Raw genomic sequence first — 72,089 nt, forward strand, 5'->3', positions numbered from 1 at the left:
GACTTTCCATCAGTTTACCAGGTAAATAATGGCGGAGTTTAACGCCGGTCCAGGCGGGGATTCATTTGTATAAATGTGAGTATTAAATTATTCCGTTATGATTGTGATGTATACTGCAGCCTGCTAATCTATCCCTGACGACAGTTATGGATCTGACCATTTGTCAGACTCGGTAGTTAGCACCGTAGGTTAGCACACTGTTAGCAGTTTTTATCCGCTGTAGTGGACGTATACAGGTTATATGTGTTATAAATGATGAATGTTATAGGTTCTGTATGTTCATTCATCCTTGTTGAACGTCCAGATGAAGCATTGTGGTGTTTATAACGTAAACTGTTAATACCGATATAGCGCCAGTTTTTAGAGCGCGGTCCGTTACTATGGTTACCACTGATGCCATAAATCTGCATCGTATCGTCAGATCTGATCTGCTGAGACTGAACGAGAAAATATAGATATAAAATAAACATAGTAGTGAATTTAGTTGGTTTGATTATTAGAGTGCAAAGTGTGTAACTTTCTTCTGCATGGCTCCACCTCGTCTGTCTCTGATTGAAAATCCATCGTATGTGTGTGTGTGTGTGTGTGTTTAGTTTACGTTGTAGTTGGTGTCATGTAATATTTACTGAATGTTTCGTGTGTTTTCTTTATGGTAATAAATGAATAATTACAAAATATTTAATTATATTAGAAAAATGTAAAGAGAAGTTCATTGTAGATCTTCATCATATAGAGACACAATTTGTTTCCCATTCGCCAAATTATTTATTGTTTAGATATAAATGCAGTCATGATCTGGGGAGAAACACATCATTACCATCCTCTGCCTCTCATCAGCCTCACAGACGGTTCCTGGAGATGCTGCTGGTTCTCCTGCTGGTTGTTCCCCAGCTGCCCTCCTGACATCTTCATCATCATCATCATCATCATCTTCATCATCATCTGGCTCCAGAAGGTCACCGCTGGATGTACTTCACCTCCTTCCAGAGCCTTTAGGAAGACGGACCTCCACCTGGTCTCTAGGATCCTGAAAGACGGACCTCCACCTGGTCTCTAGGATCCTGAAAGACGGACCTCCACCTGGTCTCTAGGATCCTGAAAGACGGACCTCCACCTGGTCTCTAGGATCCTGAAAGACGGACCTCCACCTGGTCTCTAGGATCCTGAAAGACGGACCTCCACCTGGTCTCTGGGGTCCTGAAAGACGGACCTCCACCTGGTCTCTGGGATCCTGAAAGACGGACCTCCACCTGGTCTCTAGGATCCTGGAAGACGGACCTCCACCTGGTCTCTGGGATCCTGAAAGACCTCCACCTGGTCTCTGGGATCCTGAAAGACGGACCTCCACCTGGTCTCTGGGATCCTGAAAGACGGACCTCCACCTGGTCTCTAGGATCCTGAAAGACGGACCTCCACCTGGTCTCTAGGATCCTGGAAGACGGACCTCCACCTGGTCTCTGGGATCCTGAAAGACGGACCTCCACCTGGTCTCTGGGATCCTGGAAGACGGACCTCCACCTGGTCTCTGGGATCCTGAAAGACGGACCTCCACCTGGTCTCTGGGATCCTGGAAGACGGACCCCCACCTGGTCTCTAGGATCCTGAAAGACGGACCTCCACCTGGTCTCTAGGATCCTGAAAGACGGACCTCCACCTGGTCTCTAGGATCCTGAAAGACGGACCTCCACCTGGTCTCTAGGGTCCTGAAAGACGGACCTCCACCTGGTCTCTGGGATCCTGAAAGACGGACCTCCACCTGGTCTCTAGGATCCTGAAAGACAGACCTCCACCTGGTCTCTAGGATCCTGCAAGACGGACCTCCACCTGGTCTCTAGGATCCTGGAAGACGGACCTCCACCTGGTCTCTAGGGTCCTGAAAGACGGACCTCCACCTGGTCTCTGGGATCCTGGAAGACGGACCTCCACCTGGTCTCTAGGATCCTGAAAGACAGACCTCCACCTGGTCTCTAGGATCCTGCAAGACGGACCTCCACCTGGTCTCTAGGATCCTGGAAGACGGACCTCCACCTGGTCTCTGGGATCCTGAAAGACGGACCTCCACCTGGTCTCTGGGATCCTGGAAGACGGACCTCCACCTGGTCTCTGGGATCCTGAAAGACGGACCTCCACCTGGTCTCTGGGATCCTGGAAGACGGACCTCCACCTGGTCTCTAGGATCCTGAAAGACGGACCTCCACCTGGTCTCTAGGATCCTGAAAGACGGACCTCCACCTGGTCTCTAGGATCCTGAAAGACGGACCTCCACCTGGTCTCTAGGATCCTGAAAGACGGACCTCCACCTGGTCTCTAGGATCCTGGAAGACGGACCTCCACCTGGTCTCTAGGGTCCTGAAAGACGGACCTCCACCTGGTCTCTAGGATCCTGAAAGACGGACCTCCACCTGGTCTCTGGGATCCTGAAAGACGGACCTCCACCTGGTCTCTAGGATCCTGAAAGACGGACCTCCACCTGGTCTCTGGGATCCTGAAAGACGGACCTCCACCTGGTCTCTTGGGTCCTGAAAGACGGACCTCCACCTGGTCTCTAGGATCCTGGAAGACGGACCTCCACCTGGTCTCTAGGATCCTGAAAGACGGACCTCCACCTGGTCTCTAGGATCCTGAAAGACGGACCTCCACCTGGTCTCTAGGATCCTGAAAGACGGACCTCCACCTGGTCTCTAGGGTCCTGAAAGACGGACCTCCACCTGGTCTCTAGGATCCTGAAAGACGGACCTCCACCTGGTCTCTAGGATCCTGGAAGACGGACCTCCACCTGGTCTCTAGGGTCCTGAAAGACGGACCTCCACCTGGTCTCTAGGATCCTGAAAGACGGACCTCCACCTGGTCTCTGGGATCCTGAAAGACGGACCTCCACCTGGTCTCTAGGATCCTGAAAGACGGACCTCCACCTGGTCTCTAGGATCCTGAAAGACGGACCTCCACCTGGTCTCTAGGATCCTGAAAGACGGACCTCCACCTGGTCTCTAGGATCCTGAAAGACGGACCTCCACCTGGTCTCTAGGGTCCTGAAAGACGGACCTCCACCTGGTCTCTAGGGTCCTGAAAGACGGACCTCCACCTGGTCTCTAGGGTCCTGAAAGACGGACCTCCACCTGGTCTCTAGGATCCTGAAAGACGGACCTCCACCTGGTCTCTAGGATCCTGAAAGACGGACCTCCACCTGGTCTCTAGGGTCCTGAAAGACGGACCTCCACCTGGTCTCTAGGATCCTGAAAGACGGACCGCCACCTGGTCTCTAGGATCCTGAAAGACGGACTTCCACCTGGTCTCTAGGGTCCTGAAAGACGGACCTCCACCTGGTCTCTAGGATCCTGAAAGACGGACCTCCACCTGGTCTCTAGGATCCTGAAAGACGGACCTCCACCTGGTCTCTAGGATCCTGAAAGACGGACCTCCACCTGGTCTCTAGGATCCTGAAAGACGGACCTCCACCTGGTCTCTAGGATCCTGGAAGACGGACCTCCAACTGGTCTCTAGGGTCCTGAAAGACGGACCTCCACCTGGTCTCTAGGATCCTGAAAGACGGACCTCCACCTGGTCTCTAGGATCCTGAAAGACGGACCTCCACCTGGTCTCTAGGATCCTGAAAGACGGACCTCCACCTGGTCTCTGGGATCCTGAAAGACGGACCTCCACCTGGTCTCTAGGATCCTGAAAGACGGACCTCCACCTGGTCTCTAGGATCCTGAAAGACGGACCTCCACCTGGTCTCTAGGATCCTGAAAGACGGACCTCCACCTGGTCTCTGGGATCCTGAAAGACGGACCTCCACCTGGTCTCTAGGATCCTGAAAGACGGACCTCCACCTGGTCTCTAGGATCCTGAAAGACGGACCTCCACCTGGTCTCTAGAATCCTGAAAGACGGACCTCCACCTGGTCTCTGGGATCCTGAAAGACGGACCTCCACCTGGTCTCTGGGATCCTGAAAGACGGACCTCCACCTGGTCTCTAGGATCCTGAAAGACGGACCTCCACCTGGTCTCTGGGATCCTGGAAGACGGACCTCCACCTGGTCTCTAGGGTCCTGGAAGACGGACCTCCACCTGGTCTCTAGGATCCTGAAAGACGGACCTCCACCTGGTCTCTAGGATCCTGATAGACGGACCTCCACCTGGTCTCTAGGATCCTGAAAGACGGACCTCCACCTGGTCTCTAGGATCCTGAAAGACGGACCTCCACCTGGTCTCTAGGATCCTGAAAGACGGACCTCCACCTGGTCTCTAGGGTCCTGAAAGACGGACCTCCACCTGGTCTCTAGGATCCTGAAAGACGGACCTCCACCTGGTCTCTGGGATCCTGAAAGACGGACCTCCACCTGGTCTCTGGGATCCTGAAAGACGGACCTCCACCTGGTCTCTAGGATCCTGATAGACGGACCTCCACCTGGTCTCTAGGATCCTGAAAGACGGACCTCCACCTGGTCTCTAGGATCCTGAAAGACGGACCTCCACCTGGTCTCTAGGGTCCTGAAAGACGGACCTCCACCTGGTCTCTAGGATCCTGAAAGACGGACCTCCACCTGGTCTCTAGGGTCCTGAAAGACGGACCTCCACCTGGTCTCTAGGATCCTGAAAGACGGACCTCCACCTGGTCTCTAGGATCCTGAAAGACGGACCTCCGCCTGGTCTCTGGGATCCTGAAAGACGGACCTCCACCTGGTCTCTAGAATCCTGAAAGACGGACCTCCACCTGGTCTCTAGGATCCTGAAAGACGGACCTCCACCTGGTCTCTAGAATCCTGAAAGACGGACCTCCACCTGGTCTCTAGGGTCCTGAAAGACGGACCTCCACCTGGTCTCTAGAATCCTGAAAGACGGACCTCCACCTGGTCTCTAGAATCCTGAAAGACGGACCTCCACCTGGTCTCTAGGATCCTGAAAGACGGACCTCCACCTGGTCTCTAGGATCCTGAAAGACGGACCTCCACCTGGTCTCTAGGGTCCTGAAAGACGGACCTCCACCTGGTCTCTAGAATCCTGAAAGACGGACCTCCACCTGGTCTCTAGGATCCTGAAAGACGGACCTCCACCTGGTCTTTAGGATCCTGAAAGACGGACCTCCACCTGGTCTCTAGGATCCTGAAAGACGGACCTCCACCTGGTCTCTAGGATCCTGAAAGACGGACCTCCACCTGGTCTCTAGGATCCTGAAAGACGGACCTCCACCTGGTCTCTAGGATCCTGAAAGACGGACCTCCACCTGGTCTCTAGGGTCCTGAAAGACGGACCTCCACCTGGTCTCTAGAATCCTGAAAGACGGACCTCCACCTGGTCTCTAGGATCCTGAAAGACGGACCTCCACCTGGTCTCTAGGATCCTGAAAGACGGACCTCCGCCTGGTCTTTAGGATCCTGAAAGACGGACCTCCACCTGGTCTCTAGGATCCTGAAAGACGGACCTCCACCTGGTCTCTAGGATCCTGAAAGACGGACCTCCACCTGGTCTCTAGGATCCTGAAAGACGGACCTCCACCTGGTCTCTGGGATCCTGAAAGACGGACCTCCACCTGGTCTCTAGGATCCTGAAAGACGGACCTCCACCTGGTCTCTAGGATCCTGAAAGACGGACCTCCACCTGGTCTCTAGGATCCTGAAAGACCTCTCCACACACACCTGGCTTCTGACAGGCAGCAGGTGAAGCGAGCTTGCAGGTGGATTCAGACAGGCTGCCTGAGGAGCGTCATGAGGAAGATGGACCGCTACAAGCAGGAGGAGATTCAATAAAGGATTCAATAAAATGTTTCTGTAACAACTTTGCTGCATCTCTGTGTCTGAGCATCTTCTTTACAGCATTACATTCCCTACATTATCATTTATAATCCCTTTCCTGTTGCCAGATGTGCACAGCATCAGAGTAAACACCAGTTAAAACACGTGTGTTTCATGTAAAGGACATTTTTATTCTGAAAATAACTTTGCATATTTAAAAGCTGTTTTATTGTTTTGATTTAAACTTTATGATACTAATAAGCATGAGGGAGACATGCAGAGACACATGACAGTCTGATGTTGCTTTATATAGTTAACAACTGACATAGATCACTCTAGTGTAGGCCATAATATATGATGATATGATACATAAAGTTATGTTTGCTGGATTTGTTCATTTATTTATTACAACTTCCTAAAAACAATTTAGTGGGACGAACCGTCTCTGAAACGATGAGCCAACAATGAAGCAGGACTGGCAACAGGTCCGTACTCTGGGTACGTATGCAGGCGGGTCATACACGTTAGAAATAAATAAATATACGTACCAACTCATGTTCAGCCAATCAGAGGAGGATCCTTCGTCACCTTTAATGCGATGGAGTTTCATGAGAGAAGCAAATTCATTCTCCTAATTTAGCGCTTTGTTTTACTTTTGGCGGCAGAAGAATTGTGGTCAAATGTGAGTTCATCACCACCGGTTAGTGCTCTACGTCCATGTTCCATTTGGGACAACACTTACCCACCGTAGTGCGCACTAGAGAGAGAAGTGCGTAGTGCACACTATGCACTAACGAATTGAGACACAGCCGAGGTCCCGACAGCTGCAGGCCAGCTCCCACCCCACTGCACCAGCCAATGTCCAGAGACTGGAATGCCCCCCCCCCCCCCCCCCCCCCCCCCCCCCCACCAATGGACCCCCATCAATTCAGAAGGCTCCTCACCCATACCTCCCCTGCCAACCCACGTTCCATCTTCCCATCCCAGCCCCTGCATCTGAGGGAGCAGCCAGAGTCGGCCGGAAGGCAGCAAGCCCCAGGTGGCACCCCTCTCCATCCACTCACACCCCCCCCTGAATCCACACATCCCCCTCCAACCCCCCCCATCTATCCACACACCCCCCCTATCCATCTACGCACCGTTGTTTACTGTCTATAGCGTGGAAACTGTTACATTCTTTCAATGAAGTGAACAAAACTCATCAAACAGGAAGTTTTTCAGTTTATTCAAACATTATTAAAAACACAACAAACAACAACACTGACGGTTGTGACATCACTTCCTGTTTCCTGGTTCAATCCAACAGGAAGTTCACTACAACTGCTCTGACGTCATTGTATTTCATCATCCAGGCCCAGGGTGTTACCATGGCAACAGCTAATTCTCTGACTGGATAGGGATTGTCCTGGTCTCAGAACACCAGAGAACCAGAACCAGAACCAGAACCAAAAGACTGCATCCAAACCTGATCATGATCCAGGTTCAGAAAATCTGAACTAGAACAGGAATCAAAACCAGAAATCATTTCAGTGATCAGAAACAATTCCATTATAAACTGTTCGGTTGGGAATTACTTGGATTAAAAACAACATTCTAACCAGATCCAGGTCCAGATCCAGATCCAGGTCCAGGTCCAGGTCCAGATCCAGATCCAGATCCAGATCCAGGTCCAGATCCAGGTCCAGGTCCAGGTCCAGGTCCAGATCCAGATCCAGGTCCAGATCCAGATCCAGATCCAGCTGGTTTCTGTGGTTTTGGTTCCAAGGTGACTTCCTGTCTCTGCTGTGTCTCCACAGACCAGATCTTTAGCAGTAGTAGTTTTCATCAAAAAAGGACTTTGTTCTGTGTGTCCGTCTCCGGTCGTCTACCTGTCCTTGGTGGAACGCAAGTCTGTGGTGATTGGGTCGTGCTGGATGGTCTGATGCAGCATCAGAGCCAACAACCCGGCTCGGTTGGTCATGGCGGTCCTGAGATTCCTCTCCTGCTCGAACAGCTCATCCAACTTGTACCACTGATGGACAGACAGACAGATGGATAGAGAGGTGGACATGTGGTGATTCTCTGTGGCCTTGCGTATGGTGTGAGTAATTTGGAGTAAACTGGATGGTGTTAATAAAGTTGGATTGAAGCGGTTACCACGCGGACTCTCTCGAGGTCCACCTCGGCGCGTCGCAGCTTCTCCCAGCAGTAATGTTTGTTGCATTTCCTCTTGGAGACGCGGCAGAACTCGCCGGTTGGCTCGAACACATCTTTCACCAGAGGACAACCACAGACCTCGTCTGCTGGAATCTGCAACAGAAGGAGGGCGGGTTCTGAAACTGGACCGGCAGAGACAGACGGGTCTGCTTTACCGGAGGACATGTACCTTTGGGTCTCTGGAATGTTCTGGACACAAAACCTGCAGCCGCTTACAGTAGGTCTTACTCTGAGGGTTGTAGACGTCACAGAACAACCTGGTGGCCCTGAGACGGGACAAGAGAGAGGGAGGAGACATCAGATAGAAGACAGAAAGGACACATGTGGACTGAGACAGAAGGTCTTACCCCTCTATTCGTGTTGGATACATAGAACCAAATGAAGTCTGACTCTCGTACTGTTGGACAGACAGAGAAGAAAATTCTGATTAGTTTAATCAGTTCTGCTTCATTGGCATCATCCTCCCCATCTGGTTCAATTCTGGTTTTATTCTGGCTGTATTCTAGCTGTACTCAGGCTGTACTCTGGCTGTTCTCCACCTGTACTCAGGCTTAACTCCAGCTGTACTCAGGTTTCACTCTGACTTTACTCTGGCTGTACTCCAGCTGGCTTTACTTTGGCTGGACTCCAGCGCTTTACTCCGGCTGTACTCTGGCTGTACTCCAGCTTTACTCCGGCTGTAGTCTGGCTGTAGTCCGGCTGTACTCTGGTTGTACTCCAGCTTTACTCCGGCTGTAGTCTGGCTGTACTCTAGCTGTACTCTGGCTTTACTTTGGCTGTACTCTGGCTTTACTCTGGTTGTACTCCAGCTTTACTCCGGCTGTAGTCTGGCTGTACTCTGGCTGTACACCAGCTTTACTCCGGCTGTAGTCCGGCTGTACACCAGCTTTACTTTGGCTGTACTCTGGCTTTACTCTGGTTGTACTCCAGCTTTACTCCGGCTGTAGTCCGGCTGTACACCAGCTTTACTCCGGCTGTAGTCCGGCTGTACTCTGGCTGTACTCCAGCGTTTACTTTGGCTGTACTCTGGCTTTACTCTGGTTGTACTCCAGCTTTACTCCGGCTGTAGTCCGGCTGTACTCTGGCTGTACTCCAGTGTTTACTTTGGCTGTACTCTGGCTTTACTCTGGTTGTACTCCAGCGCTTTACTCCGGCTTTACTTTGGCTGTACTCTGGCTGTACTCCAGCTTTACTCCGGCTGTACTCCACCTGTTCTCCACCTGTACTCTAGCTTAACTCTGGCTGTACTCCAGCCGTACTCTGGCTTTACTTTGGCTGTACTCCAGCTGTACTAAAGCTTTGCTTTGGCTTTACTCCGGCTTTACTCCGGCTGTAGTCAGGCTTTACTCTGGCCTTACTCTGGCTGTCCTCCACCTGTACTCAGGCTTTACTCTGACTTTAATCTGGCTGTCCTCCACCTGTACTCAGGCTTTACTCCGGCTATACTCAGGCTTTACTCAGGCTGTAATCTGGCTGTACTCTGGCTGTACTCAGGTTTCACTCTGACTTTACTCTGGTTGTACTCCAGCGCTTTACTTTGACTGTGCTCTGTCTGTACTCCAGCCGTACTCAGGCTTACCTCCAACTTTACTCTGGCTGTACTCCAGCTTTACTCCGGCTGTACTCCACCTGTACTCCGGCTTAACTCTGGCTGTGCTCTGGCTGTACCCAGGTATTACTCTGGCTTCACTCTGGCTGTACTCAGGCGGTACTCCAGCTGCACTCAGGTTTCACTCTGACTTTACTCTGGCTGTACTCCAGCTTTACTCTGGCTGTACTCTGGCTTTACTCTGGCTGTACTCTGACTTTACTCTGGCTGTACTCCGGCTGTACCCAGGTATTACTCTGGCTTCACTCTGGCTGTACTCCAGCTTTACTCTGGCTGTACTCCAGCTGTACTCTGGCGGTACTCCAGCTGCACTCCGGTTTCACTCTGACTTTATTCTGGCTGTACTCTGGCTTTACTCCGGCTTTACTCTGGCTGTACTCCAGCTTTACTCCGGCTTTACTCAGGTTTCACTCTGACTTTACTCTGGCTGTACTCCAGCTTTACTCCGGCTCTAGTCAGGCTTTACTCTGGCTTTACTCTGGCTGTACTCTGACTTTACTCTGGCTGTACTCCGGCTTCACTCAGGCGGTACTCCAGCTTTACTCCGGCTTTACTCAGATTTCACTCTGACTTTACTCTGGCTGTACTTCAGCTTTACTCCGGCTCTAGTCAGGCTTTACTCTGGCTGTCCTCCACCTGTACTCAGGCTTTACTCCGGCTGTACTCCGGCTGTACCCAGGTATTACTCTGGCTTCACTCTGGCTGTACTCCAGCTGTACTCAGGCGGTACTCCAGCTGCACTCAAGGGTCACTCTGACTTTACTCTGGCTGTACCCAGGTATTACTCTGGCTTCACTGGCTGTACTCAGGCGGTACTCCAGCTGTACCAGCTTTACTCCGGCTTTACCCTGGCTGTACCCAGGTATTACTCTGGCTTTACTCTGGCGGTACTCCAGCTGCACTCCGGTTTCACTCTGACTGTATCCTGGCTGTACTCTGTCTTTACTCCGGCTTTACTCCGGCTGTACTCCGGCTGTACTCCGGTTGTACTCCGGTTGTACCCTGGTTGTACTCTGGCTGTACTCCAGCTTTACTCCACCTGTACTCCACCTGTACTCTATCTTAACTCTGGCTGTACTCCAGCCGTACTCTGGCTTTACTTTGGCTGTACTCCGGCTATACTCAGGCTTTACTCTGGCTGTACTCCAGCGGTACACTGGCTGTACTCAGGTTTCACTCTGACTTTACTCTGGTTGTACTCCAGCGCTTTACTTTGACTGTACTCCAGCCTTACTCTGGCTTACCTCCAACTTTACTCTGGCTGTACTCTGTCTGTACTCCAGCTGTACTCTGGCTGTACCCAGGTATTACTCTGGCTTCACTCTGGCTGTACTCAGGCGGTACTCCAGCTGCACTCAGGTTTCACTCTGACTTTACTCTGGCTGGACTCCAGCTTTACTCCGCCTTTACTCTGGCTGTACCCAGGTATTACTCTGGCTTCACTCTGGCTGTACTCCAGCTGTACTCAGGCGGTACTCCAGCTGTACTCTGGCTTTACTCTGGCTGTACTCTGACTTTACTCTGGCTGTACTCCAGCTTTACTCCGGCTGTACCCAGGTATTACTCTGGCTTCACTCTAGCTGTACTCCAGCTGTACTCAGGTTTCACTCTGACTTTACTCTGGCTGTACTCCAGCTTTACTCCGGCTTTACCCTGGCTGTACCCAGGTATTACTCTGGCTGTACTCCAGCTGTACTCTGGCGGTACTCCAGCTGCACTCCGGTTTCACTCTGACTGTATTCTGGCTGTACTCTGGCTTTACTCCAGCTTTACTCTGGCTGTACTCCAGCTTTACTCCGGCTGTACTCCGGTTGTACTCCGGTTGTACTCTGGCTGTACTCTGGCTGTACTCCGGCTGTACTCCACCTGTACTCTAGCTTAACTCTGGCTGTACACCAGCCGTACTCTGGCTTTACTTTGGCTGTACTCCAGCTGTACTAAAGCTTTGATTTGGCTTTACTCCGGCTGTAGTCAGGCTTTACTCTGGCCTTACTCTGGCTGTCCTCCACCTGTACTCAGGCTTTACTCCGGCTATACTCAGGCTTTACTGTGGCTGTACTCCAGCGGTACACTGGCTGTACTCTGGCTGTACTCCGGCTGTACTCAGGTTTCACTCTGACTTTACTCTGGTTGTACTCCAGCGCTTTACTTTTGACTGTACTCCAGCTTTACTCTGGCTTACCTCCAACTTTACTCTGGCTGTACTCAGGTATTACTCTGGCTTCACTCTGGCTGTACTCAGGTGGTACTCCAGCTGCACTCAGGTTTCACTCTGACTTTACTCTGGCTGGACTCCAGCTTTACTCCGGCTTTACTCTGGCTGTACCCAGGTATTACTCTGGCTTCACTCTGGGTGTACTCCAGCTGTACTCAGGCGGTACTCCAGCTGCACTCAGGTTTCACTCTGACTTTACTCTGGCTGTACTCCGGCATTACTCGGGCTGTACTCTGGCTGTACTCTGGCTGTACCCAGGAATTACTCTGGCTTCACTCAGGCGGTACTCCAGCTGCACTCCGGTTTCACTCTGACTTTACTCTGGCTGTACTCCGGCATTACTCGGGCTGTACTCTGGCTGTACCCAGGAATTACTCTGGCTTCACTCAGGCGGTACTCCAGCTGCACTCCGGTTTCACTCTGACTTTACTCTGGCTGCACTCTGGCTTTACTCCCGCTTTACTCTGGCTGTACTCTGGCTGTACTCCGGCTGTACTCAGGTTTCATTCTGACTTTACTCTGTCTGTACTCCAGCTGTACTCTGGCTGTACCCAGGTATTACTGTGGCTTCACTCTGGCTGTACTCAGGTGGTACTCCAGCTGCACTCAGGTTTCACTCTGACTTTACTCTAGCTGTACTCCAGCTTTACTCCGGCTTTACTCTGGCTGTACTCTGACTTTACTCTGGCTGTATTCCGGCTTTACTCCGGCTGTACCCAGGTATTACTCTGGCTTCACTCTGGCTGTACTCCAGCTTTACTCCGGCTTTACTCTGGCTGTACTCAGGCTTTACTCTCACTTTACTCTGGCTGTCCTCCACCTGTACTCAGGCTCTCCTCCGGCTTTACTCTGACTGTCCTCCACCTGTACTCCGGCTGTACTCCACCTGTACTCTGGCTTACCTCCAACTTTACTCTGGCTGTACTCTGTCTGTACTCCAGCTGTACTCTGGCTGTACCCAGGTATTACTTTGGCTTCACTCTGGCTGTACTCAGGCGGTACTCCGGCTGCACTCCGGTTTCACTCTGACTTTACTCTGGCTGTACTCTGGCTTTACTCTGGCTTTACTCTGGCTGTACTCTGACTTTACTCTGGCTGTACTCTGGCTGTACTCCGGCTTCACTCAGGCGGTACTCCAGCTTTACTCCACCTGTACTCTAGCTTAACTCTGGCTGTACTCCAGCCGTACTCTGGCTTTACTTTGGCTGTACTCCAGCTGTACTAAAGCTTTGCTTTGGCTTTACTCCGGCTGTACTCAGGCTTTACTCTGGCTGTACTCAGGCTTTACTCTGACTTTACTCTGGCTGTCCTCCACCTGTACTCAGGCTCTACTCCGGCTTTACTCTGACTTTACTCTGGCTGTCCTCCACCTGTACTCAGGCTTTACTCCAGCGGTACTCAGGCTTTACTCAGGCTGTAATCTGGCTGTACTCCGGCTGTACTCAGGTTTCACTCTGACTTTACTCTGGCTGTACTCAGGCTTTACTCTGACTTTACTCTGGCTGTCCTCCACCTGTACTCAGGCTCTACTCCGGCTTTACTCTGATTTTACTCTGGCTGTCCTCCACCTGTACTCAGGCTTTACTCCAGCGGTACTCAGGCTTTACTCAGGCTGTAATCTGGCTGTACTCCGGCTGTACTCAGGTTTCACTCTGACTTTACTCTGGCTGTACTCAGGCTTTACTCTGACTTTACTCTGGCTGTCCTCCACCTGTACTCAGGCTCTACTCCGGCTTTACTCTGACTTTACTCTGGCTGTCCTCCACCTGTACTCAGGCTTTACTCCAGCGGTACTCAGGCTTTACTCAGGCTGTAATCTGGCTGTACTCCGGCTGTACTCAGGTTTCACTCTGACTTTACTCTGGTTGTACTCCAGCGCTTTACTTTGACTGTACTCTGTCTGTACTCCAGCTTTACTCTGGCTTACCTCCAACTTTACTCTGGCTGTACTTCGGCTGTATTCCGGCTGTATTCCAGCTTTACTTTGGCTGTACTCTGGCTTTATTCTGACTTTACTCTGACTCCACTCTGGCTGTACTCAGCCTTCCTTCAACAGAACTTCCTGTTGAACTGACCTTCGCGTAACATCGCTCCATGTGTCGCAGCGCCACTTTGGGGTTGATGGGATGACTGCAGGAAACACAGAAGATCTGTAGGTCGGTGTCATCGCCGTCGCCCTCGGTCACCTGCAGGCAGACAGCTGGATCAGACATCTGGTCCATGGTAAGGTGGACAGTCTGATGGCAACACAAACCTCCTCGTGTTCTTGGACCTGCTGGAGCTTGGCGTTGGCGATGATGCCCTCCAACTCATGGAAACGTTTTTCCATCAGTGTGAGGCGGAGCCTGGCGGCCTGCTGCTCCTTCCTGATTCGCTCCAGCTGCCTCCTCCCCATCTCCTCAGCAACGCAGGGACTCTGCTGCCACTGCTGGATCCTCTGAGGGAGGATCTCGTAGATCCGACTGGGGACGGAAATGGAACAGGTTTAAACCTGACCCGTCGGTGTGAGACTGAACCGGTTGAAGTGGCGCCGCAGCAGCCTCAGACCTACTTGGCGGCGAGCTTCATGCCACAGTCCTCGGAGCAGTATTTTGAGTTGTTTCTCGCTGGTTGGATGCAGCTCGGACCCAGACACTGCCTCGTTGCTCCGCCCACTTCTTTAACCCCGCCCTCTCCTGCCCGCTCGCTGTGCCGGACACGCTCTCTGTGGCGCTGCTTTACTTTGTGGCGCCGCAGCTTCATCTCCTCCTTCGGAGCGGACACAAACTTCTGCAGGAGGAAAGCCATGTTCGTGACATCATTTGTGACATCATTAAACATGTCAACCACCTGTCATCACCTTCTTCTCTGGTTTCTTTTCTCGTCTATTCACGTGTTTCACCTTCACTGCCTTCTTCCTCAGGGAGTCAGACTGAGCGTCTTCCTCCTCGCTGCGCCACACCTGCAACAGGAGGTAGTATCAGCCAACAGTAGGTTCCTGTGCAGCGTCTGATTGGTCAGAAACTCACCAGGTCTCTGTATCCTGCTGCCTTGTATTGCTCATACAGCTCCAGCTCACTCTCACTAAAACCTTCCTCCTCCTCGTCTTCCTCATCCTCCTCCGTAGGAATCCCTCTCCTAAACAGGCCACGCCCCCTGCTGCTGCTCATCTCCTCATCTCTGACCCGAAGCATCTTCTGCTCGGACATAGAGAGCGACGCCACTGTCAGCACCACGCTAGCAGCTCTGAAAGCCCCGCCCTCTACTGCCTGCCGTTTCCTGGAGTGTGATTGGTTGATTGGAAGCATTAAACTAATAGTTACAGCAGAGCGGCCACATGGCCAGCGTGTTGGCTCATCTTCAGCAGAATATTTAGTTCAGGAACTACAGATATGGATGGCCCATTTGGCCGGTTTGGAGCGTGGGGCGTCGTCAGGGTGAACACTCGGAGTGCATTCACAATGAGTTGTGTGCACCGCAAAGACCCACGGACGCTCACTGGGACAAATAAGCATTCTATTTACAGAAAACGACATCAGAAGACGTCTTTGGCAGCTGCTGGTTCATAGACACCTGACGGATGGATGACGTACCCGGGCGCGGACCTCGCACTGACGGAGGCGACACTTCTGCCGGATCTTGTTTGGACCTCCAAACTTCTTCATGTCTTTGCAGAAGTCACACTGAGCGCAGTCTTCTGTCCTCAGACAGGCGTCGCACTCGCCACACATCCGGGCCGAACGCTTGATCTGCAACCCCAGAGATGCAGGTCAAAGTTTCACCTGCCTGCTGATTCACAAGCCCCGCCCATGTTACCTGAGAAACACTCCTCCTGTCCAGCTTGGGCTGGGGGGTGGAGCTTCTGTCACCATCACTTTTATCAGCTCTTTCAGGCCCCGCCTCTTTGTCGTCCTTCTCTTTAGTTTTCTTCTGACGGTATTTAATCTCCAGAGACGGTTCTCTGTCTGCAGAGAACATCCAGAGAATGCAGAACACCTAACTCAGCAAATTGCTAACATACACTTGCTTGCACATCACCAAGCTAACTGCTAATATATATCCAACAGTTAACCGCTCGCACACAGCAAACTACATTTCCCATCTCTGAGGTTTCACAGTTCATCGGCTAAAAGTTAAGTAATCATGTGTTTGAGCGTCAGATCAGCCATAACTCCAGTCGGCTTGATGTCCAGACTCAGAGCCAAGGAGGTCTTCACTCATCAGCCTGCTCATGACAGGGAGGATTTTTAATCAGAGATCCTTTATTTATTCTCACATTGTTCCCGCTGAACTGGGAAATATTTCAGGTTGTGATGCTGCTGAAACACCATGAAGTTGTATTTTACACCAGGATGCTACAGCCTACTACTCAACACAGCTAATAGCTAGCTAACACACCACGGAGCTAACAGCTAACTAACACAATACACAGCTTACTAACACACCATGCAGCTAACTAACACACCACACAGCTAACTAACATACCACGCAGCTAACTAAAACACCACGGAGCAAACTAACACACCACGGAGCTTACAGCTAACTAACACACCACGCAGCTAACAGCTAACAGCTAACTAACACACCATGCAGCTAACAGTTAACTAACACACCACGCAGCTAACAGCTAACTCATCCACCATGCAGCTAACTAACACACCACACAGCTAACACACCGCGCCGCTAACTAACACAATACGCAGCTAACTAACACACCATGGAGCTTACAGCTAACTAACACACCACGCAGCTAACTAATACACCACACAGCTAACAAACACACCACGGAGCTAACAAACACACCACACAGCTAACTAAAACACCACACAGCTAACTAACACACCACGCAGCTAACTAACACACCACGCAGCTAACTAACACACCACGGAGCTTACAGCTAACTAACACACCACGCAGCTAACTAATACACCACACAGCTAACAACACACCGCGGAGCTTAGAGCTAACTAACACACCACACAGCTAAATAACACACCACACAGCTAACTAACAAACCACGCAGCTAACTAACACACCACGGAGCTTACAGCTAACTAACACACCACGCAGCTAACTAATACACCACACAGCTAACAACACACCACGGAGCTTACAGCTAACTAACACCCCACGCAGCTAACAGCTAACTACCACACCACGCAGCTAACAACTAACTAACACGCCACACAGCTAACAGCTAACTAACACACCACACAGCTAACTAACACACCAAAGAGCTAACAGCTAACTACCACACCACGCAGCTAACAGCTAACTAACACACCATGCAGCTAACACACCGCGCAGCTAACTAACACACCACGCAGCCAACAGCCAACACACCACACAGCTAACTAACACACCACACAGCTAACTACCACACCACGCAGCTAACAGCTAACTAACAGACCACGCAGCTAACAGCTAACTAACACACCACACAGCTAACTAACACACCACGGAGATAACAGCTAACTAATACACCACACAGCTAACTAACACACCACGGAGACAACAGCTAACTAACACACCACGCAGCTAACTAACACACCACGGAGCTTACAGCTAACTAACACAGCACGCAGCTAACTAACACACCACACAGCTAACTAACACACCACGGGGCTTACAGCTAACTAACACACCACGCAGCTAACAGCTAACTACCACACTACGCAGCTAAAAGCTAACTACTACACCACGCAGCTAACAGCTAACTAACACGCCACACAGCTAACTAACACACCACAGAGCTAACAGCTAACTACCACACCACGCAGCTAACAGCTAACTCATACACCATGCAGCTAACTAACACACCAAACAGCTAACTAACAAACAACGCAGCTAACTAACACACCACGCAGCTAACTAACAAACCACGCCGCTAACTAACACACCACGGAGCTTACAGCTAACTAACACACCACGCAGCTAACTAATACACCACACAGCTAACAACACACCGCGGAGCTTAGAGCTAACTAACACACCACACAGCTAAATAACACACCACACAGCTAACTAACAAACCACGCAGCTAACTAACACACCACGGAGCTTACAGCTAACTAACACACCACGCAGCTAACTAATACACCACACAGCTAACAACACACCACGGAGCTTACAGCTAACTAACACCCCACGCAGCTAACAGCTAACTACCACACCACGCAGCTAACAACTAACTAACACGCCACACAGCTAACAGCTAACTAACACACCACACAGCTAACTAACACACCAAAGAGCTAACAGCTAACTACCACACCACGCAGCTAACAGCTAACTAACACACCATGCAGCTAACACACCGCGCAGCTAACTAACACACCACGCAGCCAACAGCCAACACACCACACAGCTAACTAACACACCACACAGCTAACTACCACACCACGCAGCTAACAGCTAACTAACAGACCACGCAGCTAACAGCTAACTAACACACCACACAGCTAACTAACACACCACGGAGATAACAGCTAACTAATACACCACACAGCTAACTAACACACCACGGAGACAACAGCTAACTAACACACCACGCAGCTAACTAACACACCACGGAGCTTACAGCTAACTAACACAGCACGCAGCTAACTAACACACCACACAGCTAACTAACACACCACGGGGCTTACAGCTAACTAACACACCACGCAGCTAACAGCTAACTACCACACTACGCAGCTAAAAGCTAACTACTACACCACGCAGCTAACAGCTAACTAACACGCCACACAGCTAACTAACACACCACAGAGCTAACAGCTAACTACCACACCACGCAGCTAACAGCTAACTCATACACCATGCAGCTAACTAACACACCAAACAGCTAACTAACAAACAACGCAGCTAACTAACACACCACGCAGCTAACTAACAAACCACGCCGCTAACTAACACACCACGGAGCTTACAGCTAACTAACACACCACGCAGCTAACTAATACACCACACAGCTAACAACACACCACGGAGCTTACAGCTAACTAACACCCCATGCAGCTAACAGCTAACTACCACACCACGCAGCTAACAGCTAACTATCACACCACACAGCTAACAGCTAACTAAAACGCCACACAGCTAACAGCTAACTAACACACCACACAGCTAACTACCACACCACGCAGCTAACAGCTAACTAACAGACCACGCAGCTAACAGCTAACTAACACACCACACAGCTAACTACCACACCACGCAGCTAACTAACACACCACAGAGCTTACAGATAACTAACACACCACGGAGCTAACAGCTAACTACCACACCACACAGCTAACTAACAAACCACGCAGCTAAAAGCTAACTAACACACCACACAACTAACTAACACACCACGGAGATAACAGATAACTAACACACCACGCAGCTAACTAACACACCACGGAGCTTACAGCTAACTAACACACCACGCAGCTAACTAACACACCACACAGCTAACTAACACACCACGGAGCTTACAGCTAACTAACACACCACGCAGCTAACAGCTAACTACCACACTACGCAGCTAACAGCTAAATAACATGCCACACAGCTAACTAACACACCACAGAGCTAACAGCTAACTACCACACCACTCAGCTAACAGCTAACTCATACACCCGCAGCTAACTAACACACCACACAGCCAACAGCCAACACACCACACAGCTAACTAACACACCACGCAGCTAACAGCTAACTACCACACTACGCAGCTAACAGCTAAATAACATGCCACACAGCTAACTAACACACCACAGAGCTAACAGCTAACTACCACACCACTCAGCTAACAGCTAACTCATACACCCGCAGCTAACTAACACACCACACAGCCAACAGCCAACACACCACACAGCTAACTAACACACCACACAGCTAACTAACAAACAACGCAGCTAACTAATACACCACGCAGCTAACTAACACACCACGGAGCTTACAGCTAACTAACACACCACGCAGCTAACTAATACACCACACAACGAACAAACACACCACGGAGCTAACAAACACACCACACAGCTAACTAAAACACCACACAGCTAACTAACACACCACGCAGCTAACGAACACACCACGCAGCTAACTAACACCCCACGGAGCTTACAGCTAACTAACACACCACGCAGCTAACTAATACACCACACAGCTAACAACACACCGCGGAGCTTACAGCTAACTAACACACCACACAGCTAAATAACACACCACACAGCTAACTAACACACCACGCAGCTAACTAACACACCACGCAGCTAACTAACACACCACGGAGCTAACAGCTAACTACCACACCACACAGCTAACTAACACACCACGCAGCTAACTAATACACCACACAGCTAACAGCTAACACACCGTGCAGCTAACTAACACACCACGCAGCCAACAGCCAACACACCATACAGCTAACTACCACACCACGCAGCTAACAGCTAACTACCACACCACACAGCTAACTAACACACCACGCAGCTAACTAACACACCACGGAGATAACAGCTAACTAACACACCACACAGCTAACTAACACACCACACAGCTCACTAACACACCACGGAGATAACAGCTAACTAACACACCACACAGCTAACTAACACACCACACAGCTCACTAACACACCACGCAGCTAACTAACACACCATGGAGCTTACAGCTAACTAACACACCACGCAGCTAACTAACACACCACACAGCTAACTAACACACCACGCAGCTTACAGCTAACTAACACACCACGCAGCTAACAGCTAACTACCACACTACGCAGCTAACAGCTAACTACCACACCACGCAGCTAACAGCTAACTAACACGCCACACAGCTAACTAACACACCACAGAGCTAACAGCTAACTACCACACCACGCAGCTAACAGCTAACTCATACACCATGCAGCTAACTCATACACCATGCAGCTAACTAACACACCACACAGCTAACACACCGCGCAGCTAACTAACACACCATGCAGCCAACAGCCAACACACCACACAGCTAACTAACACACCACACAGCTAACTAACAAACAACGCAGCTAACTAACACACCACGCAGCTAACTAACACACCACGGAGCTTACAGCTAACTAACACACCACGCAGCTAACTAATACACCACACAGCTAACAAACACACCACGGAGCTAACAAACACACCACACAGCTAACTAAAACACCACACAGCTAACTAACACACCACGCAGCTAACTAACACACCACGCAGCTAACTAACACACCACGGAGCTTACAGCTAACTAATACACCACGCAGCTAACTAATACAACACACAGCTAACAACACACCGCGGAGCTTACAGCTAACTAACACACCACGCAGCTAACTAACACACCACGCAGCTAACTAACACACCACGCAGCTAACTAACACACCACACAGCTAACAGTTAACTACCACACTACGCAGCTAACAGCTAACTACCACACCATGCAGCTAACAGCTAACTAACACGCCACACAGCTAACAGCTAACTAACACACCACACAGCTAGCTAACACACCACAGAGCTAACAGCTAAGTACCACACCACTCAGCTAACAGCTAACTCACACACCATGCAGCTAACTAACACACCACAAAGCTAACAGCTAACACACCGCGCAGCTAACTACCACACCACACAGCTAACAGCTAACTAACACACCACACAGCTAACAAACACACCACACAGCTAACACACCGCGCAGCTAACTAACAGACCATGCAGCCAATAGCCAACACACTACACAGCTAACTAACACACCACACAGCTAACTAACAAACAACGCAGCTAACAGCTAACAAACACACCACACAGCTAACTAAAACACCACACAGCTAACTAACACACCACAGAGCTAACGGCTAACTAACAAACCACGGAGCTAACAGCAAACTAACACACCACACAGCTAAGTAACACGCCACGCAGCTAACAGCTAACTAATGCACCACACAGCTAACTAACAAACCACGCAGCTAACAGCATACTAAAACACCACACAGCTAACTAACAAACAACGCAGCTAACTAACACACCACGCAGCTAACTAACACACCGCGGAGCTTACAGCTAACTAACACACCACGCAGCTAACTAATACACCACACAGCTAACAAACACACCACAGAGCTTACAGCTAACTAACATACCACGCAGCTAACAGTTAACTACCACACTACGCAGCTAACAGCTAACTACCACATCAGGCAGCTAACAGCTAACAAACACACCACACAGCTAACACACCGCGCAGCTAACTAACAGACCACGCAGCCAATAGCCAACACACTACACAGCTAACTAATACACCACACAGCTAACAAACACACCACAGAGCTAACAAACACACCACACAGCTAACTAACACACCACGCAGCTAACTAACACACCACTGAGCTTACAGCTGACTAACACACCACGCAGCTAACTAATACACCACACAGCTAACAACACACCGCGGAGCTTACAGCTAACTAACACACCACACAGCTAAATAACACACCACACAGCTAACTAACACACCACGCAGCTAACTAACACACCACGGAGCTTACAGCTAACTAACACACCACGCAGCTAACTAATACACCACACAGCTAACAACACACCGCGGAGCTTACAGCTAACTAACACACCACACAGCTAAATAACACACCACACAGCTAACTAACACACCACGCAGCTAACTAACACACCACGCAGCTAACTAACACACCACGGAGCTTACAGCTAACTAACACACCACGCAGCTAACTAATACACCACACAGTTAACAACACACCACGGAGCTAACAGCTAACTACCACACCACGCAGCTAACACCTAACTCACACACCATGCAGCTAACACACCACAAAGCTAACAGCTAACACACCGCGCAGCTAACTAACACACCACGCAGCCAACAGCCAACACACCATACAGCTAACTACCACACCACGCAGCTAACAGCTAACTAACACACCACACAGCTAACTAACACACCACAGAGCTTACAGCTAACTAACATACCACGCAGCTAACAGTTAACTACCACACTACGCAGCTAACAGCTAACTACCACACCACGCAGCTAACAGCTAACTAACACGCCACACAGCTAACACACCACAGAGCTAACAGCTAACTACCACACCACGCAGCTAACAGCTAACTCATACACCATGCAGCTAACTAACACACCACACAGCTATCACACCGCGCAGCTAACTAACACACCACACAGCCAATAGCCAACACACTACACAGCTAACTAACACACCACACAGCTAACTAACAAACAACGCAGCTAACAGCTAACAAACATACCACACAGCTAACTAAAACACCACACAGCTAACTAACACACCACAGAGCTAATGGCTAACTAACACACCACGGAGCTAACAGCAAACTAACACACCACACAGCTTACTAACACACCACAAAAGTTTCTTATGTTTACCTCAATGTGCTTGGGAACATTGGGGAACACTGGTTAACACTGGGGAATGCTGCGGAACATTGGGGAATATTGGGGAATGCTGTGTAACATTGGGGGACATGTGGGAACAATGGGGAATGCTGGGGAACATTTGGGAACATTGGGGAATGCTGTGTAACATTGGGGGACATGTGGGTAGCAATGGGGAATGCTGGGGAACATTTGGGAACATTGGGGAATGCTGTGTAACATTGGGGAACATTTGGGAACCATGGGGAACGCTGTGGAATATTTGGGAAGATTGGGGAATGCTGTAGAAAATTTGGGAACATTTGGTAACGCTGGGGAACATTTGGGAACAATGGGGAACGCTGGGGAACATTTGGAAACAAACACTGGGGAATGCTGTGGAACATTGGGGAACATTTGGGAACGCTGGGGAACGCTGGGGAACATTTGGAAACACTGGGGAATGCTGTGGAACACTGTGGAACATTAAGGAACTTTGGGGCACGCTGACCTCTGCAGGACAGACAGTACCACACCCGGATGGCCTTGGCAGCTTTCTCGGAGATGCCGATGCAGTCGCCGTGGAACCACTCGGTGCAGCTATCGCAGCCTCTGGCAGACACAAACATGGCAGCCGGTCAGCTGACGTGGCGCCATCGACACATCAAAGAAGAAGATTTCTTACATCATGAAACAGTTGATGTCTGGTTTCCTGCAGACACAGTAAACTGGAGCGCTGGGGGTTTCCATGACAACTGGTCCTCTTTCACCTCCCTCTACCTTCCCTCCCGCCTCCTCATCCTCCAGGTGGGGCTCGGCTTGTGCAGCTTCCTCCGACTGAATAAACAAGTAAACAAACAAACACACAGGGTGGGTGTAAACGTCTATTGCCATGGCAACACCCCCGGTAAGAAGCTCGATAAAAGTAAAAACTCAGTGATGAACCTGAAGTTACCACGATGAGGCGGATCCTGGGTTCAGGACCCAGAATTTGTCAGACCATGTTCTGTACCTGCAGACCATGATCCGGATCATCAGACCAACAGTACATGGATCATGAAAACACAGCAGAAAATAAACCAATAGGGGAAAACAAACAAACAAACAGGTGTAGTGAACTCCCTGACTCATCGCATTCTGCATCTTAACAACAGATTCATTCCGACTTTTACTCATATCATCTATTAATAGATTCACCTTGATTGACCTACATTCGTCCGCTTGTAACGAATCCAGTCTGGTCCTCGATTTTTCTTTCCAATCTTCTTTCCATTAATGATCTTTGATAATGGACGTTATGATCTGTGTTCCATCTTACGCAGGCGTCTCACCGCCTTCAAGTACCAGCCGAAGTGACATCGTGGTCCGCCTCCTCCTAGTATAGCCCCGCCTCCTCCATCCTCCTCCCAGTGTGCATCTGCTTCCTCCGTCCTCTTCCCAGTATAGCCCCGCCTCCTCCGTCCTCTTCCCAGTATAGCCCCGCCTCCTCTGTCCTCTTCCCAGTATAGCCCCGCCTCCTCCGTCCTCTTCCCAGTATTGCCCCGCCTCCTCCCTCCTCTTCCCAGTATAGCCCCGCCTCCTCCCTCCTCTTCCCAGTATAGCCCCGCCTCCTCCCTCCTCTTCCCAGTATAGCCACGCCTCCTCCCTCCTCTTCCCAGTATAGCGCCGCCTCCTCCCTCCTCTTCCCAGTATAGCCACGCCTCCTCCCTCCTCTTCCCAGTATAGCGCCGCCTCCTCCCTCCTCTTCCCAGTATAGCCCCTCCTCCTCCCTCCTCTTCCCAGTTTAGTGCCGCCTTCTTTACTCTTCCCAATGTGGCTCCGCCTCCTCCAAGTTAAGAACCGCTTCACGTTGTCTGCGTCAACAGCTGGGGGCGGGGTCACCTGGCCAAAATAAGAACGTCGAAACATGGACCAACATCTGCATACAAGCGAAGAAATGGATACCAAAAAGCGGAATTGGTCCGAGGAGGAGATCCAGTGCTTTCTTTCTTGATGTTGCAATGTGAGATGTCTGCCGCTGGACACGAGCGTAGCATCGACCAACTGGTTAATAAATTAAAAAAACTTTAAAAATATTTCAGGGACCAGAAGAGGGAGATGGGACATAGCGGCAATGGGCGGCCCACAAAGAACCCACATATCTTGAACTCCCTTCTTGGTGATCAGCCGGCGAATCAAACAACCGGCGCCCTGAACTCTGCCACGGTGAATTAAATTTCCCAGCCCATGGCAGATGAAACCCTGATGGCTAGCAATTCAACATTTACGCAGTCTGATAAGTGTAGCTGTTTATGCACTTATGCAACATATCCTGCATTATTAGATGTGCAGTGAATAGATTTTGACCCGTTTAAACCTGTTGTTTTTGTTAGTGAAGCTAACATGCTAACAAACAAATTGGTCACGTGATCCATGTTCGTCGGTAATAATCGTGACTGTCTCTAGATATGCAAGCGTCGTGGTAAGTTTAGCCGTTTCACACCGTTACACTTTTGCAACAGGGGGATATCTTGCAACATTACATGTGGAGGGAATCGATGTCTATCCGTTTAAACCTGTTGTTTTTGTTAGCGAAACTAACATGCTAAAAAACAAATGATGATTCAGGTTCACCGGTATCCCTGGATATGCATGAGTTATCCATATGATGTATGATGTGGCGTATCAAAACTTTTTCCCCCTGTGTTTGCAACAGAACTGCCATCAGTGGAGTTGGAGCGTACACTCTGGCCCTCGGCGTCCAGATCACCCTTGCCAGGAATACCTTCTTCGCCATCCTCCACATCCACATAACAGTCTTGCAGACCAGGTAAACAAGTTAACTGCACAAATTCTTTCAACGGGTTAGTTGAAACCCTATGCACTGTTTGGGAATGTTTTGGTGACCCGTGTTTTGTCCGGTGAACAGGTAAACGAAAGCCGGACACCGATGCAGACCTGCTGGGTTACCTGGAAAGGTCGGAGGACAGAGTACAGCAGGACAGGGAGAGGGATGAACAATTTACTGTTGGCTTACTGGAAAGCCTGAAAAGGATGGAGGACCACAGCAGCGCCATGGTTGGACTGATGGGACGTATGATATCCGTAATGGAAGGACTCTCTTTATCCAATAAAACCTTTCATTGTTCAAGTAGTGTTTCTGTTTATAATAATTCCGTGGGTTTCGTGCTATTACTGTTTTTTTATTTATTTACTTTATTTATTTATTTACTATTATTTAAACAATCCTTAAACTATTAAACAAAGTCCAACAGATAACGTAACAGCAAGTAAGAAATAATCAGGTCAAGTTCAGAGTGAATGTATTTTGTTTTTATCTCACAAATGTGAAGGAGGTGTGAGATAATCTGATCAAACGTGAGGTCTAATGTGTTCTGGATACTGATAAGAAAACAAAAGCCATGTTGAACAGTTCAGGTTAATTTTTATTGATCAGTTGAGTTAGTTTTGCAGCATGCAACCGTGTGTGACCAATATATGGACATGCTCAACGGTTATTGTTCTTCACTGCTGAAATACTCCATTAAAGCTGACCTTATGTCAGACCCTTCAGCATTGACATTGTCCGGTATTGTTGGAACAGGCGGCTGGTTGTGATTTTGGATGTCTTGGACTGGCTCAAAGTAGTCATTGTGCTCCTCACAAATATTGTGAAGTACACAGCAGGTCAGCACCATCTTCTTGCACAGCTCCAGTTTGCAGTTATTTCTTTTTATAAGCGACCTCCATCGCCCTTTCAACCAACCAAAAGCCATTTCAACAACTGACCGTGCATGGCTCAACCAGCAGTTGTAGGTTTGTTGCTTATGACTGAGTCTTCTGTCGTCTGAGAAGGGTTTCATCAGCCACTTCTGCATTGGGTAAGCAGGATCACCAATGAGGTAATGTCTCATTTCACAACCAGCTATTGAGATCTTGTTTGACTCCATGAACTCGCCATCGCTGAGAATTTCCCATAAAGCAGACTGATGCAGGACTCTGGCATCATGCACACTGCCTGGAAAACCCATACACACATCCCAAAAAAGTCCTTTCCCATCCACCACTGCTTGCAGAACAACTGATTGCCGGTTGTAGTAGTCCCTGGGCTAGTTCTCTGGTGCAATAATTGGGATATGACTCCCATCTATTGCACCAACACACTGCGGGGCCCTCCAGCGGTTATTAAAAAATGAGGCCATCTGCATTAATTTTAAGGCGTCCGGAGTGATTTTGTGCAACGAAAGGAGCACTTTAATAACAGTGTCACAAAAATCCTGAACACAGTTATACACAGTGATCAGACCGACTCCAAAAAGATGGCTTATTGTCCTGTATTCGCCACCGGTGGCAAGCTTCCAGATGGCAATACTAACATATTTTTGGGCAGGGATGCTCAGCCAATAATGGGTGTCCTCTTTCAAAAGGCTGCCTTTGGTTTGATTGCAGATGTACTGGAAAGATTCCCTTGATATATGGAAGTTTTGCACAAACTGCTGCGCGGTAAAATTTGTAACAATGGAGTCCCACCAGTATGCTGACCATGGATGTGCCCAGACGGCTGGAGACCTCCTCATTCCGATCCGTCTTAATATCATCTGAAAATGGACATAGTTGTCACTTGTTTGCTTAGTAAGTACGTCATCTAAATATTTATAGCACATGCTAAGCTGAGATACATGTTGTAGCTAACAATGGCAACTAGTATAATAACAGTAATTATACAGAATAATTATCCTTCTCCATAGACGTAGTTGCTGTTCTCTGCGTCTGATTGTTAAACACGGACGTAGAACCATTAGATTAGTAGCCCATCTGTGATACCTGACACAAAAGTGAAAGGCCAAGAGCAGAGGCCAAGAGCAGAGCTTGCAGCAGGAGAACCACACACTCCTCCATTGTTTAGTTTTTCTGTCAGCGTGCTTCTTCCTTGTTCTTCCTCTTTAGGGGGGGGGCGTATTCAAAACATTTTACATGACGCCCAACAATGACGCAGAACCGGCCAGACTCTTTCGGTCGAAATCAAAACTGGTTCTTTGATCGCGCCGGAGCTGAACCACCTAAGCACTGGCTCTAGCACAAACACAGATTCTTCGTTGGTTGAAAAGCCCTATCAGTGACTGTGTCACACGCAGAACATACAGAGTGGAACGTGTTCAGAGAAGACTGAACATGCCAATGTGACCCCGCCCACACAAGGGCAAGAGGCAGGCCAGGAGGTCCCTGAGACTCAGGCAGCAGGCAACCACCCCCAGGCACAGACCCTAACAGCCTCGCTCCGGAGGCAGTCATGCACCCACCCAGGAGGCGGCAGAGGGGGGGCCCCAGCCAGAGTCCCCTGCAGTCAGGTGGAACAACCCCCAGCAGGCCTGGACTGGCAAGAACTGGCCCCTTCCGGGGAAGGGGTTTGGGATTTAGGACCAGAGCGAAGTGAGCTTCCCACCAGAAGGTGAGCCACCATTGGCACGCCTCCTATTCCCGGGACCCCCGAAGGCCGGGACAAGCAAGGGCAGCCATCCCAACAGCCAGAGACCTCAGTGACACCAACGAAGGAGTCGCTGCCGGCCCCAAAAGGCACCAGCCGACCACATACAAAGGGTGGCAGGAAGACAAGGAAGAGTAGGGGTGGCAGAAGAAGACCCCAGACTAAAGGTCCGACATCCCCACACCCACAGAGGATCCACCCCACCTGGAGACATGTTGCAGTCCATCCTCACCTACACCCCAATAAGTTCACACCCACACCTCTCACACAAACCCCTCTCTCACCTCTGCCCTACCCCCTTCATGAGCACTACCCCTCCACCCCTCCATACACACATACCACAATCCCCCCACACACATGCACCCCACACTTCTCTATACACACCCCTACATCCCCCACACATATGCTCCACCACACTCCCTCATACACACACTCCTACCCCCCCCCCCCCCCCCCCCCCCACCCCCTTCCACTTGCACCACCACACTCAAACTCCACGACTCTCCCCCATACATACACATGCACACACACACACACACACACACACACACACACACACACACACACACACACACACACACAGATCCCCAACCATCTTGGTCCCTGGGCCACTACCAGGCACCAGGACACGTACCTGACCCCCACCGCAGGGGCAGATCCAGGTCAAACCAACCCCCACGTCTGAGGCCAACCGCTCCTCCACCTAGGGCGGCCAGATGTCACGCTTTGTGCGGGATCGTCCCACATTTCTATTACTTTTCACATGTCCCACAAAACGTGGGCGCTGTCCGACCTTTACTTTTGTGAAGGAAAAAAAAAAACCAAACAAGACAAAACTGGGTTTTACTAATTGTGTGTGGCTAAATATATGACAGCTGTCACATCACACTGCCTGCTGATTTGATCATGTCAATCAAACTAGAAGGCGGGACTTAATGCACATCTAGGATGCACTGGGAGACGACCGCAACGAAGAAGAAAAGAAAGTTTTGTTACCACAAAGACTGGGAAAACATATATACCTGGGTTAGACCTGTTCGAGGAGACTGTGAGGATACTTTATGATGTTTGTCAAAGTCATTTTTCCGTGTCACACGGCTGGGAATATGACGTGAAATGGCACCAAAAATCTGAGTTATAAAAAAACGCACTACTCAGAGGGAGACTTCCCCAGTCAATGGATATGTTCCTGATAAAGCCTTGATAACGTGATAGGAACAAGGAAATAGTATGCAAGCTTTTACTGTTTCCCTTACTGTTTCCACTACCTACGTAGTGGTCCCTCCGAATGTCCACCGTGTTCCCTACGTAGTGGTCCCTCCGAATGTCCACCCTGTTCCCTACGTAGTGGTCCCTCCGAATGTCCATCCTGTTCCCTACGTAGTGGTCCCTCCGAATGTCCACCCTGTTCCCTACGTAGTGGTCCCTCCGAATGTCCATCCTGTTCCCTACGTAGTGGTCCCTCCGAATGTCCATCCTATTCCCTACGTAGTGGTCCCTCCGAATGTCCATCCTATTCCCTACGTAGTGGTCCCTCCGAATGTCCACCGTGTTCCCTACGTAGTGGTCCCTCCGAATGTCCACCGTGTTCCCTACGTAGTGGTCCCTCCGAATGTCCACCGTGTTCCCTACGTAGTGGTCCCTCCGAATGTCCACCCTGTTCCCTACGTAGTGGTCCCTCCGAATGTCCACCCTGTTCCCTACGTAGTGGTCCCTCCGAATGTCCATCCTATTCCCTACGTAGTGGTCCCTCCGAATGTCCATCCTATTCCCTACGTAGTGGTCCCTCCGAATGTCCACCGTGTTCCCTACGTAGTGGTCCCTCCGAATGTCCACCCTGTTCCCTACGTAGTGGTCCCTCCGAATGTCCATCCTGTTCCCTACGTAGTGGTCCTTCCGAACGTCTACCTTGTTCCCTACGTAGTGGTCCCTCCGAATGTCCATCCTGTTCCCTAAGTAGTGGTCCTTCCGAACGTCTACCTTGTTCCCTACGTAGTGGTCCCTCCGAATGTCCATCCTGTTCCCTACGTAGTGGTCCCTCCGAATGTCCACCCTGTTCCCTACGTAGTGGTCCCTCCGAATGTCCATCCTGTTCCCTACGTAGTGGTCCTTCCGAACGTCTACCTTGTTCCCTACGTAGTGGTCCCTCCGAATGTCCATCCTGTTCCCTACGTAGTGGTCCCTCCGAATGTCCACCCTGTTCCCTACGTAGTGGTCCCTCCGAATGTCCACCCTGTTCCCTACGTAGTGGTCCCTCCGAATGTCCACCCTGTTCCCTACGTAGTGGTCCCTCCGAATGTCCACCCTGTTCCCTACGTAGTGGTCCCTCCGAATGTCCACCCTGTTCCCTACGTAGTGGTCCCTCCGAATGTCCACCCTGTTCCCTACGTAGTGGTCCCTCCGAATGTCCATCCTATTCCCTACGTAGTGGTCCCTCCGAATGTCCATCCTATTCCCTACGTAGTGGTCCCTCCGAATGTCCACCGTGTTCCCTACGTAGTGGTCCCTCCGAATGTCCATCCTATTCCCTACGTAGTGGTCCCTCCGAATGTCCACCCTGTTCCCTACGTAGTGGTCCCTCCGAATGTCCACCCTGTTCCCTACGTAGTGGTCCCTCCGAATGTCCATCCTATTCCCTACGTAGTGGTCCCTCCGAATGTCCATCCTATTCCCTACGTAGTGGTCCCTCCGAATGTCCACCCTGTTCCCTACGTAGTGGTCCCTCCGAATGTCCACCCTGTTCCCTACGTAGTGGTCCCTCCGAATGTCCATCCTGTTCCCTACGTAGTGGTCCTTCCGAACGTCTACCTTGTTCCCTATGTAGTGGTCCCTCCGAATGGCCATCCTGTTCCCTAAGTAGTGGTCCTTCCGAACGTCTACCTTGTTCCCTACGTAGTGGTCCCTCCGAATCTCCACCCCGTTCCCTATGTAGTGGTCCCTCCGAATCTCCACCCCGTTCCCTATGTAGTGGTCCCCCTGAATGTCCGGAGAGAAAAAGGAGTGTGATCAGAATTACCCACAAATGATTATTTATCTGAAAATCTAAAACCTCATGTGAAATGACTTATTCTAGCTGCATTTAGCAAATGTTCAGACATTCCCCCTAGGACATGGGAGGGCAGTTTTCGCCCAGGGTGTAAAACAAGCTAGCACCTCCACTGCAGCAGACACCTGCTCCTCCACAGACCCTCCTTACATTGTGGTCCTTCTAACGGTCCAGACCAGGGGCTTCATTTATAAAGATGTCACACTAAACCCGCCATAAGGAACTTATAGTCAGCTTGTGTGATTTATAAAAACACAACTTGGCTGTAAACTGTCCCGCCTCCACGCTAACTCTGACCCCCCGTACACACAACATCTGGAGGAACGGGAAACTGCGACACCAACGAAGAAAAAAACCAAAGAAATTGTGTGAAAGTTGAGACATTTGTCTTAAATCAGAAGTAAACTTTCACACAGAACGTTGTTCATTAACATTATCAGTAAATATTAAGAAAAAACATATTTGATATAAAATTTTCCAGCGCGATAAGATTCTGGATTTACATCAGAATATTATTAATCAGAATGTCGACCAGTAAAACCTGGATCAAAGTCGTTTTACATGGAACCAGTTCACAGAAGTAGTAACTGCTGTACTGATAAGGTTCTACAGGACCTGGTCTACCTGTCCCCGCCAGAGGACCTGGTCTACCTGTCCCCGATGGAGGACTTGGTCTACCTGTCCCTGATGGAGGACCTGGTCTACCTGGTCCTGATGGAGGCCAGTTTTCCCAGCAGCATCTAATATGTGGGAGTGGGCAGTGGGCAGTCAGAGACCAGGATCTAAACTCTGACATGGAACCACTGCGGACCCTCTCCCGAGGCTTTCAGACCTGGTCCGGTCCCGGTCCGCAGGGTGGGACGGACCCGGTCCCGGTTCAGACAGATCCGATTCGCAGGGTTGGACGGATCCGGTCCCGGTGTGGTGCAACAAGGGCGATGGACTCACCATGAGACGTGGCAGGATTCCACAGCAGAAGAACCAAAGCTCCGGTCGGAACCGCAGGTTCTGTTCGGTTCTTTGTTTACCGGGTTCTCCTGGAACCCTTTTGTTTTCGCTCCATCCTCCTCCTTCTTCTTCTACGGTTTTAATAACCGAACATGAAGCAGCAACGACTTAGAACATAGACATCGTGCACATAGACATCGTGCACATAGACATTTGATACACATAGACATCATACACATAGACATTATGAATACATGGACGTCATATACATAGACATACACATAGACATCAAATACATAGACATCATATACACATAGACATCATACACAGACATTTTATACACATCGACATCATATACATAAACATTATACACAATCATACACACAAACATCAAATACATAGACATCATAAACATAGACATCATGCACACGGTCCCAGATCCCTGCGGGTTATGGGGTTCCGCGTCAGTGTGATTGTTGCTGGGCTACAATGGAAGGTAGAGAAGAAGAAAATGTGATGTTCTCTGTGTTGTTTTGTGTTTTTAATGTGAAGCACTTTGTGATTTTTATCTTGAAAGGGATAAATAAACATTTACCTACTCATTAACATAATCAAATCAACAATGAATCCAGATGAGTCCAATCCACGTTTGACAAACACCATCAAACAAATATTTACGCTTTGATGATTTTAATAAATTAATAATTTAAGATTTTATTAATTTCTAATTTAAATGAATTATTAACAGATTAAAAAGTCACCTGATGTTTCAGGTTGGGACGCTCCAGCTTTCATGTTTTACCTGATGCAGGAAGTTAAAAACCAGCGGACCTGATGGACTGTGACCAGCAGGGGGCAGCACCCCAACACCTCCAAGCATCAGCTGGAGCATCTGGCGCAAACGTTCTGGAACATTCCCATAACTCAGCACTCTGCAAAGCTCTGCAGATAGAACCACAGAAGAACCTTTTTGGCATCTCTATAAACTTTGTGACGTCAGCTGTGATGTAATCTGTGATGTAATCTGTGACGTCATCTGTGATGTCAGCTGTGATGTGGGTGTGTGATGGCATGAGTGGTCTGAGGCATGTGTGTGTTCAGAGGAAGTGCAGCAGGTGGCGGTCACACATGCTGCTGACAGAAACACAGAAGCTGCAGGTCAGAAACTTTTGACTTTGTTTTCATAAAATTTCTCATTTGAATTTTTATTCTGTTTTATTCCACAAAGTTTTTCATGAAAAATGCAGGAACTTTGTGAGCAACACGATGCTTCCGAGTTCTTCACAGAAACAAGAGGAGAACTTCAGAAAAAACCTGAGAAAGTTGAAATAAAAACCATGACAACGGATGTTCCAGCTGATCGGGTGCTTTCTGGAACGTTCTTCCAGACAAGCAGCTTCTTCAGGTCTGCTTCTGACCGATCCAGACCCGGTCCAGTTGACCTGAGCAGTCTGCGAGATTCAGACTGGGTCCTGGACCATTCAGAGCTTTATATACCTGCATCAGAACTTTAAAGTCTGATGGACAGGCAGCCAGTGGAAAGACCTCCGAACTGGACTGATGTGGTCCACAGAGGACTGGAGCAGCTCAGTTCCGAATGAGCTGCAGGTTTAGACCAGTAAAGACCATGTTACAGTCAAAGTCCAAATCCATAACTAGACCCAGATTTCTGGTCCAGCTGGTGTCTGAGCCTGTACAGGTCGATAGTCTCTAGGTGAATTTAAAATATAAACCTGTGTGTCATCTACATATAGGGATGTCCAACTGCAGTCCTGGAGGGCCGGTATCTGGCCGGTTTCAGTTGTTTCCCTCCACCAACACAATCAAATGGATCCACCCGCTTCTTGGCAACCTATTTATGAATGTCGGTCAGGCCAAGGAGACAACAAAAACCTACAGGATACCGGCCCTGGAAGACTGCAGTTTCACACCTGTGGTGTAGATGATGAAGTTCTTGATTTGATTTCAGCAGAAAAAGTTTTTAAAGAAGAACCAGAAACTGAATCTGAATCTGAACCAGAACCGGGAAAAAGAGTAGACCAGCTTCATGTGATGTAGACATCTTCATAATTTGGTGAACTGTTTGTTTCTGATGGTTCTGGTCTGTGAGACCCGCCTCTAGATCAGGACAGCTTACTGTCCTCATAATTCTAAAGTTTCTTCTTCTTATTACATTACAATCCTGCTTGAGACCGGCTGTCATTCCACAGGATGGATGTGACGTCACGCCACTGCGTCTCAGACGACAGCCAATCAGAATGCGTCTCGGAGCAGCCAAAAGCCAATGGGAAGCTCCTGCATTGCAGCACAGGTAAGAGATGACATAATGAGACAAAGAAGGACAGCATGAGACAGAACAGGATGATACAAACTCTAGGATGACCACAGTAACCATGGTGACAAAGATGCAATGTCAGAAAACAAGCTAGTCAAAGTCCAGACAGACAAGAAGGAAAAAGTCCAAAATGTCCTCAACTTCCTGAGCCGTTTGAATGCAAAGACTTTATCCACTCCTGACTCTGAACTCTGGTCTTTGGTCCCTGGACCCTGGACCTTTGACCCTGGACCATGAAATTTGGATTTTGGACCCTGGACTCTGGACTCTGGACTTTGGTCCCATGACTCTAGACTCTGGTCTCTGGACTTTTGACCCTGGACTTTGGACTCTGGACTCAGTACTCTGGACTGTGGACTCTGGTCTCTAGACTTTTGACCCTGGACTTTGGACTCTGGACTCAGTACTCTGGACTGTGGACTCTGGTCTCTAGACTTTTGACCCTGGACTTTGGACTCTGGACTCAGTACTCTGGACTGTGGACTCTGGTCTCTAGACTTTTGACCCTGGACTTTGGACTCTGGACTCAGTACTCTGGACTGTGGACTCTGGTCTCTAGACTTTTGACCCTGGACTTTGGACTCTGGACTCAGTACTCTGGACTGTGGACTCTGGTCTCTAGACTTTTGACCCTGGACTTTGGACTCTGGACTCAGTACTCTGGACTGTGGACTCTGGTCTCTAGACTTTTGACCCTGGACTTTGGACTCTGGACTTTGGTCTTTTGACCCTGGACTTTGGACTTTGCATCCTGGTCTCTGGACTTTGGACCCATGACTCTTGACTCTGGACCTTTGACACTGGACCCTGGACTCTGGACTCTGGACCCTGACAAACAGAAAAGTGGGGAACTCCACCAGTCTGACATGTCTGATGTTATGATGTAATTTGTGATGTCATATTTCTGTCTCCCAGGTGAGGACAGTTCAGTTGGATCTCCTCCCCCCATCATCTCTGCTTCTCCTCTTCCTCGGTCCCCCAACTCTAACAGACATCATCCGCAGAGCACCAATCAGAAGTGTTCACCCTCCACTAAAAGCCACGCCTCCTTTAAGACTGACGCAGCCCATATTAAGGAAGTTGCTGGAGATGGTGAGCCAATCAGCTCCTGAGTTTCCTGTTGTGATCTTCACAGTGTCTCTAACCAATCAGAGTCTGAATGTCCACCCTCCGTAGACGACATACTGAACTCATTCTGTTGGCGATTCGGACAGAAGCTGACTATTTTCGTCTTGTCACAGATCTCGTGACAACTCGCTGTCACCACGGCAACAAACACGTGGTTCCAAATCCAATCCAAACTTGTGTAAAGAATTTTTTTTCTTATATTTTATTTTATTCTTTTGTTTGTTGCATATGTATTCAACAAATAAGGAAATCCCCTCTCTGAGCTGTCACCTTACCGTGGTGGAGGGGTTTGGGTGTCCTGCAGAGCCTAGCAGCTATGTTGTCGGGGGCTTTATGCCCCTGGTAGGGTCACCCATGGCAAACAGGTGTCTAGGGGAAGGACCCCTATGATGACAACAACCATGGGCATAAATGTTCTCTTGCCTGGACGAGAACCCCCCTCTGGAGCCAGGCCTGGGGGTGAGGTACGAGAGCAAGCGTCTGGTGGCCGGGCCTTTACCCGTGGGGCCCGGTCGGGCTCAGCCCGAAAGGGTTACATAGGCCCCACCTCCCGTGGGCTCACCATCTGCGGGAGGAGCCGTAGGGGTCGGGTGCAGTGTGAGCTGGGCGGCAGCAAGAGGCGGGGACCCTGGCGGTCCGATCCCTGGCTGCAGAAGCTGGCTCTAGGGACGTGGAACGTCACCTCTCTGGTGGGGAAGGAGCCTGAGCTTGTGCGCGAGGTTGAGCGGTTCCGGCTAAATATAGTTGGACTCACCTCGACGCATGGCTTGGGCTCTGGAACCAGTACCCTCGAGAGGGTCTGGACTTTCTTCCACTCTGGAGTTGCTCATGGTGGGAGGCGCCGAGCAGGTGTTGCCATTCTCATCAGCCCCCAGCTTGGTGCCTGCACGTTGGGGTTTACCCCGGTGGATGAAAGGGTAGTTTCCCTCCGCCTCCGGGTGGGGGGACGGGTCCTGACTGTTGTCTGTGCTTATGCACCGAACAGCAGTTCAGAGTACCCACCCTTTCTGGAGTCCTTGGAGGGAGTGCTGGAGGGTGCTCCTTCTGGGGACTCCATTGTTCTGCTGGAGGACTTCAATGCTCACGTGGGCAATGACAGTGAGACCTGGAGGGGAGTGATTGGGAGGCATGGTGCCCCCCCCTCTGAACCCAAATGGTGTTTTGTTATTGGACTTCTGTGCTCGTCACGGATTGTCTATAACGAACACCATGTTCCAACATAAGAGTGTCCATATGTACACCTGGCATCAGGATTCCCTGGGCCGCAGTTCAATGATCGATTTTGTAGTCGTATCGTCGGACCTGCGGCCACATGCCTCGGACACTCGGGTGAAGAGGGGGGGCGGAGCTTCAACTGATCACCACCTGGTGGTGAGTTGGCTCAGATGGTGGGGGAGGAAGCCGGTCAGATCTGGCAGACCCAAACGTGTTGTGAGGGTCTGCTGGGAACGTCTGGCTGAGTCCCCTGTCAGAGCGAGCTTCAACTCCCACCTTCAGCAGAGCTTCAACCATGTCCCGAGTGAGGCGGGGGACATTGAGTCTGAATGGGCTGTGTTCCGTGCCTCTATTGCTGAGGCGGCCAGCCGGAGCTGTGGCTGTAAGGTAGTTGGTGCCTGTCGTGGCGGTAATCCCAGGACTCGTTGGTGGACACCAGCAGTGAGGGATGCCGTCAAGCTGAAGAAGGAGTCCTATCGGGCCTTCTTGGCCTGTGGGACTCTGGAGGCAGCTGATGGGTACCGACGGGCTAAGCGGCATGCGGCTTCGGCTGTTGCCAAGGGAAAAACTCAGCAACAGCCCCATGGGAGGAGTTCGGCGAGGCCATGGAGAAAGACTTCCGGACGGCTTCGAGGAGATTCTGGTCCACCATCCAGCGGCTCAGGAGGGGAAAGCAGTGCTCCATCAACACTGTCAACACTGTGTACAGTGGAGACGGGGAGCTGCTGACCTCAACTCGGGACGTTGTGGGTCAGTGGAAGGAATACTTCGAAGACCTTCTCAATCCTACCAACACGTCTTCCGATGAGGAAGCAGAGTTTGGGGAATAGGGGGGGAACTCTCCTATCTAAGTTGCTGAGGTGGTCAAAAAGCTCCTTGGTGGCAAGGCCCCGGGGGTGGATGAGGGTCCGTTGGATAGTCGAATCTTGATTGAGGAGGAGCAGTGTGGTTTTCGTCCTGGTCGCGGAACAGTGGACCAGCTCTATACCCTCTCTGGGGTCCTGGAGGGGGCATGGGAGTTTGCTCAACCAGTCTACATGTGCTTTGTGGACCTGGAGAAGGCATTTGACCGTGCTCCTGTGGGGGGTACTCCGGGAGTATGGGGTACCGGACCCCCTTGTACGAGCTGTCCGGTCCCTGTACGACAGGTGTCAGAGCTTGGTCCGCATTGCCGGTAGTAAGTCGGATCCGTTTCCAGTGAGGGTTGGACTCCGCCAAGGCTGCCCTTTATCACCGATTCTGTTCGTAACTTATATGGACAGAATTTCTAGGCGCAGCCGAGGGGTTGAGGGGATCCGACTTGGTGGCCTCAGGATTGGGTCCCTGCTTTTTGCAGATGACGTGGTCCTGTTGGCTTCATCTGGTCGTGATCTCCAGCTCTCGCTTGAGCGATTCGCGGCCGAGTGTGAAGCGGCTGGGATGAGAATCAGCACCTCAAAATCTGAGACCATGGTCCTCAGCCGGAATAGGGTGGATTGCCCTCTCCGGGTCGGGGGTCAGGTCCTGCCTCAAGTGGAGGAGTTTAAATATCTCGGGGTCTTGTTCACGAGTGAGGGAAGGATGGAGCGTGAGATGGACAGACGGATCGGTGCGGCGTCTGCAGTAATGCGGACTCTGCGCCGGTCTGTCGTGGTGAAGAAGGAGCTGATCCAGAAGGCGAAGCTCTTGATTTACCAGTCGATCTACGTTCCTACCCTCACCTATGGTCATGAGCTGTGGGTCGTGACGGAAAGAAGGAGATCTCGTATACAGGCGGCTGAAATGAGTTTCCTCCGCAGGGTGGCCGGGCTCTCCCTTAGAGATAGGGTGAGGAGCTCGGTCATCCGGGAGGAGATCAGAGTAGAGCCGCTGCTCCTTCGCATCGAGAGGAACCAGTTGAGGTGGCTCGGGCATCTGGTTAGGATGCCTCCTGGACCTCGCTGGTGAGGTGTTCCAGGCACGACCAGGAGGGATTACATCTCTCGGCTGGCCTGGGAACGCCTCGGGATCCCTCCCGCAGAGTTGGCAAATGTGGCTGGGGAGAGGGAAGTCTGGGCTTCCCTGCTTAGGCTGCTGCCCCCGCGACCCGATAAGCGGCAGAAGATGGATGGATGATTGTCACCGCACCATTTAACAAACTGACTGACCAGTTCTCTGTACTCTGCTTCTTGTCCATCCCTGATACACCCCACAACTGCAGAGTCATCAGAGTATTTCTGCAGATGACAGGACTCAGAGTTGTACTGGAGGTCTGAGGTGTACAGAGTGAAGAGGAATGGCCAGAGTACAGTTCCTTGTGGTGCACCAGTGCTGCTGACCTCCATCTCAGACACACAACCTTTCAGTCTCACAAACTGGGGTCTGTTTGTGAGGTAGTCATAGATCCAGGTGGTTGTGGAGGTATCCACCTGGAATTTATGGAGCTTCTCACATAACAAAGCAGGCTGAATGGTATTAAAAGCACTGAGAAATGAAAGAACATGACCCTCAGAGTGCTGCCTGAATGGTCCAGATGAGAGTGTGCTCTCTGGAGCAGGTATATGATGGCATCTTCAACCCCAAGTCCATTACGATATGCAAACTGGAATGGGTCCTGAAAGGTGTTTACTTGCTTGTTGAGGTGAGCCAGTAAGAGTCTCTCCAGGACTTTCATGATGTGAGATGTCAGGGCAACTGGTCTGTAGTCACTTGGTTCAGCTGGTTGTGTTTTTTTAGGCACTGGAACAAGGCAGGAGGTTTTCCACAGCACTGGGACTCTATTTAGTCTCAGACTGGTGTTGAAAAGGTGCTGGAGAATCGGACATAGTTGTTCTGAGCAGGTCTTGAGAACTCTGGGACTGACACCATCTGGACCTGCAGCCTTGTTCTGGTTCAGTTTCTCAAGTTGCTTCTTAACCTGATTGAAGGAGACAAACAAGGTGGAGGTCTCAGGATGTCCTGATGTGGAGGGAGATGAAGCTGTGTTCTGGTCCATGACTGAGCTGCAGGGTGACAGATTGGAGGCGTGACAGGAAAGCAGTGGGCTTATGGAGGGTGTGTGGTCTGTTGGGCTGGAGGTAGGGGGTGAACTGAACCTGTTGAAGAATATGTTCAGCTCATTAGCTCTGTCCAGACCTCCATCAGGCTGGTCCCCCTTTAACTTGAAGCCGGTGATCTTCTTCATTCCAGACCACACATCCCTCAGGTTATTCTGCTGGAGCTGACTTTCTAACTTCTTCCTGTAGTCCTCCTTGCACTTCTTAGTTTGTGTTTTAAGTTGTTTTTGTGTTGCCCTCAATAACTCCCTGTCTCCATCCCTGAAGGCTTTCTTTTTGATGTTCAGCAGCTTTTTCAGGTCACTGGTGATCCAGGGTTTGTTATTGGGGAAGCACCTCACTGTTCTTGTTGGGACGATGCTGTCCACACAGAAGTTTATGTAATCTGTCACACACTCAGTCATGGCGTTGATGTCGTCTCCATGAGGTTCACAGAGGACGTTCCAGTCTGTTGCCTCAAAGCCTCCTCTAAGAGCATCTTCAGCTTCAGCAGACCAGATTTTGATAGTCTTTGTGATGACTGGTTGCTGCTGAACGATGGGCTTGTAGGTGGAGGTGAGAAGAACCAGATTATGGTCAGATCTTCCTAAAGGAGGCAGGGCAGAACAACTGGATCCATTATTCATATTTGCATAAAATAAGTCCAACATCTTATTTTCTCTGGTGGAGCAGCTGACAAACTGCTGGAATGTTGGTAGAGTTGCAGAGAGGGAGACGTTGTTGAAGTCTCCGGAGATCGCCATGAATGAGTTTGGATGCTGTGTTTGTAGCCGAGCAACGACGGAGCTGATGACGTCACAGGCTGTGTCTGGTGCGGTACCAGGTATTATATAAACCGCTACCAGAATAACACAGGTAAACTCTCTGTATTCTTTGTGACACCTTGTTAGCACCACCGCCCCTTTTGTTGGATAGCAATCTCACGTTTGAGTTTGAAGAGTTTGTAGTTTAAGAAAAATCATCCTCATCTGTCTGTCCGTCTGTCTGTCTTCCACCTCGTCTGTCATCCATCTCGTCTCAAGCTCTTTGCGCCGTCTCTTTTTCTGGTCTTTACAAGGTTTTGGTTTCCTGTGTCCTCAGGACTTGTTGGAAATGTATTAATCACTCTTGTCATGAATCTTGGGATTTCCATGGCAATATGTCATCCTTGTTGTCAAGGATAAAGTAAGACATAGTTGATAAATAAATTGATTTATCCTGATAAAACTGAGGACTTGCTTCAGGTTTCTTTCTGCTGTTGGAACCTTTCTAACAGCAGATCCAGACCCTGGAATGTTTTGTTTACGTTAACCCGGTTTCAGATCACCGTAAACTTCTGCAGGTTTTGATCAGAACTTTAGACCCTGCAGGGTAAAAAAAAACCAGACCATACAGGAGCAAGACGTCCTCGTTATCAGCTGGACACGTCCAACGTGGACGCTTTATCTCTGCAGTGCACATGATCACCCACCCAGTCTGCCCAGTCCTGCTGATCTTCCTCGCACCAACATGAAGAACTACTTTAATCTTGATCAGAGGAAGTCCAGTAGAATGAAGTGAGACATGTGGACATGAAGTTGGACTAAAAAATGTCCCGTTTATTAATTTAGACTAAACATGAAGGTTTACACCTGGTTTAGTTTCTGAAGGGATCTATGACTGTGTTAGCATTATGTTAGCATGCTAATATGCTGTTTATATGTTTGTATGATATTCTCAGGATGCCACTGGATGACAGGACGATATTAGCATGAAGCTAGCAGGATGCTAACATATTCCTATGATGTTCACATGAAAGTAAAATGCTAACGTAATGTTAGCAAGATGTTAGCATCATGTTACAATGGTGTTAGCACAAGGTTTGCTCACAGAGTGATGTTTGCATGATGCTTAAACCCACAAACTGCTTTAAGTGTTCTGTTCTAATCAGGCGAACTGATTGGCCGCCCTCTTTGACATGACTGGAGGGCTTTCTGAACGGTCTCAGACGGACGGCCTGCTCGTGTCTCTGCAGACTGCTGCCTTCACTGCCTGCTGGGATGTCTGTTTTGCAAGACGCTGTCCGTGTGTCTGGCCGTGGGTGAGTGTCTGGCGTGTGGAGTGGGCGAAGCCGGATGCTGTGACGCTGCGGTCAGCTGCTGCTGTGGAGAGGCGGCCTGCACGGAGGAGGCGCCCTGTCAGGCCCTGTTGGATTGTGGGATGTTGGAGGACTGCTGTGGCTCCTCCGACTGCCTGGAAGTCTGTCTGGAATGCTGCTCCATCTGCTTCCCATCATAGGTGAGCCAATCAGAGGAGGCCTGCACAATGATGTCACAGTGTTTGATGTCTTATTCTCCGGTTCCTCAAACAGATCTTGAACCCTGCCGGTCCCCAGGCAGTCTGGGACCTGTTCCTGGTTCTGGTCCTGAAACAGTCTGAGGCGTGTCCATCTGAATGTCCATATGACCGGAAATCTGGATCAGGATCTGCATCCAAACTCATTCATGGACCTGGATCTGGATCTGGATCTAGATCAAAATCTGGACCTGGATATGGATTAGGATCAGGATCTGGATCTATACCTGGGTCTGGACCTGGATCTAGATCTAGATCTGAACATGGATCAGGATCAGGATCAGGTTCAGAATCAGGTACAAAATCAGAATCAGAATCAGAATCAGGACCTGGACCTGGACCTGGATCAGGATTAGGATCAGGATCAGGACCAGGATCTGGACCTGGACCTGGACCTGGACCTGGACCTAGACCTGGACCCGGATCATGATCAGGATCAGGATCTGGACCTGGACCTAGACCTGGACCCGGATCATGATCAGGATCAGGATCTGGACCTGGACCTGGACCTGAACCTGGATCAGGATCAGGATCAGGATCAGAATCAGGACCTGGACCAGGACCTGTATCAGGACCTGGACCCGGATCAGGACCCGGACCAGGATCAGGATCAGGATCTGGACCTGGACCTGGATCTGGATCTGGACCTGGACCTGGACCTGGACCTGGACCTGGACCTGGATCAGGACCAGGATCTGGACCTAGACCTGGATCTGGACCTAGACCTGGACCCGGATCATGATCAGGATCAGGATCTGGACCTGGACCTGGACCTGGACCTGGATCAGGATCAGGATCAGAATCAGGACCTGGACCAGGACCAGGACCTGTATCAGGACCTGGACCCGGATCAGGATCAGGACCAGGATCAGGACCCGGACCCGGACCCGGACCCGGAACCGGATCAGGATCAGGATCAGGATCAGGATCAGAATCAGGACCACAACCAGGATCTGGATCTGGATTGTATGAAATTAACACTAAATCTGAATAAAATTAAGTGAGATTATTTGGAAAAAGACTGATCAACACCAATACGAAACTTGTGAAAGATAAAATAAAACTTGAAAGAGTCAGAAATAAAGTTTCTTGGTGAAATGACAGGTTGGAAGAAATTATAAACTATTAACTCAAAAATATGCAAAATCATTTCTGTTCTTTATAGAGTGAAAAAGTTTTTTTTAATTAATTGTTTGTTTAGCATTGATCCTTCGTACAAAGATACCCGACGTATCATGTTGAGGAATAACAAAGTAGAAGCTTGTTTTGTTTGTAACGAATATTTGTTCTTTTTAAAGGACTCATAACCTTTTCATGTCTCCACTGTCCTATCAGTGTTTTTAAATAATTGTTTAAAAAAAAATATTAAACTGGGAAATGTTTAAAAAGTGCTTTTTTCAACCATTTATTATAAAATTTTTCTAGTGAGATTTTAGACCCGTGTTTTATATATGCAGCATCACCTGCCATCTTTTATGTTCTAATTATCGTCTCTGTTAAGCTGCACATGTGGAAATTCTGCTAATAGAAAGAGAACAGGAACACAGCAAGATATTACTTATTACTGTGCTTAGAAAATAAAATGTCTCTTTCATTTCTCAGGTGTTCAGAAGGAAGGATGAAGCTCCAAACTCCCCCGTGTCTGATCCAACATCCTGGTGTGGAACCTGTCTGTCTAAATGCTTTTTCATTACAAGATGTAAGAAACATTTATTAGCATGATGTACATTTACCTACTGCAGGAAATGAGAGGGAAGTTAAGCTTCTAGACCCAAACATTCAGAAATAAAGCTAATCAAATGGCAAATAACTGTAAAAGATGATTGTATATGTTTTTGCCATTTTATATAACAAAAAGTAACTTTGCCACAGTTATTTAAAGTAAATACACAACTTTACCATATACACATTTTTGCATCTGACTTTTGAATATAAAATATGTAAAGTAAAAAAAAGTAGGGAAAAAAAGTAAAAAGCTCAAGTAAAAAAAAAAAAAAAAAAACTCATTAAAACACAATGTCTTTATCATTGTACAGAAATAAAATCAATGCTTATTTTTAATGTAATAAATGAAAACAATATTTTTCACTCTTAGTTATTGATTCTGTGAAAACAGTAGCTGAGTTTTCTGGGTTAAATGTGGTTAAATGTGGTGTGTGGTGGTTCTGGAGCCACTGAGCAAGCCTCCCCAGAAATCTTCACCTTCCTCCAGACTGATTTGAGGCTTCTTCAGGGATGACTGTTAGGAGCAGGGAAGGCTGGAACCACGGTGAAGAGATGTGCAGACTCCTGCATCACCTTCACTGCTGTCGGCTGGGTTCCTTTTCTGCAAAGAACCAGATACTGACATCAGAACAAGCAAGAAAAGTACCTCTTAGCTTCCAGAATGTTTATGTGTTTAAATTAATGATCATTATCTGTATGTAAAATGAATGAAAAAGACAACAAACCTGCATTTCTGAAGAGAGGGTGGAAAGTCCTTGATGACAGCTGTGTTCCAGTTGTTTCCTGCATTGGGTCAGTCTATCAGCCAACATCTACCTGTAGACCGCTGGTGCTGCACATGGCATGAGATGTGCTGGACTAAAATCTGCAAATAAAAGTAAGAAAAATATCAGATCATCTCATGAATAGATTGTAGGTGTAAATAGCTGCAGTTTATGAGTCATCAAAATATTGTAATACCAACAAATGAAATCAAACTTTATAAAGAAATTTCATGCCAAAGTTTGTTTTTTTTTAAAAAAAAAAAAAAAAAGAAAATTAAAACAGGTTTTTACACCAAATTATACATAGAATATTAAAAACACACTAATTTTATTTTTATTTATACACAGACAATGCCCCCCCCCCCCCTCCCTCCCCGGTTTACACACATTACTTGAAAATGTCAGAGAAATGAATGGTTAATGGTTCAGTGTTAAAATCTGATGCTGTTGGAAATGAAGAGGCAGGAATACAAATACATCTGCTCTGAGCCGGTCATCATTCTTCCCAGCCAGAAGGTGGCGCTCATCCACTTAACCTTTGTGTTTAACGTTTACTCCTCAAGCTAAGATCCAGCTCATCATGTTTAATGTGGAAGTGAATAGCAAGGCAGCTGCTGATTAGAGACGCTATCCTTCATCATCTCGCCTTGTTAAGCTACAGAGAGCATTCCTTGTAAAAGTAAAATGCAAGACAGAGATGAGTGTGATGCTTTACGTTCACGTCAAGTTACTAACAGTGTGGATACTTTACAGTTAGTATACAGCAGACCGGATGGATCCAGTTATTCACTGACAAATACTGTTAACAGTTTTCACTCTGCCAGCCATGTGGAGGACATGTCAACCAAGAAGACATGTAGCTGGCATGTTGGAGTTTACATCTCTGATCAGCTGCGTCCTGATGACATGCAGTAGAGGCAGAACTTCCTCCCTGATGAGACGACATGATGGTCACCATGTTTAAAATGGAAACAACCGCCATGTCCTGGTCGGACGAAAACGCCGGCATCTCGACAAACCGACCATCAGGAGAACTTCCTGTGTGGGAGCAGAACGACGAGAAGCAGAGAATCTTTTACAGACATTTAAGGAAATTTACCGACTGCATTGGAATACAAGACAGAGAACTGGTTCTGGTTCCTGAAACCAGACAGAGAACTGGTTCTGGTTCCTGATACTAGAAAGAGAACTGGTTCTGGTTCCTGATACCAGACTTAGAACTGGTTTAGGTCCCTGATACCAGACAGAGAACATGGTTCTGGTCTATGATCCCAGACTGAGAACTGGTTCCTGAAACCACACGGTAAACTGGTTCTGGTTTAATGAAACCAGACTGCGAACTGGTTCTGGTTCCTGAAACCAGACTGAGAACTGGTTTCTGGTTCCTGATACCAGACTGAGAACTGGTTCTGGTTCCTGATACCAGACTGAAAACTGGTTCTGGTTCCTGATACCAGACTGAGAACTGGTTCTGGTTCCTGAAACCAGACAGAGAACTGGTTCTGGTTCCTGGAACCAGACAGAGACCTGGTTCTGGTCCCTGAAAACAGACAGAGAACTGGTTCTGGTTCCTGAAACCAGACTGAGAACTGGTTCTGGTTCCTGAAACCGGACTGAGAACTGGTTCTGGTTCCTGAAACCAGACTGAGAACTGGTTCTGGTCCCTGGAACCGGACTGAAAACTGGTTCTGGTTCCTGAAACCGGACTGAGAACTGGTTCTGGTTCCTGATACCAGACTGAGAACTGGTTCTGGTTCCTGAAACCAGACTGAGAACTGGTTCTGGTTCCTGGAACCAGACTGAGAACTGGTTCTGGTCCCTGGGACCAGACTGAGAACTAGTTCTGGTCCCTGAAACCAGACTGAGAACTGGTTCTGGTCCCTGGAACCAGACTGAAAACTGGTTCTGGTTCCTGAAACCGGACTGAGAACTGGTTCTGGTTCCTGATACCAGACTGAGAACTGGTTCTGGTTCCTGAAACCAGACTGAGAACTGCTTCCTGAAACCAGACTGAGAACTGGTTCTGGTTCCTGAAACCAGACTGAGAACTGGTTCTGGTCCCTGACACCAGACTGAGAACTGGTTCTGGTCCCTGATACCAGACTGAAAACTGGTTCTGGTTCCTGATACCAGACTGAGAACTGGTTCTGGTTCCTGAAACCAGACTGAGAACTGGTTCTGGTTCCTGAAAACAGACAGAGAACTGGTTCTGGTTCCTGGAACCAGACAGAGAACTGGTTCTGGTCCCTGAAAACAGACAGAGAACTGGTTCTGGTCCCTGGAACCGGACTGAAAACTGGTTCTGGTTTAATGAAACCAGACTGCGAACTGGTTCTGGTTCCTGAAACCAGACTGAGAACTGGTTTCTGGTTCCTGATACCAGACTGAGAACTGGTTCTGGTTCCTGAAACCAGACTGAGAACTGGTTCTGGTTCCTGAAACCAGACTGAGAACTGGTTCTGGTCCCTGATACCAGACTGAAAACTGGTTCTGGTTCCTGATACCAGACTGAGAACTGGTTCTGGTTCCTGAAACCAGACTGAGAACTGGTTCTGGTTCCTGAAAACAGACAGAGAACTGGTTCTGGTTCCTGGAACCAGACAGAGAACTGGTTCTGGTCCCTGAAAACAGACAGAGAACTGGTTCTGGTTCCTGAAACCAGACTGAGAACTGGTTCTGGTTCCTGAAACCAGACTGAGAACTGGTTCTGGTCCCTGGAACCGGACTGAAAACTGGTTCTGGTTCCTGAAACCGGACTGAGAACTGGTTCTGGTTCCTGATACCAGACTGAGAACTGGTTCTGGTTCCTGAAACCAGACTGAGAACTGGTTCTGGTTCCTGGAACCAGACTGAGAACTGGTTCTGGTCCCTGGGACCAGACTGAGAACTAGTTCTGGTCCCTGAAACCAGACTGAGAACTGGTTCTGGTCCCTGGAACCAGACTGAAAACTGGTTCTGGTTCCTGAAACCGGACTGAGAACTGGTTCTGGTTCCTGATACCAGACTGAGAACTGGTTCTGGTTCCTGAAACCAGACTGAGAACTGCTTCCTGAAACCAGACTGAGAACTGGTTCTGGTTCCTGAAACCAGACTGAGAACTGGTTCTGGTCCCTGGGACCAGACTGAGAACTGGTTCTGGTCCCTGGGACCAGACTGAGAACTGGTTCTGGTTCCTGGAACCAGACTGAGAACTGGTTCTGGTCCCTGAAACCAGACAGAGAACTGGTTCTGCTTCCTGAAACCAGACAGAGAACTGGTTCTGGTTCCTGAAACCAGACAGAGAACTGGTTCTGGTCCCTGAAACCAGACTGACCACTGGTTCTGGTTCCTGAAACCAGACTGAGAACTGGTTCTGGTCCCTGGAACCAGACTGAGAACTGGTTCTGGTTTTTGAAACCAGACTGAGAACTGGTTCTGGTTCCTGATACCGGACTGAGAACTAGTTCTGGTCCCTGAAACCAGACTGAGAACTGCTTCCTGAAACCAGATAGAGAACTGGTTCTGGTCCTTGATACTAGACAGAGAACTGGTTCTAGTTCCTGATACCAGACAGAGAACTGGTTCTGCTTCCTGAAACCAGACAGAGAACTGGTTCTGGTTCCTGATACCAGACTGAGAACTGGTTCTGGTTCCTGAAACCAGACTGAGAACTGGTTCTGGTTCCTGAAACCAGACTGACCACTGGTTCTGGTTCCTGAAACCAGACAGAGAACTGGTTCTGGTTCCTGATACTAGACAGAGAACTGGTTCTGGTTCCTGAAACCAGACTGAGAACTGGTTCTGGTTCCTGATACCAGAAAGAGACCTGGGTCTGGTTCTTGATACCAGACGGAGAACTGGTTCTGGTTCCTGAAACGAGACAGAGAACTGGTTCTGGTTCCTGATACCAGACTGAGAACTGGTTCTGGTTCCTGAAACCAGACAGAGAACTGGTTCTGGTTCCTGATACCAGACTGAGAACTGGTTCTGGTTCCTGAAACCAGACTGACCACTGGTTCTGGTTCCTTAAACCAGACTGAGAACTGGTTCTGGTCCCTGGAACCAGACTGAGAACTGGTTCTGGTTTTTGAAACCAGACTGAGAACTGGTTCTGGTTCCTGATACCGGACAGAGAACTAGTTCTGGTCCCTGAAACCAGACTGAGAACTGGTTCTGGTTCCTGATACCGGACAGAGAACTGGTTCTGGTTCCTGATACTAGACAGAGAACTGGTTCTGGTTTCTTATACCAGACAGAGAACTGGTTCTGGTTTCTTATACCAGACTGAGAACTGGTTCTGGTTCCTGATACCAGACAGAGAACTGGTTCTGGTTCCTGATACCAGACAGAGAACTGGTTCTGGTTCCTGATACCTGACTGAGAACTGGTTCTGGTTCCTGAAACCAGACTGAGAACTGGTTCTGGTTCCAGGAACCAGACTGAGAACTTGTTCTGGTTCCTGAAACCAGACAGATAACTGGTTCTTGTTCCTGATACCAGACTGAGAACTGGTTCTGGTTCCTGGAACCAGACAGAGAACTGGTTCTGCTTCTTAAACCAGACAGAGAACTGGTTCCTGAAACCAGACAGAGAACTGGTTCTGGTCCCTGAAACCAGACAGAGAACTGGTTCTGGTCCCTGATACTAGACAGAGAACTCGTTCTTGTTCCTGATACCAGACAGAGAACTGGTTCTGGTTCCTGAAACCAGACTGAGAACTGGTTCTGGTCCCTGGAACCAGACTGAGAACTGGTTCTGGTTCCTGAAACCAGACTGAGAACTGGTTCTGGTCCCTGGAACCAGACTGAGAATTCATTCTGCTTCCTGATACCAGACTGAGAACTGGTTCTGGTTTCTTATACCAGACTGAGAACTGGTGCTGGTTCCTGGTACCAGTCAGAGAACTGGTTTTGGTTCCTGATACCAGATACAGAACTGGTTCAGGTCCCTAATACCAGACAGAGAACATGGTTCTGGTCTATGATCCCAGACTGAGAACTGGTTCCTGAAACCACACTGAGAACTGGTTCTGGTCCCTGAAACCAGATGGAGTACTGGTTCTGGTTCCTGATACCAGACTGAGAACTGGTTCTGATCCCTGCAACCAGACAGAGAACTAGTTCTGGTTCTTGAAACCAGACAGAGAACTGGTTCTGGTTCTTGAAACCAGATTGAGAACTGGTTCCTGAAACCAGACAGAGAACTGGTTCTGGTCCCTGATACTAGACAGAGAACTGGTTCTTGTTCCTGATACCAGACAGAGAACTGGTTCTGGTTCCTGAAACCAGACTGAGAACTGGTTCTGGTCCCTGGAACCACACTGAGAACTGGTTCTGGTTCCTGAAACAAGACTGAGAACTGGTTCTGGTCCCTGGAACCAGACTGAGAATTCATTGTGGTTCCTGATACCAGACTGAGAACTGGTTCTGGTTTCTTATACCAGACTGAGAACTGGTGCTGGTTCCTGGTACCAGTCAGAGAACTGGTTTTGGTTCCTGATACCAGATACAGAACTGGTTCAGGTCCCTAATACCAGACAGAGAACATGGTTCTGGTCTATGATCCCAGACTGAGAACTGGCTCCTGAAACCACACTGAGAACTGGTTCTGGTCCCCGAAACCAGACAAAGAACTGATTCTGGTCCCTGAAACCAGATGGAGTACTGGTTCTGGTTCCTGATACCAGACTGAGAACTGGTTCTGATCCCTGGAACCAGACAGAGAACTAGTTCTGGTTCTTGAAACCAGACAGAGAACTGGTTCTGGTTCTTGAAACCAGACAGGAAACTGGTACTGGTCCCTTATACTAGACAGAGAACTGGTACTGGTTTCTTATACCAGACATAGAACTGGTTTTGGTACCTGATACCAGTCAGAAAACTGGTTCTGGTTCCTGATACCAGACAGAGAACTGGTTCTGGTTCCTGAAACCAGACTGAGACACTGGTTCTGGTCCCTGGAACCAGACTGAGAACTGGTTTTGGTTTTTGAAACCAGACTGAGAACTGGCTATGGTTCCTGATACAAGACGGAGAACTGGTTCTTGTCCCTGATACTAGACAGAGAACTGGTTCTGGTTCCTGATACCAGAGAGAGAACTGGTTCTGGTTCCTGATACCAGACAGAGACCTGGTTCTGGTTCCTGATACCAAACTGAGAACTGGTTCTGGTTCCAGAAACATGACTGAGAACTGGTTCTGGTTCCAGAAACATGACTGAAAACTGGATCTGGTCCATGGAACCAGACTGAGAACTGGTTCTGGTTCCTGAAACAAGACTGAGAACTGCTTCCTGAAACCAGACAGAGAACTGGTTCTGGTTCTTGAAACCAGACAGGAAACTGGTACTGGTCCCTTATACTAGACAGAGAACTGGTACTGGTTTCTTATACCAGACATAGAACTGGTTTTGGTACCTGATACCAGTCAGAAAACTGGTTCTGGTTCCTGATACCAGACAGAGAACTGGTTCTGGTTCCTTAAACCAGACAGAGAACTGGTTCTGGTTCCTGATACCAGACAGAGAACTGGTTCTGGTTCCTGAAACCAGACTGACCACTGGTTCTGGTTCCTGAAACCAGACTGAGACACTGGTTCTGGTCCCTGGAACCAGACTGAGAACTGGTTTTGGTTTTTGAAACCAGACTGAGAACTGGCTATGGTTCCTGATAACGGACTGAGAACTGGTTCTGGTTCCTGATACAAGACGGAGAACTGGTTCTTGTCCCTGATACTAGACAGAGAACTGGTTCTGGTTCCTGATACCAGAGAGAGAACTGGTTCTGGTTCCTGATACCAGACAGAGACCTGGTTCTGGTTCCTGATACCAGACTGAGAACTGGTTCTGGTTCCAGAAACATGACTGAGAACTGGTTCTGGTTCCAGAAACATGACTGAGAACTGGATCTGGTCCCTGGAACCAGACTGAGAACTGGTTCTGGTTCCTGAAACAAGACTGAGAACTGCTTCCTGAAACCAGACAGAGAACTTGTTCAAGTTCCTGATACCAGACAGATAACTGGTGCTTGTTCCTGAAACCAGACTGAGAACTGGGTCTGGTTCCAGAAACCAGACTGAGAACTTGTTCTGGTTCCTGAAACCAGACAGATAACTGGTGCTTGTTCCTGAAACCAGACTGAGAACTGGTTCTGGTCCCTGGAACCAGACTGAGAACTGGTTCTGGTTTTTGAAACCAGACTGAGAACTGGTTCTGGTTCCTGATACCGGACAGAGAACTAGTTCTGGTCCCTGAAACCAGACTGAGAACTGGTTCTGGTTCCATGAACCAGACTGAGAATTGGTTCTGGTTCCTGGAACCAGACTGAGAATTCATTCTGGTTCCTGATACTAGACAGAGAACTGGTTCTGGTTTCTTATACAAGACTGAGAACTGGTGCTGGTTCCTGGTACCAGTCAGAGACCTGGTTCTGGTTCCTGATACCAGACTTAGAACTGGTCCAGGTCCCTGATACCAGACAGAGAACATGGTTCTGGTCTATGATCCCAGACTGAGAACTGGTTCCTGAAACCACACGGAGAACTGGTTCTGGTTTACTGAAACCAGACTGCAAACTGGTTCTGGTTCCTGAAACCAGACTGAGAACTGGTTCTGGTTCCTGGAACCAGACTGAAAACTGGTTCTGGTTCCTGAAACCGGACTGAGAACTGGTTCTGGTTCCTGATACCAGACTGAGAACTGGTTCTGGTTCCTGAAACCAGACTGAAAACTGGTTCTGGTTCCTGAAACCAGACAGAGAACTCGTTCTGGTCCCTGAAACCGGACTGAGAACTGGTTCTGGTTCCTGATACTAGACAGAGAACTGGTTCTGGTTTCTTATACCAGACTGAGAACTGGTTCTGGTTCCTGATACCAGACAGAGAACTGGTTCTGTTTCCTGGAACCAGACTGAGAACTGGTTCTGGTCCCTGAAAACAGACAGAGAACTGGTTCTAGTTCCTGGAACCAGACAGAGAACTGGTTCTGGTTCTTGAAACCAGACAGACAACTGGTTCCTGGAACCAGACAGAGAACTGGTTCTGGTTCTTGAAACCGGACAGAGAACTGGTTCCTGAGACCAGACTGAAAACTGGTTCTGGTCCCTGATACTAGACAAAGAACTGGCACTGGTTTCGTATACCAGACATAGAACTGGTTCTGGTCCCTGAAACCAGACTGAGAACTGGTTCTGGTTCCTGAAACCAGACTGAAAACTGGTTCTGGTTCCTGAAACCAGACTTAGAACTGGTTCTGGTCCCTGAAACCGGACTGAGAACTGGTTCTGGTTCCTGATACAAGACGGAGAACTGGTTCTTGTCCCTGATACTAGACAGAGAACTGGTTCTGGTTCCTGATACCAGAGAGAGAACTGGTTCTGGTTCCTGATACCAGACAGAGACCTGGTTCTGGTTCCTGATACCAGACTGAGAACTGGTTCTGGTTCCAGAAACATGACTGAGAACTGGTTCTGGTTCCAGAAACATGACTGAAAACTGGTTCTGGTTCCTGAAACAAGACTGAGAACTGCTTCCTGAAACCAGACAGAGAACTGGTTCTGGTTCCTGATACCAGACAGATAACTGGTGCTTGTTCCTGAAACCAGACTGAGAACTGGTGCTGGTTCCAGAAACCAGACTGAGAACTTGTTCTGGTTCCTGAAACCAGACAGATAACTGGTGCTTGTTCCTGAAACCAGACTGAGAACTGGTTCTGGTCCCTGGAACCAGACTGAGAACTGGTTCTGGTTTTTGAAACCAGACTGAGAACTGGTTCTGGTTCCTGATACCGGACAGAGAACTAGTTCTGGTCCCTGAAACCAGACTGAGAACTGGTTCTGGTTCCTAGAACCAGACTGAGAATTGGTTCTGGTTCCTGGAACCAGACTGAGAATTCATTCTGGTTCCTGATACTAGACAGAGAACTGGTTCTGGTTTCTTATACCAGACTGAGAACTGGTGCTGGTTCCTGGTACCAGTCAGAGACCTGGTTCTGGTTCCTGATACCAGACTGAGAACTGGTTCTGGTCCCTGAAAACAGACAGAGAACTGGTTCTGGTTCCTGGAACCAGACAGAGAACTGGTTCTGGTTCCTGAAACCAGACTGACCACTGGTTCTGGTTCCTGAAACCAGACTGAGAACTGGTTCTGGTCCCTGGAACCAGACTGACCACTGGTTCTGGTTATTGAAACCAGACTGAGAACTGGTTCTGGTTCCTTATACCAGACTGAGAACTGGTTCTGGTTCCTGAAACAAGACTGAGAACTGGTTCTGGTCCCTGGAACCAGACTGAGAACTGGTTCTGGTTATTGAAACCAGACTGAGAACTGGTTCTGGTTCCTGATACCGGACAGAGAACTAGTTCTGGTCCCTGAAACCAGACTGAGAACTGGTTCTGGTTCCTGATACCAGACTGAGAACTGGTTCTTGTCCCTGATACTAGACAGAGAACTGGTTCTGGCTCCTGATACCAGACAGAGAACTGGTTCCGGTTCCTGATACCAGATAGAGACCTGGTTCTGGTTCCAGAAACATGACTGAGAACTGGATCTGGTCCCTGGAACCAGACTGAGAACTGGTTCTGGTTCATGAAACAAGACTGAGAACTACTTCCTGAAACCAGACAGAGAACTGGTTCTGGTCCCTGATACTAGACAGAGAACTGGTTCTAGTTCCTGATACCAGACAGAGAACTGGTTCTGCTTCCTGAAACCAGACAGAGAACTGGTTCTGCTTCCTGAAACCAGACAGAGAACTGGTTCTGGTTCCTGAAACCAGACAGAGAACTGGTTCTGGTTCCTGATACCAGACAGAGAACTGGTTCTGGTTCCTGATACCAGACTGAGAACTGGTTCTGGTTCCTGAAACCAGACTGAGAACTGGTTCTGGTTCCTGAAACCGGACTGAGAACTGGTTCTGGTTCCTGATACCAGACGGAGAACTGGTTCTTGTCCCTGATACTAGACAGAGAACTGGTTCTGGTTCCTGATACCAGAGAGAGAACTGGTTCTGGTTCCTGATACCAGACAGAGACCTGGTTATGGTTCCTGATACCAGACTGAGAACTGGTTCTGGTTTCAGAAACATGACTGAGAACTGGTTCTGGTTCCAGAAACATGACTGAGAACTGGATCTGGTCCCTGGAACCAGACTGAAAACTGGTTCTGGTTCCTGAAACAAGACTGAGAACTGCTTCCTGAAACCAGACAGAGAACTGGTTCTGGTTCCTGATACCAGACAGATAACTGGTGCTTGTTCCTGAAACCAGACTGAGAACTGGTGCTGGTTCCAGAAACCAGACTGAGAACTTGTTCTGGTTCCTGAAACCAGACAGATAACTGGTGCTTGTTCCTGAAACCAGACTGAGAACTGGTTCTGGTCCCTGGAACCAGACTGAGAACTGGTTCTGGTTTTTGAAACCAGACTGAGAACTGGTTCTGGTTCCTGATACCGGACAGAGAACTAGTTCTGGTCCCTGAAACCAGACTGAGAACTGGTTCAGGTTCCTAGAACCAGACTGAGAATTGGTTCTGGTTCCTGGAACCAGACTGAGAATTCATTCTGGTTCCTGATACTAGACAGAGAACTGGTTCTGGTTTCTTATACCAGACTGAGAACTGGTGCTGGTTCCTGGTACCAGTCAGAGACCTGGTTCTGGTTCCTGATACCAGACTGAGAACTGGTTCTGGTCCCTGAAAACAGACAGAGAACTGGTTCTGGTTCCTGGAACCAGACAGAGAACTGGTTCTGGTTCCTGAAACCAGACTGACCACTGGTTCTGGTTCCTGAAACCAGACTGAGAACTGGTTCTGGTCCCTGGAACCAGACTGACCACTGGTTCTGGTTATTGAAACCAGACTGAGAACTGGTTCTGGTTCCTTATACCAGACTGAGAACTGGTTCTGGTTCCTGAAACAAGACTGAGAACTGGTTCTGGTCCCTGGAACCAGACTGAGAACTGGTTCTGGTTATTGAAACCAGACTGAGAACTGGTTCTGGTTCCTGATACCGGACAGAGAACTAGTTCTGGTCCCTGAAGCCAGACTGAGAACTGGTTCTGGTTCCTGATACCAGACTGAGAACTGGTTCTTGTCCCTGATACTAGACAGAGAACTGGTTCTGGCTCCTGATACCAGACAGAGAACTGGTTCCGGTTCCTGATACCAGATAGAGACCTGGTTCTGGTTCCAGAAACATGACTGAGAACTGGATCTGGTCCCTGGAACCAGACTGAGAACTGGTTCTGGTTCATGAAACAAGACTGAGAACTACTTCCTGAAACCAGACAGAGAACTGGTTCTGGTCCCTGATACTAGACAGAGAACTGGTTCTAGTTCCTGATACCAGACAGAGAACTGGTTCTGCTTCCTGAAACCAGACAGAGAACTGGTTCTGCTTCCTGAAACCAGACAGAGAACTGGTTCTGGTTCCTGAAACCAGACAGAGAACTGGTTCTGGTTCCTGATACCAGACAGAGAACTGGTTCTGGTTCCTGATACCAGACTGAGAACTGGTTCTGGTTCCTGAAACCAGACTGAGAACTGGTTCTGGTTCCTGAAACCTGACAGAGAACTTGTTCTGGTTCCTGATACCAGACAGAGACCTGGTTCTGGTTCCTGATACCAGACAGAGACCTGGTTCTGGTTCCTGATACCAGACTGAGAACTGGTTCTGGTCCCTGGAACCAGACTGAGAACTGGTTCTGGTTCCTGAAACAAGACTGAGAACTGCTTCCTGAATCCAGACAGAGAACTGGTTCTGCTTCCTGAAACCAGACTGAGAACTGGTTCTGGTTCCTGAAACCAGACTGACCACTGGTTCTGGTTCCTGAAACCAGACTGAGAACTGGTTCTGGTCCCTGATACCAGACAGAGAACTGGTTCTGGTTCCTGATACCGGACAGGGAACTGGTTTGGGTTCCTGATACCGGACTGAGAACTGGTTCTGGTTCCTGAAACCAGACTGACCACTGGTTCTGGTTCCTGAAACCAGACTGAAAACTGGTTCTGGTCCCTGGAACCAGACTGATAACTGGTTCTGGTTCCTGATACCGGACAGAGTACTGGTTCTGGTCCCTGAAACCAGACTTAGAACTGGTTCTGGTTCCTGATACTAGACAGAGAACTGTTTCTGGTTCCTGATACCAGACAGAGAACTGGTTCTGGTCCCTGAAACTAGACAGAGAACTGGTTCTGGTTCCTGATACCAGACAGAGACCTGGTTCTGGTTCCTGATACCAGACAGAGACCTGGTTCTGGTTCCTGATACTAGACTGAGAACTGGTTCTTGTCCCTGATACTAGACAGAGAACTGGTTCTGGTTCCTGATACCAGCCAGAGAACTGGTTCCGGTTCCTGATACCAGACAGAGAACTGGTTCCGGTTCCTGATACCAGACAGAGACCTGGTTCTGGTTCCTGATACCAGACAGAGACCTGGTTCTGGTTCCTGATACCAGACTGAGAACTGGTTCTGGTCCCTGGAACCAGACTGAGAACTGGTTCTGGTTCCTGAAACAAGACTGAGAACTGCTTCCTGAATCCAGACAGAGAACTGGTTCTGCTTCCTGAAACCAGACTGAGAACTGGTTCTGGTTCCTGAAACCAGACTGACCACTGGTTCTGGTTCCTGAAACCAGACTGAGAACTGGTTCTGGTCCCTGGAACCAGACTGACCACTGGTTCTGGTTATTGAAACCAGACTGAGAACTGGTTCTGGTTACTTATACCAGACTGAGAACTGGTTCTGGTTCCTGAAACAAGACTGAGAACTGGTTCTGGTCCCTGGAACCAGACTGAGAACTGGTTCTGGTTATTGAAACCAGACTGAGAACTGGTTCTGGTTTCTGATACCGGACAGAGAACTAGTTCTGGTCCCTGAAACCAGACTGAGAACTGGTTCTGGTTCCTGATACCAGACTGAGAACTGGTTCTTGTCCCTGATACTAGACAGAGAACTGGTTCTGGTTCCTGATACCAGACAGAGAACTGGTTCCGGTTCCTGATACCAGATAGAGACCTGGTTCTGGTTCCAGAAACATGACTGAGAACTGGATCTGGTCCCTGGAACCAGACTGAGAACTGGTTCTGGTTCATGAAACAAGACTGAGAACTACTTCCTGAAACCAGACAGAGAACTGGTTCTGGTCCCTGATACTAGACAGAGAACTGGTTCTAGTTCCTGATACCAGACAGAGAACTGGTTCTGCTTCCTGAAACCAGACTGACCACTGGTTCTGGTTCCTGAAACCAGACTGAGAACTGGTTCTGGTCCCTGGAACCAGACTGACCACTGGTTCTGGTTATTGAAACCAGACTGAGAACTGGTTCTGGTTCCTTATACCAGACTGAGAACTGGTTCTGGTTCCTGAAACAAGACTGAGAACTGGTTCTGGTCCCTGATACTAGACAGAGAACTGGTTCTGGTTCCTGATACCAGACAGAGAACTGGTTCCGGTTCCTGATACCAGATAGAGACCTGGTTCTGGTTCCAGAAACATGACTGAGAACTGGATCTGGTCCCTGGAACCAGACTGAGAACTGGTTCTGGTTCATGAAACAAGACTGAGAACTACTTCCTGATACCAGACAGAGAACTGGTTCCGGTTCCTGATACCAGATAGAGACCTGGTTCTGGTTCCAGAAACATGACTGAGAACTGGATCTGGTCCCTGGAACCAGACTGAGAACTGGTTCTGGTTCATGAAACAAGACAGAGAACTACTTCCTGAAACCAGACAGAGAACTGGTTCTGGTCCCTGATACTAGACAGAGAACTGGTTCTAGTTCCTGATACCAGACAGAGAACTGGTTCTGCTTCCTGAAACCAGACAGAGAACTGGTTCTGCTTCCTGAAACCAGACAGAGAACTGGTTCTGGTTCCTGAAACCAGACAGAGAACTGGTTCTGGTTCCTGATACCAGACAGAGAACTGGTTCTGGTTCCTGATACCAGACTGAGAACTGGTTCTGGTTCCTGAAACCTGACAGAGAACTTGTTCTGGTTCCTGATACCAGACAGAGACCTGGTTCTGGTTCCTGATACCAGACAGAGACCTGGTTCTGGTTCCTGATACCAGACTGAGAACTGGTTCTGGTCCCTGGAACCAGACTGAGAACTGGTTCTGGTTCCTGAAACAAGACTGAGAACTGCTTCCTGAATCCAGACAGAGAACTGGTTCTGCTTCCTGAAACCAGACTGAGAACTGGTTCTGGTTCCTGAAACCAGACTGACCACTGGTTCTGGTTCCTGAAACCAGACTGAGAACTGGTTCTGGTCCCTGATACCAGACAGAGAACTGGTTCTGGTTCCTGATACCGGACAGGGAACTGGTTTGGGTTCCTGATACCGGACTGAGAACTGGTTCTGGTTCCTGAAACCAGACTGACCACTGGTTCTGGTTCCTGAAACCAGACTGAAAACTGGTTCTGGTCCCTGGAACCAGACTGATAACTGGTTCTGGTTCCTGATACCGGACAGAGTACTGGTTCTGGTCCCTGAAACCAGACTTAGAACTGGTTCTGGTTCCTGATACTAGACAGAGAACTGTTTCTGGTTCCTGATACCAGACAGAGAACTGGTTCTGGTCCCTGAAACTAGACAGAGAACTGGTTCTGGTTCCTGATACCAGACAGAGACCTGGTTCTGGTTCCTGATACCAGACAGAGACCTGGTTCTGGTTCCTGATACATAACTGAGAACTGGTTCTTGTCCCTGATACTAGACAGAGAACTGGTTCTGGTTCCTGATACCAGCCAGAGAACTGGTTCCGGTTCCTGATACCAGACAGAGACCTGGTTCTGGTTCCTGATACCAGACAGAGACCTGGTTCTGGTTCCTGATACCAGACTGAGAACTGGTTCTGGTCCCTGGAACCAGACTGAGAACTGGTTCTGGTTCCTGAAACAAGACTGAGAACTGCTTCCTGAATCCAGACAGAGAACTGGTTCTGCTTCCTGAAACCAGACTGAGAACTGGTTCTGGTTCCTGAAACCAGACTGACCACTGGTTCTGGTTCCTGAAACCAGACTGAGAACTGGTTCTGGTCCCTGGAACCAGACTGACCACTGGTTCTGGTTATTGAAACCAGACTGAGAACTGGTTCTGGTTACTTATACCAGACTGAGAACTGGTTCTGGTTCCTGAAACAAGACTGAGAACTGGTTCTGGTTCATGAAACAAGACTGAGAACTACTTCCTGAAACCAGACAGAGAACTGGTTCTGGTCCCTGATACTAGACAGAGAACTGGTTCTAGTTCCTGATACCAGACAGAGAACTGGTTCTGCTTCCTGAAACCGGACAGAGAACTGGTTCTGCTTCCTGAAACCAGACAGAGAACTGGTTCTGGTTCCTGAAACCAGACAGAGAACTGGTTCTGGTTCCTGATACCAGACTGAGAACTGGTTCTGGTTCTTGAAACCAGACTGAGAACTGGTTCTGGTTCCTGAAACCTGACAGAGAACTTGTTCTGGTTCCTGATACCAGACAGATAACTGGTTCTTGTTCCTGATACCAGACTTAGAACTGGTTCTGGTTCCTGGAACCAGAATGAGAACTGGTTCTGGTCCCTGGAACCAGACTGAGAACTGGTTCCTGATACCAGACAGAGAACTGGTTCTGGTCCCTGAAACCAGACAGAGAACTGGTTCTGGTCCCTGATACTAGACAGAGAACTGGTTCTGGTTTCTTATACCAGTCATAGAACTGGTTCTGGTCTCCGAAACCAGACAGAGAACTGGTTCTGGTTCCTGAAACCAGATGGAGTACTGGTTCTGGTTCCTGATACCAGACTGAGAACTGGTTCTGATTCCTGGAACCAGAATGAGAACTGGTTCTAGTCGCTGAAACCAGACAGAGAACTGCTTCTGGTTCTTGAAACCAGACTGAGAACTGGTTCTGGTTCCTTATACCAGACTGAGAACTGGTTCTGGTTCCTGATACCGGACAGAGAACTAGTTCTGGTCCCTGAAACCAGACTGAGAACTGGTTCTGGTTCCTGAAACCAGACAGAGAACTGGTTCTGGTTCCAGAAACCAGACTGAGAACTTGTTCTGGTTCCTGAAACCAGACAGATAACTGGTGCTTGTTCCTGATACCAGACAGAGAACTGGTTTAGGTTCCTGGAACCAGACAGAGAACTGGCTCTGGTCCCTGATTCTAGACAGAGAACTGGTTCTGGTTTCTTATACCAGACATAGAACTGGTTCTGGTCTCCGAAACCAGACAGAAAACTGGTTCTGGTTCCTGATACCAGACAGAGACCTGGTTCTGGTTCCTGATAGCAGACTGAGAACTGGTTCTGGTTCCAGAAACATGACTGAGAACTGGATCTGGTCCCTGGAACCAGACTGAGAACTGGTTCTGGTTCCTGAAACAAGACAGAGAACTGGTTCTGCTTCCTGAAACCAGACAAAGAACTAGTTCTGGTTCCTGATACCAGACTGAGAACTGGTTCTGGTCCCTGGAACATGACTGAGAACTGGTACTGGTTCCTGAAACCAGACTGCTAACTGGTTCTGGTTCCAAATACCAGACTGAGAACTGGTTCTGGTTCCTGAAACAAGACTGAGAACTGGTTCTGGTCCATGGGACCTGACTGAGAACTGGTTCTTGTCCCTGGAATATGACAGAGAACTGGTTCTGGTTCCTGAAACCAGACAGAGAACTGGTTCCTGAAACCAGACAGAGAACTGGTTCTGGTCCCTGAAACCAGACAGAACTGGTTCTGGACCCTGATACTAGACAGAGAACTGGTTCTGGTTTCTTATACCAGTCATAGAACTGGTTCTGGTATCCGAAACCAGACAGAGAACTGGTTCTGGTTCCTGAAACCAGATGGAGTACTGGTTCTGGTTCCTGATACCAGTCATAGAACTGGTTCTGGTCTCCGAAACCAGACTGAGACCTGGTTCTGGTTCCTGAAACAAGACTGAGAGCTGCTTCCTGAAACCAGACAGACTGGTTCTGGTTCCTGAAACCAGAAAGAGAACTGGTTCTGGTTCCTGATACTAGACAGAGAACTGGTTCTGGTCCCTGATACTAGACAGAGAACTGGTTCTGGTTCCTGATACCAGACAGAGAACTGTTTCTGGTTCCTGATACCAGACAGAGACCTGGTTCTGGTTCCTGATACCAGACAGAGACCTGGTTCTGGTCCGTGGAACCAGACTGAGAACTGGTTCTGGTTCCTGAAACAAGACTGACCACTGGTTCTGGCTCCTGAAACCAGACTGAGAACTGGTTCTGGTCCCTGGAACCAGACTGACCACTGGTTCTGGTTATTGAAACCAGACTGAGAACTGGTTCTGGTTCCTGATACCGGACAGAGAACTAGTTCTGGTCCCTGAAACCAGACAGAGAACTGGATCTGGTTCCTGATACCAGACAGAGAACTTGTTCTTGTCCCTGATACTAGACAGAGAACTGGTTCTGGTTCCTGATACCAGCCAGAGAACTGGTTCCGGTTCCTGATACCAGACAGAGACCTGGTTCTGGTTCCTGCTACCAGACTGAGACCTGGTTCTGGTCCCTGGAACCAGACTGAGAACTGGTTCTGATCCCTTGAACCAGAATGAGAACTGGTTCTAGTCGCTGAAACCAGACAGAGAACTGGTTCTGGTTCTTGAAACCAGATTGAGAACTGGTTCCTGATACCAGACTGAGAACTGGTTCTGGTTCCTTATACCAGACTGAGAACTGGTTCTGGTTCCTGAAACAAGACTGAGAACTGGTTCTGGTCCCTGGAACCAGACTGAGAACTGGTTCTGGTTATTGAAACCAGACTGAGAACTGGTTCTGGTTCCTGATACCGGACAGAGAACTAGTTCTGGTCCCTGAAACCAGACTGAGAACTGGTTCTGGTTCGTGATACCAGACTGAGAACTGGTTCTTGTCCCTGATACTAGACAGAGAACTGGTTCTGGTTCCTGATACCAGACAGAGAACTGGTTCCGGTTCCTGATACCAGATAGAGACCTGGTTCTGGTTCCAGAAACATGACTGAGAACTGGATCTGGTCCCTGGAAACAGACTGAGAACTGGTTCTGGTTCATGAAACAAGACTGAGAACTACTTCCTGAAACCAGACAGAAAACTGGTTCTGGTCCCTGATACTAGACAGAGAACTGGTTCTAGTTCCTGATACCAGACAGAGAACTGGTTCTGCTTCCTGAAACCGGACAGAGAACTTGTTCTGCTTCCTGAAACCAGACAGAGAACTGGTTCTGGTTCCTGAAACCAGACAGAGAACTGGTTCTGGTTCCTGATACCAGACTGAGAACTGGTTCTGGTTCCTGAAACCAGACTGAGAACTGGTTCTGGTTCCTGAAACCTGACAGAGAACTTGTTCTGGTTCCTGATACCAGACAGATAACTGGTTCTTGTTCCTGATACCAGACTGAGAACTGGTTCTGGTTCCTGGAACCAGACAGAGAACTGGTTCTGGTCCCTGGAACCAGACTGAGAACTGGTTCCTGAAACCAGACAGAGAACTGGTTCTGGTCCCTGAAACCAGACAGAGAACTGGTTCTGGTCCCTGATACTAGAAAGAGAACTGGTTCTGGTTTCTTATACCAGTCATAGAACTGGTTCTGGTCTCCGAAACCAGACAGAGAACTGGTCTGGTTCCTGAAACCAGATGGAGTACTGGTTCTGGTTCCTGATACCAGACTGAGAACTGGTTCTGATTCCTGGAACCAGAATGAGAACTGGTTCTAGTCGCTGAAACCAGACAGAGAACTGCTTCTGGTTCTTGAAACCAGACAGAAAACTGGTTCCTGAAACCAGACAGAGAACTGGTTTTGGTCCCTGATACCAGACTGAGAACTGGTTCTGGTTCCTTATACCAGACTGAGAACTGGTTCTGGTTCCTGATACCGGACAGAGAACTAGTTCTGGTCCCTGAAACCAGACTGAGAACTGGTTCTGGTTCCTGAAACCAGACAGAGAACTGGTTCTGGTTCCAGAAACCAGACTGAGAACTGGTTCTGGTCCCTGATACTAGACAGAGAACTGGTTCTAGTCGCTGAAACCAGACAGAGAACTGGTTCTGGTTCTTGAAACCAGATTGAGAACTGGTTCCTGAAACCAGACAGAGAACTGGTTTTGGTCCCTGATACCAGACTGAGAACTGGTTCTGGTTCCTTATACCAGACTGAGAACTGGTTCTGGTTCCTGAAACAAGACTGAGAACTGGTTCTGGTCCCTGGAATCAGACTGAGAACTGGTTCTGGTTATTGAAACCAGACTGAGAACTGGTTCTGGTTCCTGATACCGGACAGAGAACTAGTTCTGGTCCCTGAAACCAGACTGAGAACTGGTTCTGGTTCGTGATACCAGACAGAGAACTGGTTCTGGTTCCTGATACCAGACAGAGAACTGGTTCCGGTTCCTGATACCAGATAGAGACCTGGTTCTGGTTCCAGAAACATGACTGAGAACTGGATCTGGTCCCTGGAACCAGACTGAGAACTGGTTCTGGTTCATGAAACAAGACTGAGAACTACTTCCTGAAACCAGACAGAGAACTGGTTCTGGTCCCTGATACTAGACAGAGAACTGGTTCTAGTTCCTGATACCAGACAGAGAACTGGTTCTGCTTCCTGAAACCGGACAGAGAACTTGTTCTGCTTCCTGAAACCAGACAGAGAACTGGTTCTGGTTCCTGAAACCAGACAGAGAACTGGTTCTGGTTCCTGATACCAGACTGAGAACTGGTTCTGGTTCCTGAAACCAGACTGAGAACTGGTTCTGGTTCCTGAAACCTGACAGAGAACTTGTTCTGGTTCCTGATACCAGACAGATAACTGGTTCTTGTTCCTGATACCAGACTGAGAACTGGTTCTGGTTCCTGGAACCAGACAGAGAACTGGTTCTGGTCCCTGGAACCAGACTGAGAACTGGTTCCTGAAACCAGACAGAGAACTGGTTCTGGTCCCTGAAACCAGACAGAGAACTGGTTCTGGTCCCTGATACTAGACAGAGAACTGGTTCTGGTTTCTTATACCAGTCATAGAACTGGTTCTGGTCTCCGAAACCAGACAGAGAACTGGTTCTGGTTCCTGAAACCAGATGGAGTACTGGTTCTGGTTCCTGATACCAGACTGAGAACTGGTTCTGATTCCTGGAACCAGAATGAGAACTGGTTCTAGTCGCTGAAACCAGACAGAGAACTGCTTCTGGTTCTTGAAACCAGACAGAAAACTGGTTCCTTAAACCAGACAGAGAACTGTTTTTGGTCCCTGGAACCAGACAGAGAACTGGTTCTGGTCCCTGATACCAGACAGAGAACTGGTTCTGGTCCCTGATACCAGACAGAGAACTGGTTCTGGTCCCTGATACTAGACTGAGAACTGGTTCTGGTTCCTGAAACCAGACTGACCACTGGTTCTGGTTCCTGAAACCAGACTGAGAACTGGTTCTGGTTCCTGATACCGGACAGAGAACTAGTTCTGGTCCCTGAAACCAGACTGAGAACTGGTTCTGGTTCCTGATACCAGACGGAGAACTGGTTCTGGTTCCTGATACCAGACGGAGAACTAGTTCCGGTTCCTGATACCAGACAGAGAACTGGTTCTGGTCCCTGATACTAGACTGAGAACTGGTTCTGGTTCCTGAAACCAGACTGACCACTGGTTCTGGTTCCTGAAACCAGACTGAGAACTGGTTCTGGTTCCTGAAACCAGACAGGGAACTGGTTCTGGTTCCTGAAACCAGACAGAGAACTGGTTCTGGTTCCTGATACCAGACTGAGAACTGGTTCTGGTTATTGAAACCAGACTGACCACTAGTTCTGGTTCCTGAAACCAGACTGAGAACTGGTTCTGGTTCCTGAAACCAGACTGCTAACTAGTTCTGGTTCCTGATACCAGACTGAGAACTGGTTCTGGTCCCTGGAACCAGACTGAGAACTGGTCCCTGAAACCAGACAGAGAACTGGTTCTGGTCCCTGAAACCAGAGAGAGAACTGGTTCTGGTCCCTGATACTAGACAGAGAACTGGTTCTGGTTTCTTATACCAGTCATAGAACTGGTTCTGGTCTCCGAAACCAGACAGAGAACTGGTTCTGGTTCCTGAAACCAGATGGAGTACTGGTTCTGGTTCCTGATACCAGACTGAGAACTGGTTCTGATCCCTGGAACCAGAATGAGAACTGGTTCTAGTCGCTGAAACCAGACAGAGAACTGGTTCTGGTTTCTTATACCAGTCATAGAACTGGTTCTGGTCTCCGAAACCAGACTGAGAACTGGTTCTGGTTCCAGAAACTTGACTGAGAACTGGTTCTGCTTCCTGATACCAGACTGAGAACTGGTTCTGGTTCCTGAAACCAGACTGACAACTGGTTCTGGTTCCTGAAACCAGACTGAGAACTGGTTCTGGTCCCTGGAACCAGACAGATAACTGGTGCTTGTTCCTGATACCAGACAGAGAACTGGTTCTGGTTCTTGAAACCAGACAGAAAACTGGTTCTGGTTCCTGATACCAGACAGAGAACTGGTTCTGGTTCCTGATACCAGACTGAGAACTGGTTCTGGTCCCTGGAACCAGACAGATAACTGGTGCTTGTTCCTGATACCAGACTGAGAACTGGTTCTGGTTCCTGAAACCAGACTGACAACTACTTCTGGTCCATGAAACCAGACTGAGAACTGGTTCTGGTTTCTTATACCAGTCATAGAACTGGTTCTTGTCCCTGATAGTAGACAGAGAACTGGTTCTGGTTCCTGATACCAGACAGAGAACTGGTTCCGGTTCCTGATACCAGATAGAGACCTGGTTCTGGTTCCTGATAGCAGACTGAGAACTGGTTTTGGTTCCAGAAACATGACTGAGAACTGGATCTGGTCCCTGGAACCAGACTGACAACTGGTTCTGGTTCCTAAAACAAGACTGAGAACTGCTTCCTGAAACCAGACAGAGAACTGGTTCTGGTCCCTGATACTAGACAGAGAACTGGTTCCAGTTCCTGATACCAGACAGAGAACTGGTTCTGGTTCCTGAAACAAGACAGAGAACTGGTTCTGGTTCCTGATACCAGACAGAGAACTGGTTCTGGTCCCTGAAACCAGACAGAGAACTGGTTTTGGTCCCTGGAACCAGACAGAGAACTGGTTTTGGTCCCTGGAACCAGACAGAGAACTGGTTCTGGTCCCTGATACCACACAGAGAACTGGTTCTGGTCCCTGATACCAGACAGAGAACTGGTTCTGGTCCCTGATACTAGACTGAGAACTGGTTCTGGTTCCTGAAACCAGACTGACCACTGGTACTGGTTCCTGAAACCAGACAGAGAACTGGTTCTGGTTCCTGATACCGGACAGAGAACTAGTTCTGGTCCCTGAAACCAGACTGAGAACTGGTTCTGGTTCCTGATACCAGACGGAGAACTGGTTCCGGTTCCTGATACCAGACAGAGAACTGGTTCTGGTCCCTGATACTAGACTGAGAACTGGTTCTGGTTCCTGAAACCAGACTGACCACTGGTTCTGGTTCCTGAAACCAGACTGAGAACTGGTTCTGGTTCCTGAAACCAGACAGGGAACTGGTTCTGGTTCCTGAAACCAGACAGAGAACTGGTTCTGGTTCCTGATACCAGACTGAGAACTGGTTCTGGTTATTGAAACCAGACTGACCACTAGTTCTGGTTCCTGAAACCAGACTGAGAACTGGTTCTGGTTCCTGAAACCAGACTGCTAACTAGTTCTGGTTCCTGATACCAGACTGAGAACTGGTTCTGGTCCCTGGAACCAGACTGAGAACTGGTTCCTGAAACCAGACAGAGAACTGGTTCTGGTCCCTGAAACCAGACAGAGAACTGGTTCTGGTCCCTGATACTAGACAGAGAACTGGTTCTGGTTTCTTATACCAGTCATAGAACTGGTTCTGGTCTCCGAAACCAGACAGAGAACTGGTTCTGGTTCCTGAAACCAGATGGAGCACTGGTTCTGGTTCCTGATACCAGACTGAAAACTGGTTCTGATCCCTGGAACCAGAATGAGAACTGGTTCTAGTCGCTGAAACCAGACAGAGAACTGGTTCTGGTTTCTTATACCAGTCATAGAACTGGTTCTGGTCTCCGAAACCAGACTGAGAACTGGTTCTGGTTCCAGAAACTTGACTGAGAACTGGTTCTGCTTCCTGATACCAGACTGAGAACTGGTTCTGGTTCCTGAAACCAGACTGAAAACTGGTTCTGGTTCCTAAACCAGACTGAGAACTGGTTCTGGTCCCTGGAACCAGACTGAGAACTGGTTCTGGTTATTGAAACCAGACAGAGAACTGGTTCTGGTTCCTGATACCAGACTGAGAACTGGTTCTGGTCCCTGAAACCAGACAGAGAACTGGTTTTGGTCCCTGGAACCAGACAGAGAACTGGTACTGGTCCCTGATACCAGACAGAGAACTGGTTCTGGTCCCTGATACTAGACTGAGAACTGGTTCTGGTTCCTGAAACCAGACTGACCACTGGTTCTGGTTCCTGAAACCAGACTGAGAACTGGTTCTGGTTCCTGAAACCAGACTGACAACTGGTTCTGGTTCCTAAACCAGACTGAGAACTGGTTCTGGTCCCTGGAACCAGACTGAGAACTGGTTCTGGTTATTGAAACCAGACAGAGAACTGGTTCTGGTTCCTGATACCAGACTGAGAACTGGTTCTGGTCCCTGAAACCAGACAGAGAACTGGTTTTGGTCCCTGGAACCAGACAGAGAACTGGTTCTGGTCCCTGATACCAGACAGAGAACTGGTTCTGGTCCCTGATACCAGACAGAGAACTGGTTCTGGTCCCTGATACTAGACTGAGAACTGGTTCTGGTTCCTGAAACCAGACTGACCACTGGTTCTGGTTCCTGAAACCAGACTGAGAACTGGTTCTGGTTCCTGATACCGGACAGAGAACTAGTTCTGGTCCCTGAAACCAGACTGAGAACTGGTTCTGGTTCCTGATACCAGACGGAGAACTGGTTCTGGTTCCTGATACCAGACGGAGAACTGGTTCCGGTTCCTGATACCAGACAGAGAACTGGTTCTGGTCCCTGATACTAGACTGAGAACTGGTTCTGGTTCCTGAAACCAGACTGAGAACTGGTTCTGGTTCCTGAAACCAGACAGGGAACTGGTTCTGGTTCCTGAAACCAGACAGAGACCTGGTTCTGGTTCCTGATACCAGACTGAGAACTGGTTCTGGTTATTGAAACCAGACTGACCACTAGTTCTGGTTCCTGAAACCAGACTGAGAACTGGTTCTGGTTCCTGAAACCAGACTGCTAACTAGTTCTGGTTCCTGATACCAGACTGAGAACTGGTTCTGGTCCCTGGAACCAGACTGAGAACTGGTTCCTGAAACCAGACAGAGAACTGGTTCTGGTCCGTGAAACCAGACAGAGAACTGGTTCTGGTCCCTGATACTAGACAGAGAACTGGTTCTGGTTTCTTATACCAGTCATAGAACTGGTTCTGGTCTCCGAAACCAGACAGAGAACTGGTTCTGGTTCCTGAAACCAGATGGAGTACTGGTTCTGGTTCCTGATACCAGACTGAGAACTGGTTCTGATCCCTGGAACCAGAATAAGAACTGGTTCTAGTCGCTGAAACCAGACAGAGAACTGGTTCTGGTTTCTTATACCAGACAGAGAACTGGTTCTGGTCTCCGAAACCAGACTGAGAACTGGTTCTGGTTCCAGAAACTTGACTGAGAACTGGTTCTGCTTCCTGATACCAGACTGAGAACTGGTTCTGGTTCCTGAAACCAGACTGACAACTGGTTCTGGTTCCTAAACCAGACTGAGAACTGGTTCTGGTCCCTGGAACCAGACTGAGAACTGGTTCTGGTTATTGAAACCAGACAGAGAACTGGTTCTGGTTCCTGATACCAGACTGAGAACTGGTTCTGGTCCCTGAAACCAGACAGAGAACTGGTTTTGGTCCCTGGAACCAGACAGAGAACTGGTTCTGGTCCCTGATACCAGACAGAGAACTGGTTCTGGTCCCTGATACTAGACTGAGAACTGGTTCTGGTTCCTGAAACCAGACTGACCACTGGTTCTGGTTCCTGAAACCAGACTGAGAACTGGTTCTGGTTCCTGAAACCAGACTGACAACTGGTTCTGGTTCCTAAACCAGACTGAGAACTGGTTCTGGTCCCTGGAACCAGACTGAGAACTGGTTCTGGTTATTGAAACCAGACAGAGAACTGGTTCTGGTTCCTGATACCAGACTGAGAACTGGTTCTGGTCCCTGAAACCAGACAGAGAACTGGTTTTGGTCCCTGGAACCAGACAGAGAACTGGTTCTGGTCCCTGATACCAGACAGAGAACTGGTTCTGGTCCCTGATACCAGACAGAGAACTGGTTCTGGTCCCTGATACTAGACTGAGAACTGGTTCTGGTTCCTGAAACCAGACTGACCACTGGTTCTGGTTCCTGAAACCAGACTGAGAACTGGTTCTGGTTCCTGATACCGGACAGAGAACTAGTTCTGGTCCCTGAAACCAGACTGAGAACTGGTTCTGGTTCCTGATACCAGACGGAGAACTGGTTCTGGTTCCTGATACCAGACGGAGAACTGGTTCCGGTTCCTGATACCAGACAGAGAACTGGTTCTGGTCCCTGATACTAGACTGAGAACTGGTTCTGGTTCCTGAAACCAGACTGAGAACTGGTTCTGGTTCCTGAAACCAGACAGGGAACTGGTTCTGGTTCCTGAAACCAGACAGAGACCTGGTTCTGGTTCCTGATACCAGACTGAGAACTGGTTCTGGTTATTGAAACCAGACTGACCACTAGTTCTGGTTCCTGAAACCAGACTGAGAACTGGTTCTGGTTCCTGAAACCAGACTGCTAACTAGTTCTGGTTCCTGATACCAGACTGAGAACTGGTTCTGGTCCCTGGAACCAGACTGAGAACTGGTTCCTGAAACCAGACAGAGAACTGGTTCTGGTCCGTGAAACCAGACAGAGAACTGGTTCTGGTCCCTGATACTAGACAGAGAACTGGTTCTGGTTTCTTATACCAGTCATAGAACTGGTTCTGGTCTCCGAAACCAGACAGAGAACTGGTTCTGGTTCCTGAAACCAGATGGAGTACTGGTTCTGGTTCCTGATACCAGACTGAGAACTGGTTCTGATCCCTGGAACCAGAATAAGAACTGGTTCTAGTCGCTGAAACCAGACAGAGAACTGGTTCTGGTTTCTTATACCAGACAGAGAACTGGTTCTGGTCTCCGAAACCAGACTGAGAACTGGTTCTGGTTCCAGAAACTTGACTGAGAACTGGTTCTGCTTCCTGATACCAGACTGAGAACTGGTTCTGGTTCCTGAAACCAGACTGACAACTGGTTCTGGTTCCTAAACCAGACTGAGAACTGGTTCTGGTCCCTGTAACCAGACTGAGAACTGGTTCTGGTTATTGAAACCAGACTGAGAACTGGTTCTGGTTCCTGATACCGGACAGAGAACTACTTCTGGTCCATGAAACCAGACTGAGAACTGGTTCTGGTTTCTTATACCAGTCATAGAACTGGTTCTTGTCCCTGATAGTAGACAGAGAACTGGTTCTGGTTCCTGATACCAGACAGAGAACTGGTTCCGGTTCCTGATACCAGATAGAGACCTGGTTCTGGTTCCTGATAGCAGACTGAGAACTGGTTTTGGTTCCAGAAACATGACTGAGAACTGGATCTGGTCCCTGGAACCAGACTGACAACTGGTTCTGGTTCCTAAAACAAGACTGAGAACTGCTTCCTGAAACCAGACAGAGAACTGGTTCTGGTCCCTGATACTAGACAGAGAACTGGTTCCAGTTCCTGATACCGGACAGAGAACTGGTTCTGGTTCCTGAAACCAGACAGAGAACTGGTTCTGGTTCCTGATACCAGACAGAGAACTGGTTCTGGTTCCTGATACCAGACTGAGAACTGGTTCTGGTCCCTGAAACCAGACAGAGAACTGGTTTTGGTCCCTGGAACCAGACAGAGAACTGGTTCTGGTCCCTGATACCA

At 48.9% G+C, this 72,089-nt stretch overlaps 1 protein-coding gene across 1 annotated transcript; it reads right to left on the reverse strand.

Moving 5' to 3' along the window:
* Positions 1–7,071: 7,071 nt before the first annotated feature.
* LOC306754678 (CXXC-type zinc finger protein 1-like) lies at positions 7,072–23,928 on the reverse strand. Its single transcript, XM_079238726.1, has 13 exons — positions 23,856–23,928; positions 23,682–23,782; positions 15,548–15,696; positions 15,325–15,480; positions 14,761–14,928; positions 14,592–14,693; positions 14,304–14,521; positions 14,007–14,214; positions 13,828–13,938; positions 8,276–8,325; positions 8,098–8,194; positions 7,869–8,021; positions 7,072–7,743 (listed from the first exon to the last, which is right to left on the reverse strand). Exons 1-13 carry the CDS (start codon positions 23,918–23,920, stop codon positions 7,597–7,599), a joined length of 1,725 nt encoding a protein of 574 aa, XP_079094852.1. The 5' UTR covers positions 23,921–23,928; the 3' UTR covers positions 7,072–7,596.
* Between the last annotated feature and the right edge of the window lie 48,161 nt (positions 23,929–72,089).

This window comes from Telmatherina bonti (assembly GCF_933228915.1).
Source record: "Telmatherina bonti genome assembly, chromosome: 4".
Taxonomy (NCBI): Eukaryota; Metazoa; Chordata; class Actinopteri; order Atheriniformes; family Telmatherinidae; genus Telmatherina; species Telmatherina bonti.

Excerpts from the sequence above, each read along its gene's own strand:
- LOC306754678 (XM_079238726.1), bottom strand. The coding sequence starts at position 23,920 with ATGGAAACCCCCAGCGCTCCAGTTTACTGTGTCTGCAGGAAACCAGAC. Across the intron at positions 14,929-15,324 it reads AGTGCGAGGTCCGCGCCCGG|AAGATGCTTCGGGTCAGAGA; the intron begins GTACGTCATCCA and ends ATGTCCGAGCAG. Across the intron at positions 14,522-14,591 it reads AAAAGAAACCAGAGAAGAAG|AAGTTTGTGTCCGCTCCGAA; the intron begins GTGATGACAGGT and ends TTCCTCCTGCAG.